The sequence below is a fragment of the Rhododendron vialii genome, chromosome 5a (assembly GCF_030253575.1).
Source record: "Rhododendron vialii isolate Sample 1 chromosome 5a, ASM3025357v1".
Taxonomy (NCBI): domain Eukaryota; kingdom Viridiplantae; phylum Streptophyta; class Magnoliopsida; order Ericales; family Ericaceae; genus Rhododendron; species Rhododendron vialii.
Window position 1 is genome coordinate 14,001,779 of NC_080561.1, and position 70,277 is coordinate 14,072,055.

Consider the following 70,277-nt stretch of genomic DNA (forward strand, 5'->3'; position numbering starts at 1 on the left):
ATAGGGGGCTGAAAGCGGTGAATCTGATCAAAGAAAACCAGCTCCTCATCACCTTCATAGCAATCTGATCGAGGAATGCAAGATCATGATGTATTGTAGTAACAGGCTAATAGCTCTAAAAAAAAAAAAAAAATGAGAGGGCAACAAAGTGACTGATGTCTTGGAAGGTATAGGAATGGAACGGAAAGAAATGGTTTCCTTTGAAACCCCACAGCTCTTTGTTTCACAAGAAAAATCTCCTTGCAATGGATAGTGCAGGGGTTATATTTGAAAGGCCATGTGACGACCTCTGTTTCGTTTTTGTTTTGTTCCTGTCTTTTGTGTTTTTGTTTTGGTCATGTCCTCTTATGGTTGTGTTGTGTGTTGTATTGCTTTGGTTGTTGGCTTCAATCAAAATGGAAGAGAAAGTGAGTGGATGCACAATATGAATTCAAGTAGAAATCCAATCTGATTGTAATACATTCCTATCTTAAATACACTCTAAATTTGTAAGTAGTGTTGTCGGCACAAGTAATTGGTTGGTTTTTCGTGTGATAAAATTATGTTAGTATGTGCCTTTGGGCACGATCAATTTGCTCACACCAAACTAAGGTAACTCGAATATGTTTGGGTTATTGTTTTTTGCATAGTTGAATTCGTTGGGTAGTGGTTGATATATTGCACGTGAATTCAGCGTTTATTTGTGCATGTGTGCCGATCATTCGACCTGTAGCGTTAGTTGTCTTCAAAATGTATTGCGCCGTGTCTTCAGGCACGGACATTCGCTTGTACACCATATGTCAAATGCTAAGTGAATTGCTATCGAGTACGATATTTATAACGATATTAACTGTGACTTACTAGAACCACGAAGATGTACAAAATAGTACTCCCTCCCTCCATTTTCAAGTATCCAGCTTCGTAACTCCGACTTATTAAGGATACATCATAATTATACTTTTACTCACTAATTTTTCAAAATAGAATCTACTTTAAGGGGCAAAATAAAAAATGTACCCACTTTTATCTACTAACTTTACAAAATGGACACTTATTAAGGGACAACCCAAATTGAAATATTGGACTCTAAAAGAGGGACAGAGGGAGTGCTTAAAAGTACGTCATTGTTTAGAAAACGTGATTCGAAGGCAAAATAGAGTAGAAAAACAATGAGAAGAGAACAAGTATTTCAAAAAGTTCCTAAAACGTCTCTGAAATAGTATTTCTTGAGAGTTTGTTCCTCTTCTATGAGACTTGTCTATTTTGGAAACTGTTCCCAAAGAGTTCTATTGCTTGCGGCATAACTAGTATTTCAGCTTGATACAGATCAACCTACACAAAACCCATTCTTCAGTGAAATCGTTGGTTTTCCCCTACGGCTGCCTGTCTTTTTAAGCTATTTGTGTACTTTTTGTTGTATTATTTTCTTTTATGTTTCTTGTATCCAGTGGAGTCCTTCGTTCTTGTACTGATCTTTCGTAGCTGCCATATATGATACTCCTATGATATTATATGTTTCATGTTCTCAAAAAAAGGAAGTCGTTTCCCGCTCTGGATAATCTTACCAAGCAGAGAAAGAAATGAACAGGTAGGGTGAGGGTATGTAAAAATGGTTTGGCAACAAAGGAAAATCTTTTCAGAAGGAGGTGTGCAGAGTCCCCCATCTGTCCTTTCTGTAACGATTGCGTGGAAATGGTGGAACATATGCTAACCCAGTGTGCTTGGACTAGACCAGTTTGGATTGGCAGCAACTTGATCTCTAAGGTATCCCCTGAGAAATGCCCATCTATGTTGATTTGGTCTTCTGGTATCACTGACAAGTGCTCCAGTCTCAAAGAAGCCTCAGAGGTGATTAGTAAGTTGGCTTTCCAAGCTTGGCACATTTGGAAGGAAAGAAATGACTTCGTGTTCGATCATCTGGAGGTAAACCCTCTGTCTACTGTGGTTAGAGCTTCAAAGGCTCAAACTGAATTTGAATTACTCTCGGCTATTCAGAGAGAGGTTTTGGAACACAGTGATGCTCCCCCTTCTGCCAGTCTGGCCTGGAGAAAACCAATCCCTGGTAGCCTGAAAATTAATTGTGATGTCGCTATTCCCCTGGGTAGTGAAAAAGGTACAGCAGCAATGGTGGTCCGTAATGAAGTAGGTGAGCTGGTTGATGGTTCGACCGCTACCTTTCCAGTCTCTTCGGTTTTACAGGGAGAGCTAGAAGCGATTACGAGGGCGCGTTACATGGTTGAAGGCCTAAAAGTTAGCCCAGTCATGATTGAATCGGACAACAGGAGGGTCATTGAACTCTGTCTCAAAACTCGTGCTCCCATGGCCCCATGGGAAGTTTTTGAAATAGTAATGGACATAAGGAAGCTGATGAAGCAGAAGAATTTGAAGGTGGAATGGGTGAAGAGATCGGGCAACAAGATTGCTCACCAAGTGGCAGCATGGGCATCAAAAGGACAACTTCAACCTGACTGGGTATCTACAACACCACCACCCACCCACCCCCACCCCCCCCCCCCCCCCCCCCCCCCCATGGGAAGTTTTTGAAATAGTAATGGACATAAGGACGCTGATGAAGCAGAAGAATTTGAAGGTGGAATGGGTGAAGAGATTGGGGAACAAGATTGCTCACCAAGTGACAGCATGGGCATCAAAAGGACAACTTCAACCTGACTGGGTATCTACAACCCCCCCCCCCCCCCCCCCCCCCCCCCCGGTTTCTTTGTTGTATTCAGATGTTTTTATTTCTGAGTTGTAGCCCTGAGGGCCTTTCTGATCAAAAAATAAAGAAAAAAGGGTGACGACAAGGGAAAATTCAATATCTTTTTCCTACCTACATGCTGATAGAGATGTCGTAGAGAGAGTTCATTCGATCAACCATAACAATTTCACAGTTTTGGCTACTCAACCATCTCCGTCCATATATCCCCTTTCGCATCAGTACAAGCAAAAAAATTCTGCACGGTTTATTATTTTGGAGGAATTCTAAAACATGAACTGTTATCAACTTGGGCTCAAGAACGATCCAAAATTGGGCAAAACTGTGATGGTTCCAAAGCTGTAACCATTTTCTACTACATGCTCATTAATCACATTACATATGCCTGAAAAAACCAATTTATGACAATCGGGTGCCAACCCTCAGGAAATAGTTCGACGTGTCACTCAAATGGTAAGAAATCAGTCAACACGCCAACGTCTACAACTGAAGACAGACAGTGTTCACTCTATATAACCAGACCACAACTTTTAGTGTCATGATGATCTCAATCAATTAACCCCTTTGGCATCAAAACAAAGATGGCACTTCATAGCCACTTCTTTGATAACAATTACCAGGCAAAACAGACAAATTTCACAACTATACCACAAGGAAGTTTACTACTGATGGAAGAAGGAAATAATCCAAAACTTGTTCACTCAAGACCAAAATCTGGCCACGTACAAATGTTCAAAACTTCCAATAAAAAATAAAGGGAAAAGTGCCGTCGAACTGACATACCACAATCTAATGCCAAGGTCTGCCACACGCTACATTAGCACTAAAGAAAATAACTCCACCAAAACTCACATCGCGGTAAATGCCTTCTTCCCACTACCAGAAGAACCAGCTGGAATCACCTTCAGCACGTTAAACCTCACTGTCTTTGACAATGGCCTGCAAAATGGAGCACAACCACTTCCTGAGAAAAGCAGTTTTCTTTCCTCTTTTTTTTTTGATTGGGGACAAAAAGGAAGCAGTTTTTACAAAATAATACAAACATCATAAAATTCCAAAACTGACCTGCACTGGCCGATAGTAATATGGTCTCCCTCCTTCACACGGAAGCATGGTGATACGTGAGCTGGAATGTTAGAATGCCTCTTTTCGTACCTAATAAAAATCAACATCAAACAAGTAAAAAATTTAAGCTCAAGAGTGGAGAGAGAACGACAACAAAAAAAGAAAAAGACAATCAGCTTTACCTCTGGTACTTCTTGACATAATGGAGGTAGTTCCGTCGAACAATTATTGTTCTCACCATCTTCGCACTGTGACAGGTTCCAGAGATTATACGACCCCTGATTGACACATTCCCAGTGAAGGGGCATTTCTTGTCAATATAAGTTCCTGCAAACAGAGAAATAACAATAATTACTACATACTTGTAACACCATCAGACCAGGAAAGATTGACTACTTCTACAATGATGACCTCCCTCATGCCAATATTAGCAAAACACACTACACCACAATAAAGCCCTGACTGATGTAATCAACATTCAACCAGGCTTCTTTCCCATACCCAAAAATGTAGGGCCTACCGGGACGAAAAGGGGGAGGGGGGTGTGTCACCAGAGCTTATCGAAGCACTTCACTGGAAACTAACATAGGATAAACCCTGGGAGACGAAGTATAAAATGGGGGGAGATGACAGTTAGTTCAACCTAGCCTCCAATCCCATTAAACAAAGACACTTCAAGAACATATGCTGCAAACATTTCGATAACCCAACAAATGTGGCTCGACATAATCTCCCTACAGTAACACAAAGCATGCCAACTTATGGCAGTGTATAGTCCATAGGATTCCATCTATTTCTATTTTTGAAATCCATCCTCTTGAAGATTGAGGCTTCACTTTGGTTTGGCGTACGCCCATCCCTTCAAGCAAAAACCATTTCACCACAAGAAAATGCCAAATTGCATCCGTAGAAGTAAGAAGGGACACCACTAAGGTCAAACCTCCTTTCAAGAAAAAAATTCAAAATTTTTCATAAATTAAAAGAGCTCATTGATATCTAGTACACAACAACAACAACAACAACAACAACAACAATAACAGAACCCATATAGTCCTCAATCATTAGGGGTATGGGCAGGGGAAGATTACAGACAGACCTAACCTTTGGCAAAATGCACAAAGTGGCTGCACTCAAAATACCACTGAAACAGTGGCCCCCCTATACCTGTTTTGCTGCAGAATCATGCCCCAAAATCAAAGCCGAATAGCATCAGAGAGGGCAGGCCTAGAGACCCAATTCAATTTATGTGCACATTACCATGATATCTAGTAAATTGTTGAAAAAAATTCAATTTTTCTTGAAAAAATTGTATTATTTCTAAGTCACCATTTTGTGACTGGACAAAGATTTTGGAAAAAAAGGGAGTAATTTATTGTGTGGCCCTTGTATCTAATGACATGAGAACAATTTATTGCAGCCCTTGTTTCTAAAGAAATAAAAATACAATAAAACAATATGGTGCTGATAACAGTCACAAATTCTCCCAAACATAAGATACCAAAATTCAACATCTAGTATTTTCTTATTTAGTTTTCCTTGGCAACCACACGATGCCCTGGTCTGTTTCTGATATAACACTATCAAGTCATAATTCTCAGTGTTCTAACGCCTAGGCCGACCAATCCCCACCTAGGTGGTGCTCCGACACCTAGATTAGGCAGCTGACTAGTAGGCGCCTTCCTCTGCCCAACTAGCACCTACAGATTTATAGAACATTAATAATTCTGAACCACTAAGAAATGAAAATGAAGCTCCGGACCAACTAATTTCCCAAACTCATTTTCCACACACATCGAAACAACAAAACAAACAACTGGCCATAAAGACATGACACGTCTTACATCAGCCAAACAATACCACTGAAAGTACAATCAAACATACCAAATTTCACATAATATAACCAACAAGAATGATTTCTTATTCAAAACATTAGCATTATAGTTTGTACCATCAATTGCTTCTCTGGGAGTCTTGAACCCCAAGCCGACATTCTTGAAATACCGATTGCCTCCCTTTCCAGGCCTCTTCCCCTTTCCTGTTTTCTTCGAGCTGCAAATACATCAATTACAATAACCGTGCTAAATCCTCTAAACCTCATTATAAAACAAAAAAAAATCTACAAATATCATACGGGAGACACAAATGAAACTATACAAAATGGTACCTAAGGAACACCTTTGGCTGCTTCAAGAAAGCCTTCTCCGTCTGTATACAAACGCATATCGATCAGGAACATTAGAGGGGGGGGGGGGGGGAGGGGGGCGTTAGAGAGAGAGAGAGAGGTATACCTGTTCAGCCATGGTTGAGTGCGGGGAGCTGCAGAAAGGCAGATGGGATGGGAGGAGGAAGTGGGAGAGAGGCTGGAACGAAACCCTAGCGCAGCAGCAGAGCAAGAGCAAGTTTGATGTAGAGAAACGTTTATACTAGAATATAATAATGAAACCCTAGAGTGCCGCAATGACGAGATTACCCTTTTTTGCTTAGGTTTTGATATGGTTACGGGTCGGGTTTGCCCGTGGGAAAATGGGTTGACCGTGTGGATTTGAAATGCCCTGGGAGTTCATACGTCACTGGTTCGATTCCCTGGGCTGCCTTTCTCCAAATCTTTTCTTTATCATTCCGAAGTATAAAAAAAGAAAAAGAAAAAGAAAAAGGAGGAGCTACTAGGTGAGGACGTGAAGTTGAAGTTTTCTTTCCTCTAGGATAATAAAAAAAAAAAGATTTTTTTTTTCTTCCTAATTTTCAATTTTTGGCAAGGTTTAGTTTTTAATCAACAAAAGCATTTTATTAAGAAATCCATCGCACTTAGAATTAACCCAAAAAAAAAAACAGATTATTTAAGCACGACCCAATAAGTTAAAAATAAACAAATTAAAGCAGAAATAGGAGAGTTTCACTCTTTCTTTCTTTTTTATCAAGAGACGCGCCCCGTGATATTTAGCACTTAGAACAAAGTGGACCGAAAATGAGTAGGACAACATGTGCATGAGTCAAAGATAAAGGTGTAAAACTCCTTGAGGGAAAACTAGATTCAAAATCAAAGAAAGCATAGAAGGACCATATAATTTCAACACAAAAGGCAAAGAAAAAAGAGTGGAGGAAAATCCTCTAAAATGGAAGATTAGAAGAGAGCGGTACAATGAGTTCTGAACTCCATATCTCCAAAACTCCAATCTCTAAGAACTGAAACCACACATCCTCTTTGGTTTTAGAGGCAAAGTGATGCAAGTTGTGTAAGAGGCGGAAGACAATGATTGTGGAACCAGCAATAGAAGGCGGTTGTGGAACAAGCGATGATTTGTTAGCAATAAAAGGAGGTAGTGGTCGATGGTAGAGAGGGCGGCAACCTAGGATATGGGGAAGGCTTAAATAGGCCACCTGGGGACCTGGGGTGGAGGAGGGCTAGCTTGGTGGTGGAGATTGTGGAGGTTGTTGAGAAAAGGGGAAAGATAAGACAAATCTCATAATGGATATGAAAAACCCTCACCGGGGTGCCCGTTCCAGAAAGTGAAAAAAGTACTTATTTCTAAATAAGTATTTTTTTTGTTGTTGTAATTTTCACACTTAAAATATTAGGCTTACTAAAATCTAAAAATATGTAATATGGATCTTATTTGAAAGATCTCATCGAGATCTTTTATACAATGCAAAAAAAAAAATTATTTTCGTAAACCCATTATTTTTAAGTTTAAAAATTACAAAAAAGTACTTATTTTTTAAGAAGGTTAGTGAAATGGGGCCTTGAGTTGACTGTAAATTTTTTTTTTTTTTGATCCGCGACTGTAAATTGAAACAATAGAGATAATATAGGTATACCTTTTTAAGATTGTATGAGTAAGATATTTGAGACATGAGTATAAATTAATTAAGGTTATGCTTCTTGGATAAAGTACATGAAATTAATTACTTCCATGTGCAAAATTCAAAATACAACTTCAAGAGTTTTAGCTTAGGGAAATGGACTTTTGACTTTACAAAGAGAGGGAAAATTTTAAAAGACCTTTCAAACTTTACGCTCAATTTCAATTAGACTCCCAAACTTTTAAAAAAATCAATTTTATTCCTAAACTTAACTTTCGTTAATTAAAATGCCCCCTCCTTCCCAATCTATTAAATGACTAAAGGACTTGCTGAGTTGGATGTGAGAAAAACGTTAAAGAGTAACAATATAGTGACCAACATCTCTCTCTCTCTCTCTCTCTCTCTCTCTCTCTCTCTCTCTCTCTCTCTATATATATATATATATATATATATATATATATATATATATACACACACACACACACACACACTCTCGTGCGCCCACTTATTGGAGCATCTCCACCAGCATCACCTACTTATTAGACAACATCAACCGATTCACTTTGATTTCGACCAAAGTGCTGCTGGACGACGACGAAACTTCGATTCTGACCAAAATTGTTCGTCAACAATAGGAACTGTTGGACAACAGAAAATAGAATCACCATAATCAGCAAAACGAATTTCGCAAATTTGAAGGTGACCCAAACTGAAATCTTCACAAAATTCCCAAATTGAACTTCCCGTTCTCATAATCACCAAACCCCTATGTTTATCCTCCAAACCCTAAATCCTTATTCAGAAATTTGCAAGTTGCAACCCACAATTCGGATACCAAGATCGTAGAAGAAGGAGAAGAAGAGAGAGGGGGGAGGGGGATGTTTACTGTAGCAGAAAAGATTTTGACAAGGTGAGAGGCAAGGCTGTTGGGTGAAGATTTTCAGGGTTTTGCTTTGGTAAGAGGTGAATTTGAAGTTCGATGAGAGAGAGAAAGAAGAAGAGAGGCCTCCGCCGGAGTTTGGTCGACGGGAGTTGTGGCGGCTCCATTGATGTTTTCTGAACTTGGAGGGTTCAGCTTGGAAGGAAGAACACACACAATGGGAGATGACAAGGTTTTTATTGGGTGTGGGTTTGTGTTTATGACTTTTCTCCAAATTAGGCAATGTCACCATTTAACAGTCATTGTAACGGAGACAACAGTCCGCATCAGCAAAATCTGTTACCAACTTGACATATTGGGACGGAGGGGGGCATTTTGATTAACGGAAGTTAAGTTTAGGAGTAAAATTGATATTTTTGAAAGTTTGAGAGTCTAATTGAAATTGAACGTAAAGTTTAGGAGGTATTTTGAATTTTTCCGACAAAGAGATGTCGATCAGTCCATTGTCTTGGGGAAAAAAAAACGATTTTCACTTGCCAGATTTTGTAGAATGTAGCTGTGGAAGAGGCAGTGGTCAGTAAACAGTGGGAGGAGGCTATGGTTGGTAGTGGAGAGGGCGGCAGCTTGTTCGGTAGGGGAAGGATTGAAGAGGCCTGCTTGGTGGAGAGGCAATGGCGTAGCCACGAATTTCATTCGGTAGGACACTATTAAACATGATTTTAGAAATTTCTTATATATATTTTTTAATAACCAAATGTTCAGACCAATTTGTGCGCACATTGACTAATTCTAGGGCCATTAAATTAACGGCCAAACAAACGGACCCCTGCAGTTGAACGGTGAAATTGATCCTCTAGAAAAAATCGAGTGTGCAAAAACTAGTCCGGACTCCTAAATTATTAAAAAATAAAATTATTGAAAATTATAGTGGGACCTGTGCCCCCACTGGTCGTATGCTGCCTCCGCCACTGTCACTAATTAGGGCTCCGAAGCGAAACGTAAATTTGGGGGGCCTTTAAATATATTTATTCAAACAAAATATTAAAAGTTAAATCAACCAAGAAAACTGTACAAATACAAAACTTCCAAATGTGTTCCTTATAACGAAATACATTTAACCTGTCCCCCCCCCCCCATGAGCCTCAACCCTTGGTAGATTATATATGTTTTTACTCTATTTCTTCTTGTATTATTTATTGACATTGGTAGTCCTGGACAGAGCTCAATAAAAAAATAAGATTCACGTAGTCGACCCCACTTGATTGAGACACAAAACTCGATTTTGTTTGGTTTGCTTATGGTATCGTTTGACTTGAGAATAAAAAACAAAGCAATCTCATATAGAAAAGGCAAATCATTAGGAGGCTCATGGTGATTTTAAAAAATCTTCAACCAAGTACCAAATGTGCTCCTATCCCACACCAAATTTACAGAAAGCAAACATTTTACTCTACCTCTTTTGTGTCCTGTTTCACTCATAGAATAATGGGAAAGTCTACGATACACACCCCTTAAAAGGATGTACCATATGCACCTATTTTGTGGTTCATTCATAACATTTTAGAGTGTTTCGTAACTTTTGTTCTAGAATTCATAACTTTTCAGCAATACGATTCGTAACGTTTTCATTATGATTCATAACATTTTGGTGTATCTCGTAACCTTTATATGATTCGTAACTTTTTAGCAATACGATTCGTAACATTTTCTCTATAATTCATAACATTTTGAGGGGTGCATATGATACACACCCAAATAAGGGGTGTGTATTGTAGTCTTTCCCACACAAGTAACATGTTTATATATATAAAGTTTCTATTTAGTAAATGCTGGCTTTAGTGACATAGCCAGAAATTCATTTCTGTGGAGGCAAAATCTAATACATGCGACTTATCGTGAACTCCCCCGCCACTGGCTGGCTTAACTTTGAACTCATTTGTGAAGAAAAAATTTCAAAATTCACACGATCTCAATGGACAAAAACTCTAAATGTAAATGTATCTGCTGAAGAGATGCGTATACCACCATCTCATCTATATACTGTATAAAATAGCAGTGTAAAGTTACTTTTCATGAGAAGGGTTCTAAGTGCACCAAATGGCTATAATTGATTGGCCAATACAAATACTTAGTTTGTTTGTGTTTAGAATTAGAAAGAACAATTTTGATTAATCAACCTGATAATTCGTGCATGATCTGCAGTATTAACGAAACCTATAATCTAAAATTAATCTATATGTGGCATGAGTATAAACCCTACCTATCCATATGAGTTTAGTAAGTGTAAATCTTGAATGCGTGCAACAAGAAATTAATGTATTGTCCAAATGTTATGGAATGATTTCTCCAACATGTAGAGCCGGCTTTTGGGGGAGGCTGAGGAAGCTACGGCCCCCAATCCCAAACCCAAAAAAGGGCCCCCAAGGAAGACATAATTATTCAAGGGAAGTGCTACAATACACATCCCTTATTTGGGTGTGTATCATATGCACCCTCATTGAAACAAACCAAAATGTTATGATTCTCAAAATGTTATGAATCTATTGCTAAAAAGTTATGAATTTTTAGTATAAAAGTTACGATACGAAATAAAATGTTATGGATGATCGGTCCTACAAGTAATTTTTTTACGAGGTAGCACAATATAAACTACACAATAGGTGCATATGGTACACATCTAAAAGGGGTGTGTATTGAAGACTTTCTCCCATTTGAATAGTAGTTGTTTGATATGGGTTTTGAGGGATGAATTTTTGGGTAATGAGTCGGGAGAGATAGATAGAAAGATAGGGTAATAAGTGGAGAGAAATTTATTGAAAATCATGTACAAAGAGAGTAAGAAATGTTTTGAGATCCCAAGAGAACAATATGACTAGGAGGTCCTGAACCCTAACAAAATAAAAATAAAAATATTTTAAAAAAACTTGTTAGAAAATTTTGAGCGACCAAAAACTAGGGGTGCGTAAGGTCCAGATTGGTTCGGTTCTCTAGAAAATCGGTAACCGAACCATTTAAATGGTTCCAGAAAATTGGGAATCAAAACTTAACCAATATATGTGTGGAATCTAACCAGAACCAAAATGCAAGACTGGTTCGCTTTTGGTTCGGTACCGGTTCTATCCAATTAGCATCCAAACACTTATTTATATGAACTCGCAAAATTAAAATTTTAAGAACCAAATAAAGCATAGATAAAATAAAATTCAATTTTTTATCAAAGAACTTTCCTAACAAATAAGATTTCAGCCCTAAATAAATTAACTTTAGCAAAGAAAAGATTAACCTACCAAATCCAAATCCATATTTAACTACACACACACACACACATCGGGATGGTTCAAGGAACACCCAAAAAAACACCCAAAATCTCAAACTCATAGTTCCCGATTAAATTTTTATGATCTGAACCGTTCAATGTGTGCAGAATGTGATTTTAAGGGTGCCCGCGAGAAATTAACAAAAAAAAATGATCGGGAAAGGCTTGATTTGAGCAGTTTTTATTTGAACCATTCAATAAAAAACTGTTCGAAACTGTTCGGATCAAGCCCTTCCCGGTCATTTTTTTTGCTGATTTCTCACGGGTACCCTTAAAATCACGTTTTGATCACATTGAGCGGTTCAGATCATCAAAATTTGATCGGAAACTATGAGGTGTTTTTTTAGGTGTTTTTTTGGGTGTCTCCGGAACCGCCCTGTATATATATATATACACACACACACACACACACACACACACACTCTTTTTCATATCCGGTCGCCCAAATTTTCTTATGGTTCGAATTTGTGTCTGAGTCGTTGGATCTGGATGGGTGAGATCCACGGCTGTGGAAATAACAAGGAACAAAAGGGGATTTCCACCCCTCACCCCAGCTGAGATCGAACCAGAGAGTTAGAGAGAGAAAGAGAAAAGGAGGCGACGAACGACCTAAGCTGAGATCGAAGACGATGAACAACCGAGCTACAATCAGCCGTAAGCTCTCTCTCTCTCTCTCTCTCTCTCTCTCTCTCTCTCGTTCTCTGTGATTTGCGAACTGATATCTGTGATTTTTTGTGTGGTTTCGAAACTATTCGATCTCGGGACGGCCGGCGACGAATGATCAGAGCTACGATCACCCCTAAGGTCTCTCACTCTCTCTCTCATTCTCACTCCAGAATGTTCTCGTTCTCCATGATTTTCGAAACCCTTAAAGATCTTTGATTTTTGAAACCCTAAATGAAGAATATGGGCTAATTTCTGTGATTTGTTTGTGACATCCTACTTTTTTTCGGTTAAAAAAAAAAATTGACACAAATAATTCAATTATTTCATTTTTCTATTTCAAACTACTTTCTAATAAAAACTAAACTCAAATAGCTTAAAGTAATTTTTATGTATATGTAGAGTTGTGCGAACATTATAGTATTGGGCCGCTTATTTTTATTGGGTCGGACTTAATCTCTAAAATTTTGGTTGGGCCAATTAGTGAGGGTATTTATATATTGTTAATGAGAGAGAGGTTTATTTTTATATAAAGTATAAACATTGAGAGCAAGGGTTTTATACGTCAGAATCAGAGAGACGAGAGAGAAAGGACTGAAGTGTTGAGCATTGCGGCGGATTCGAATAGCATTTCAATACCTTGGGTCAGTATACTCTTTATCCTAAACATTATTATTTTTATTGTTATTGATCCTCGATGTACGGCCTTCTATAGTAATAATTTATGGGTTTTTGTTCGGGGGGTTTTTGTTCGGCTGTGTGCCGAGAGGAACGGGTGGTAGTGGTGTATGTATATATGATATGATTTGCTCGTGGGTTTAGTTAGTGGTCATGATTCTGATGACTTAATAAATCTAGGTTTAGGCTTTAGCAATTCTAGTACTTAGTTAATGCTAGTATAGGTTTGGAGTATTATATTTAGCAGTTCGGCATCATGTGATTAATTATGATTTTGTATACTTCTATCCAGATTAGGCGCTGTTACAGTTGCATAGCAATCGTGATATCATTTTTCGGATTCGAGGTGAGTGGTTAAGCATGTGATCCCTTCTTTTGGATTCTCCTTGAGCCTATCTGTTCTTGACAATTCGTTTACTTGTTGTAATTCGATAAGTGATGTTCGTATTCGTCGCTCTCATATTTATTGACGATTGACGTACCCTTTGGCATATAAGGTTTATTGATGATATTTTCGATTGTTGGATTGCCCATATTTTTCTTGTTGCTCCACAATATTATTGTGACTCTGCAATGACACGGGGAATAATCCTAGTGCAGGTGACTCCGGTTCGCCGTTGTTCTGTGTGTTTGGGACCATGGATTTATGTTTATATTAATTTGTGAAAGTCCAAGGAAAAGACCCGTGAGATATCGTGGTGACTTTAGCCACTAGGGAAAAGACTTGTGAAATACCCTGTGACTCTAGTGCTCAACGGATAGGGTGCTCAACGGATAGGGAAAAGACTTGTGAAATACCAAGTGACCCTATTCCGGATCGACTTAGGGAAAAGGTCCCAGGCGCCATCCTGTGGTGACTCTAAGTACGGTGTTGGATCCAACGGGCTAAGCCCTGAGAAAATATTTGGCATTTGGTACTTGGTAATTGAAAGATATGGTTCCCACTTTGGTTTGGACTACCTCATTATTGTTGTTCCTCGCTCCGATATTGTCGAGCAAGCTGTTGGTATTAAATGGTTGTTATCATTGTTTGATTGTTGTTGTGATATTCAGTCATTCATCTTTCTATACTATTTGCTGAGCCATTGACTTCGTTAGTTTGTTGGTATTATTCGTTGAACCTTCGACCTTCCTTAATTTGATACAATTTCTTTGGAGCCCTTGTTATCATTGATTTATACGTATGTCACTTTGTATTATCACCCTTAGCATGCTTAATTACTCACTGAACCCGTCAGCTGACGGATTTATTCCATATTTTTTTTCAGGTTAGTTCATGGAGCGTTATAGTGGACTCTGTGGCTTTGTTGGGACCTTGTGTTTGGACCTCTAGGGTGTTTGCATTTTTATTTCTTTTATCATGTCAAACCGCTTCCGCACTTTTATTAATTGGCAGTTCATTATGGAGTTTGGAGATTGAAAAATATGGGATATTGTGTCATTTTCTTAAAAAACATTAGTTTGGAGTTGCACATTTTATTGTAATAAAATATCCAGTTTTTCTTTATTTGTTTCAAGTTGTTAAAAATATTTTTAATTAGGCTTCGTGTCCCATGATTGCTTCATGGTGCATGGCCGGTCATGCTCCCGGATTTGGGGCGTGACATTGTTTGTGTGGTCTTCGAAACCTTTCGATCTCGTGATGACTAATTTCAACTGATTGACTGATTTTCGAAACCCTAATAGTATTTTAGGGTTGTATCTATGATATCCGATTTGGGGCATTATTTATTATGGTCCGAATTTGTGTCTGAGCCGTTGGATTTTCTTATGAACAGTTGCTATTTGGTCTGGTTTTGCGTGTGTGACTCGCTGATTTTGGCTAGAGAATTTTCGGGTGGTGTTTGTTTGGTGTTATTGCTCAGGCCTGGTTCACTTGATCTGTATATCAATTGTTTTCAGGTCCAGTCGCCTGGATTTTCTTATAGTTCGGATTTTGTATGAGTTTGCCCCTATTGGCAGATTGGTTTGCCCCTATTGTTGGCTATGATGATAAATTAACATGCAATGTGTACTTAGGCCTGGAAACATTAGATGGTCAATTGACAACTAATGTTGCCGCCTTAGTGCCTTAAAAATGTGGTGTCTTGAACATTTTGTTTATCTGAGCCACTTTATTTGGCTATGATGAAAATTTTCTGAGCTGTTGGGAGAGTTTGCCTCTATTTCCAGATTGGTTTGCCCCTATTTGTTGGCTATGATGATAAATTAATATGCAATGTGTACTAAGGCCTGAAAACATTAGATGGTCAATTGGCAACTAATGTTGTCGCCCTATTTGTTGAACATTTTGTTTATCTGAGCCACTTTATTTGGCTATGATGAAAATTTTCTGAGCCAAAACCACCTATTGAATTTTTTTATATGAGTTACTTGTAGTTTTAGCTGTGTTGGACATTAAGGCTGATCGTAGCTCTGATCGTTCGTTGTCTTCATTCTCAGCTTTGGTTGTTCGTATATCGTCACCTCCTTTCCTATTTCTCTCTGGCTGGATCGAAGAAATGGGAAAGGGCCAAGGGGTGTATGTAGTGAAATCCCTTTTTGTTCACTTTTATTTCCACAACTGTTGGATCTCACCCACCCAATCCAACGGCTCAGACACAAATCCTGACCATAAGAAAATCCGGGCGACCGGATATGAAAAGGAGTGATATACATCTATGTATAATTCGACACGCAATGTGTACGAACGCTTGGAAACATTAGATGGTCAATTAGCAACTAATGTTGCCGCTTTAGTGCTTTAAAAATGTGGTATCGTGAACATTTTATTTATCTGAGCCACTTTATTTGGCTATGATGAAAATTTTCTGAGCCGTTGGGAGAGTTTGTCCCTATTTCTAGATTGGTTTGCCCCTATTTGTTGGCTATGATGATAAATTAATATGCAATGCGTACTAAGGCTTGGAAACATTAGATGGTTAATTGGCAACTAATGTTGCTGCCTTAGTGCTTTAAAAATGCGGTGTCTTGAACATTTCGTTTATTTGACCCACTTTATTTGGCTATGAAGAAATTTTTCGGAGCCAAAACCACCTCTCTAAATTTTTAATATGAGTTACTTCTAGTTTTTAGTTGTGTTGGACATTTGTATGAGTGTGTGTAGACATTGTGTGAGAGTGAGTGTGTGTAGTCGTTGTGTGAATGTGTGCAATAATTGTGTTAAAACAGTCATGTCCAATTCAAGCAACATGAGTACCATTCAATCTCGTCACCATACATTTTAAAACAAGACATGTTGGTGTGGATTGAGAGCTGCTGTGCACATTTCAGAGTCAGAAAATAATCCTGGAAGGCTCTACTATAGGTGTCCAAAGGATTTAAAGGATAAAGAAAAATGCAAGTATTGGGAGGGGTGCTATCCAATTGGGTGTCACGAACCTAACCCACATGTTGCATCGGAGGTGAAATTGGTCAAGAATGATGCATGTGTTGACATCATTGAAGTCACCGTGGCTAATTTAAAACACATGTTGTTTGTCTTTCAATTCTTAAGTGGTCTAGCCTTGGTAGTGGCTATCGTTGCACTTCTTAAGTGAATGTAATTTGTATTCGTTGGTATTTGTTGTAATCAATAGAATGTCATGGCAGCTATTGTATTGTACGTTTTGATTGGTATTTGGAACACTACCTCATTTTGGGACAAGGTGTTTGGAACACTACCTCAATCAAAAGCAGCAGCAAAGAGTATATAATTTAATTATGCCGAAGCTGCTTTTTTTAACACATTGTTCCTAGTGATTCTTTAAAATGCTGCTTATTGTTTCTATTGCATATGATCACAGCAGTATTTCCCAAATCTAGCATTTCTGGATGGGTGTTGTGTTGTCTCGTTTTCGATGGTAGAAGATTTTTTTATGAGTATGTCTTTTTCTACAGTTTTGGTATGGTATGTTTGAATTTGAAGTTTGTTGACGATATGTGGTGAACATTTGGGAACCACAAAAATGAAATTGGTTTTTCTGGTTCATGATCTTTTCCTTAATTGTTTTCGTTCAATAAATCCATCATCCAAAGACAGTAGCCGAGTTGGGAACATGATGAATTGTCTAGCACCGGAAATTGGCGTTTACCAATGTTGCTCCGATATCATTTTGAAGAGTTCACTTTGTTTGGGTTATCATTTTTATTAACGGAGGCAGGAGGCAGATGATTGTTCGCATAGTTTTTCCAATCCAACACAAGAGCATATTTTCTTACATACAATTTCCCAATCCAACACAAGCAGATTTTCCAATCTAACACAAATGTTCTTATCACTTAGCTAAATAATTCTTGTGGAACTCAAACTCATGAGTTGAATTACTACAAAGCATACATTAGAAATTGATCAAACAGTCATTACTGCAAAGTGGGCCATGGAAATTAGTCATTACAATCCTTCTCTCCCAACTCGAAACAAAAATTCATAAATTCAATTTCAGGTAGAACCATTCCACCACTACTCTATTCTGATTCAATGACTTGTCATAGAGCAAGCACCCATTTGCATGTCATTATGCCAAATAAAGTCCTAGTCACTAATCCATCCTGCAACCCAAAAAAGATAATATTATGAATGGATGAAACAAAAGACAAGAACAAGTAAAGAATTAAAAGTAGATGTAGCACAAACACTTACACTCATCGTCAACGTCGTCCTCGTCAATGTCCTCATCATCACTCAACCTAACATCTCGTGAAGACCTAATAAAATAAGACAACAATTAAGATATATTCCGTGTATAAACAATGAAGTTCATAGTACAAATTAACATCCACTTACATGTTCATAAGCTTTGGACAATTCCTTTTGTCATGTGATTGCCCCATTAACCCACAACCATTACATTTCCTCCTCTTGTTGATGGCCTTCTCTTTTCCTCCTTTCAAATGCTTACCACAACCCTTTGCCCTAACTTGAAGTGGTTCTTTCAAACTATGTTGGCTTTCGAGAGAAGAAGGCACTTCGATACGACTCGTTGAAGGCAATTGGATATGACTCGTTGAACCATCTTTTCGAGAACTCCTCATCAATGCAATCTTCTTTTGACTAGATTCTAAAGCTTCTCGCACAACTTCACTTTCTTCTTCATCTAATACAGCATCATCGATAACTGTACAAGCAAGTTAGAAGAGCCCTTATCGCCTCACAATAAGTGAACTGTTACATATTTCTTTCACACCACTACCTAAGTCATCCAGCACCCTACCCGTTTTTGCTGTCTTCGTCCACCTTTGCAAGATGTATTCAGTAGAGAGTTCCCTAATTTGTATTCTAAACAGGTACGCCAACAGGTGCCGACAAGGAATTCCATCGAATTCAAACATCTTACAGCTACAACTGACATGGTTCGATGACTTGTCCACCGAAATCTCACGAATTCTCGCACCTTCCATTTCTTCTCTCTGATCATTCCACAAACATCGATGCTCATTCTCGCGTATGAACGTAACCACATACGCATTAATTTGAAAGATTTCCTCTTGAAACCTCTCAAATATGCTTCGTGTATATATTTCACTCATTTGCTTTTCTATTGCCCACGAGGTTTTCAAGAGAGGCTTCTCAGTTACATTTTTATGGTCGAAATCCAATTCATTATGTCGGATTTTGACAAGTGCCCTATTGAATCGCATCACAAAATCCATCATTGAATTTTTTTTGGACACATACCTCTTGAAAAACGAATGAGAAATTTCAGCCCGTTGACTACTAGTCATGTGGGCAGAAAATATGTGGTTCATATATGCGGGAACCCATCTATCACGAATTTCATACATGTCCTGCAACCATTTATTAGTAGACAACTTAGAGTTTCCTACAATAGTTGCCCATCTTGCATCGAACTCTCTAGGTATTTCAGAATTCCATATACAATTCTTTAACTCATCATAATGTTCCTTATATGACAGTGCACCCAATTTTTCAGAAAATTTGCTCACAATGTGCCAAATACAATATCGATGAAACATATTTGGAAGAGCAGAAGCAATTGCTCTTGTCATCGCCGGATCTTGATCAGTTATGATCATTTGGGGTGGTCCACCTGGCATCGCTTTTAACCATTCATTGAAGAGCCACATAAACGAATCAGTTTTTTCGTCACTCAAGAACGCACAATCAAGAAGTGTTGTCTGCCTGTGGTGGTTGACTCCCAATATAGGTGCAAATATCAATGAATATTTGTTTGTGTTGTACGTAGTATCAAACACTACCACGTCCCCAAAATATTGATATGACTTTCTAGAGGTCACATCCGCCCAAAAACAATGAGTCATTCTATCCTTGTCATCTCTCTCGAATGTGAACCTAAAGCCCGGATTCTTTTGTTGTTCCATCTCGAAATGCTCATACAACATGTTCGCGTCATGACCATGTACTACAATCTTCCTATCTCTTTTATCATTGTAAAGATCTCGTGGTAAAAACCCAACATTTTCAATACCCCCCGCTTGCAACTTAAAAATACTCATTTGTTGGTAAGTTGGCACATTAACAGCAGATAATTGTAGCGTTAAAGCTTTTTGTGCGGCTGATACTCGGCGATGAGATTTTAACAAATGCACCTTTCTTGACGTTGTAAGCTCATGGTTATGACCCTAGACAAATTTTGATATAACAAACACTTCACCTTTTCTCACGATAGCAAGTTTTGCACCACAACGTTCTCTAGTTAAACCCCGACGCCGTTTAGTGGCCTTAGAATTTCTCCTCTCCCCTTCTTTAAAACAAACGAACTCCTTCCTCATTACTTTACCATTCTCACCCAACCTACTAGAATTGATTCGGACACTAAATCCAGCTTGTCTAGCATATTCGTTGTAAAATTCCCAAACGTCGTCTAATTTGAGAAATTGTTGGTCACTTTTCGGTATCACTTCATTTTTAACTTGAGGAGTGTAAATTTCTTGACAAGAATTCACAGATGATTGACATGGTTGGGATGGTGATGGTGATACTGCTATGTCATCCAAAGATTGCATTCTAAAAATCAAAATAGAAAACAATTACTAACATGCAAAACAACATTTACAACTAATACCAGTCTATGTGTCTCCCTTTATGCTATAATATGCAACAAATTTTTGAGAGAGGGAGAGAGATACCTCGGTGGTGGTGCTCGAAACAAGGGGGTTGGATGAACGTTGTATCGATCTTCTTCTTCCATTTTATCAAATTGTGAGCTACTTATGGGTAACCTACCTATGGCAATCAATGGCAGACAATACCTCAAAGATTACAAAAATAAAAAATAAAATCAGCATACGTCACACACGAAAACCAGTCCAAATTATCGTTTTGTTTCCAAAAAAATCAGCTTGTTCTCCAGGTAATCGTTCTATGTTATTTACGCCCCAAATCGGATATCATAGATACAAGCCCCAAATCGAATATCATAGATACAAAGATACAAGCCCAATATACTGTTCCGGTTTAAAAAATCAGTAGAAAGCCCCAAGTTAGGGACATTGAATCAAATAGTCACTTTTAAGCAAAAGTGAGATTTTCACATACTTTGCTGCACTCTGCTTGTCCAGAATAAATTAGGTATGTCAAAAAACTGAATGCAAGAGTTTCTAACACATACTTATCGCAAATACAATAAAACTACTACTGCAGCTCATGAGGAAAGATCCCCTGATCAAAGGGTTTCGAAAACCACACAAAAAATTCAGAGAGAGAGAGAGAGAGAGAGAGAGAGAGAGAGAGAGAGAGAGAGAGAGACCTTAGGGCTGATTGTAGCTCTGATGTTCGTCGTCTTCGATTTGTATGTTATCGCTCGTATATCGTTGCCTCCTCTCTCTCTGTTATCCTCTTAGTGGCTAGAACTTTCTAATTCACAGAAATTAGGGAAATAAAATCCCAGCTATGGTTTTGAAAATTATACAAAATGAGAGAGAGAAAGAAGGAGAGAGAGAGAGGGAGAGACCTTAGCTTGGGTCGTCATTCGTCGTCTTCAATCTTAGCTTGGGTCGTTCGTCGCCTCCTTTTCTCGAAACCACACAAAAAATCACAGATATCAGTTCGTAAATCACAGAGAACGAGAGAGAGAGAGAGCGAGAGAGAGAGAGAGAGAGACCTTACGACTGATCGTAGCTCGGACATTTGTCGTCTTCGATCTCAGCTTGGGTCGTTCGTCGCGTCCTTTCTCTTTCTCTCTCTAACTCTCTGGTTCGATCTCAACTGGGGTGATGGGTGGAAATCCCTTTTGTTCCTTGTTATTTCCACAGCCGTGGATCTCACCCATCCAGATCCAACGGCTCAGACACAAATTCGGACCATAAGAAAATCCGGGCAATCCGGGCAATCGATATATATATATATATATATATATATATATATATATATACAGTTCGTCTCCCGTAAGGACCTCCTTATTTTAATAAAACGCGGACCTCCCTTTCCCGATCGAATTTCGATGATCCGAGCCGCTTAATGTGTTTAGAACGTGATTTTAAGGGTACTCGCGAGGAATCAGCAAAAAAAAAGATCAGGAAAGGCTTCATCCGAGCAGTTTTTGTTTGTTTTTTATCGAACAGTTCAAATAAAAACTGCTCAAATCAAGCCCTTTCCGGTCATTTTTTTTGCCGATTTCTTGTAAGTACCCTTAAAATCACGTTCTGAACACATTGAGCAGCTTGGATCATCGAAATCCGATCGGGAAAGGTGAGAAATGGGGAGGTCTGCATATAAGATCCTCATTTTAAGGTCCTTACCTGAAGATATATATATATATATATATATATATATATATATATATATATATATAGAAACTAGTAATCAAACCAAAATTAACGGTTCTTATTTTTTTGGAATTATAACCTAACCAATTAATTGTAGAACCGGACTCTAGGATGATTCGAGCGGTTTTCTTGAGTGCTCCTACTAAAAACAATCTTCTAAGTTGTAACAGCAACCTAATGGTTGCCCACACAATAGTATTAGTATATAAAAATGTTGTTCAACTTATGAACAAAACCGACCTTAGCTCAGTTGGTAGAGCGGAGGACTCTAGTGGGAAATATCCAATGAGCGTTGTTATTCGCAGCCCTTTATTTTCTCTCATAGCCCGTTAAAAATTTTCAATTATACTCGACAGTCAGTTACCGAAATTGAGATATATTTTCAGCATCCAATTACCGAAAAACAATATTTTTTTCAACAACTATTTACCGAAAATATATGTTCGGCAGTTGTTTACCGAAAGTTGAACATATTTTCGATATGTAGTTACCGAAATATAATTTTGTTTTCAACAGTTATTTACCGAAATGTTATATATGATTTTCAACAACCATACCGAAATGTAATAGGCTATGGAAGAAAATAAAGGGCTGTGAATAGCAGCGCCCTATCCAAGAGCTATCCTAGGGTCGCTGGTTCAAATCTGGCAGGTCGGAAATTAGTCCTCTCTTTGTTCCTTCCAAATTTCCAATGATAAATTACAATATTAGTCCCTCTAGTTGTAGAAACATTTCACTTTTGTCTCTCTGGTTTCAATGTGTCTTAATTCGGTGTGAATGCTAATTCCCAATGATAAATTGCAATATTTGTGTGGCCCGTAATCCTCGATCTTCTCCTCCGCTGGTAGCTTGATGGTTCTTGAGTCTTCTCCTAGCCTGCACAGAGAGCGCACGACTAAGACCAGGCTGGGGGTAGCCCCGGCAAGGCCCTCCGGCGAGAGGATGAGTATTGTGCAGAGAGAGGAGGCAGTAGATAATGAGTGTGAGTATGTAATCGCATGTACCTGTTTAGGGTTACCATCGCTAGGTATTTATAGAGCTCCCTGACTTGCTCTCCAAGCACAAGCACGTGCCTTGCGCGGGCCAGGCAGTGTCATCGTGACGTCACCAAAGAGATCTGGTAACCGTTTTTAGGGCTGAGCTCGCACACCCATGTGCGCCCATGATCATCTTCTGTTATAACCGCTTTTACACGTGGGAAGACGTGCAAATCAGCGGCTAGCCGTGGTCGGCAGCGGCCGTGCTCCGTGGGTGGCCGAACGCGCCTTTGCCGACCTGGCACGTGACCGACGGGAGAGGACACGTCACAAGGGACCCGCCGAGGAAGGTGGCCGAGAACGAGCTGGTCTTCTGTCGAGCCCGTGGCAAATGAGATGGTCGACGAAGAGCAGGGACGGGAGCCGTGCACAAGGTTCAAGCTTGGCACGGAGTGGGCTCGGTTCGTTCCACAGCGAATTTCTATGTTCGGCCTGCTACAATATTAGTCCCTCTAGTTGTAGAAATATTTCACTTTTGTCCCTCTGGTTTCAATGTGTCTTAATTCGGTGTGAATGCTACTAATAAAAACTTGAGTGCGTGTCACGAGACCAAATAGGAAAATGTACTTGCAAAAGTATTAATTTCCAACAAAATTTAGTGTAGGTTTTTTGTTGGAAAAATCAGAACTATGGAGATGTTGATTTTTATATCTAGCGAAATATGGCTCGGGGGACTTTCGACATATTTATAGTTAAGCTCAATTGAAACAAATCTTTTCATTTTGCATAAATCGTAGTTGATTGATTTCTTGTATGTCTTTTTACCTTGTTTTAGTAGATAAAAGGTGGTTTAACCCCTCACTTATTGGGGCTTTTCGATAAGGTCATTGTTACAATATTGTTAGGACAATGAACAAATTTTCAGTTCTTATTATCTAGACCAATGTCATGTACCAACATTTTAAGTACCGAAAAGTTCTGAGTTCAAATTGATAGACAAACATTGACACTCTTTGCAGTAATATAATTCATGAACTCACTATCATTACTCATCAAAACCAAAAATTCTAATTAATGGGCAGAGATGTTGTCTAAGCCTTTGGCAAAGATTTTTCTATAATTGTCTAGAGTCTAGACCTTTAGAAAAGAAGGGGCCTTTTGACACACAAAAAAAAAAAATGAAATTTAGCGTTGGAAACAACTGAAAGTTGTAAGCTAGCGCCTAAAACTCGCCTATTGAAAAGGCTGCCCATTCATAAGATTGTTATTACTTTTACTTTTATTATTGTGTGAGAACTAACATAAAATTATTTGGAAACATAGAGAATATGGAGGTGTGAAAAGAGCGCTGCTAGGTCTCTCTTTGGCAAAACTTTGGATCTTATTCGCACGGTCTTTTGGTTGTTTTTTTCTTCAATTCTTACGAGATTGGGGCATAATTTTAACATAATTGTGAGACCCTACCATCCCACATCAAGAAATTAGGAAAGAACTATGTGGTATATAAGGATTCGTGAGCAGCTACTGTATGGCTCGAGATTAATTTTTTAAGCCACGTGGTTAGGTAGGTTAGCAAGTCAGCTGACGTGGGTCGTTACAATAATAGTTTTTGCCTTGATTCGAGGAATCAAAAAATTATAAAAACAAAAAATAAATTTGATTCATATAAGACGACGAAAAAGACCCCAAAACTCGAAAAAGTCAAAATTTTGGCTCTTTTTCGTAGTCTTATATAAACATTTCAACTTTGGTCTTTATTGTTATACTTTTTCGATTCCTCTCGTTGAGACAAAAAATATATGATATAAAAATTTGACCCGAATTGTATGAATATTAAGAAAAAAATACCCAAAAAAGACCGTGCTAAAAAAGTCCTAAAAGAGTTGTCCAAAGAATCTTAGCTAGAGTTCTTTTCAAACCTCCATTTTCTGTGTGTTTCCGGGATGTGATTAAGAGGAAAAAAGGATGAGATTAAGAAGGGAAAAGGATCAGATTCCTTGAGTGGGACATGCTTTTTTCTAATTTCTCTTTTAAAAAGTATTCGACTTAACCTTTTATTGGCGATTTAAATCCATATTACTTTGTCATTTTTATAAGGTTAATGATGCATAAAAATTATCTGCTCAATATTCAGAGATCAAGTGGAATTTGCAAACCTTAAATAAACTCAACCTGATTCCCTGTTGAATATATGTGCAATGACATCCAATTCTACACAACTATAAATGCAAAGTGCTAGGTTCAAGGGATTGGAAAATGTTATGTTGAACAAACAAAATGGGACTGCAAACGAGTCGGGAAGATTAATTAGGTTTTGAATTTGATTTAGAAAACGTAATCGACTATTCAAGTTTGATTTGTTTATAGGAATTTTGAAATTTGAACATGTTTTGAAGCTCTATATTTCTCAGAGCTTGAACGAAGTCTTGTCGCGATTCTTACACAAAATCATCACCAGTGCATTACAGAAATACTCCATCCAACCCATCCCTTGTCCATCCCTTTATAAGAAAGGAATAAACTTATTTGAAGCAATGCGAACCTTACATCATCAACTTACACAGATGGCCAATGGGAATCTAAGGCCTTGTTCGTTTTTGGGTTTTGAATTCTAATTATTATCTTATTTTTCTCCAATCATTATTCTCATTTTTCATTTTATCTCTCTTCAATCATTACCCTAATTTTCAATCATTACTCTATTTTTCTCTAAACTCATTACCTACAAATCCAAATCCAAATCCAAAATCTCTAAACAAACGGGATCTTAATGGCTCATTATAAACCTGCATATGTGCATACGCAATGACACAAAATGCGCGTCGTGGGACGGTGGGTTTATGGCATGGTTATCAAAAAGAAAAATGCACGTCGTTTTGGAGCACTGACAGAGCTGGAAGAGCCCATTGTTTCAAACATGAGAATTGGTTGCATTGAAAATTGAGAGATTCACCTTTACCAGATTCCTTGAGTGGGATTTGGTTCCTGCTTCTCTCTCTCTCGATCTCGATCTCGATCTCTCTTGAGTGGGATTTGGTTCCTGCTTCTCTCTCTCTCCTTTTCTCGTCTGACCTTAAGTACTAATATGATTCTTGCGATCCGCTCAAAACCCACAAGAAAATCAAGTTGGAATGTGAACACTCTGAAAAAGGGCGAGTTAAAATAAAGCCTAGTACTTTCCTCATTCATTGATCATAGTAAGGAGCATCTGGTTCTTCACACTATATAAAGTGCTACAACGAGATTTTCAAGTAACCCAAAAAAAAAAAGAAGAATTGAACAAATTACCAAAACTTGCAAGTTGTAATCCCAATTCATTAGCGTTTTGGTTGGAAGCACATTCCACTAAGCTCTCCATATTTTTCTTTCATTATTGCTCTTCTTCTTTCCTGCAAAAAAGGGCAATAAAAATGGAAACCATCATCATATGTCCAAACTGCCATAACCAATTACAGGGGACACCATGTTCCGCTGTTTATCGCTGCCAGTTCTGCAAAGCCAAGATTTCGGTGGAGAAATGTGAGACTGTCCCAAAGGGACCTTTAAGCTTCCGTTGGACAACGAAGTTGTACGGAAGTGGTAGCCTTTGTTCTACTTCAGATCAGAAACCAAAACCTATGATGTTCAGTACATCTGGACATCAGCCCAAGAAGGCTTTTCTTTGTGGAGTCAGTTACCAAAAGAAGAAGCACAAACTCAAGGGAACGGTTAATGATGTCAACAGAATGAAGTCTCTTCTGGTTGATAAATTTTGTTTTCCAGAAAACGCTATTCTTGTGCTTACAGGTATAGTTGCATTTTCACTCCTATTACCTTCATATACACAACACTTTTTTGGCAGTCACTTCCAATCATGCTAAATCAGCTAAACCTCAATACAGACTCTTCCAAGAAAAAAATGTTGCTGCTTCATAAATGGTTAAATCATTTTGGCAGGTATTCCTCATCGGAAAAAAGTAAATGAGAATAACTTCGAATACAAATCTTCCATAAGTGCTTCATATGCTCCTGCGGATTCTACTATAGTAAAGCCGGATTATGAAGTAACAATAATCCTATGTGACCACAGTTTGGATACCGTGTGAGTTGTCCTTAATGCATTAATTGGTGGAACGGACCCCACCTGTCTTGCATCTTACCAATGCAGGAATGACAATTCAGGTGGTATTCAAAACATGGTCATCAAATGTGGTCACCATAGCATTGATCCCGATGAAAAATACATACAACTTATGCTGGAAGAATAATGCATGAAGTTACTAGAACATCTTACGAAGTAAGTTTGATAAGCCACAATTGCAGAATATCCAGGGAGCCCTTTCGTATTTGTTCGAGTATGTAAATAAATCGCGAATACGGTCCAAGTAATAAATGCCCAACTTTCCTTTGGGTCCCAATTCCAATATGATCCCCATGCTTCATTAGCCACTCCTTCATGCCTAAACTGCATAATCGCAAGAAAATACATACAACTTTCTCTTGGAATCTCTACAACGGTAGTTTAATTTGTATTTGGTTTAGTAATATGTATAAGCAGCTAAATATAGGTGTTTTCCTTAAGAAGTATGACTGAGATCAGGTTAAAGATGTTCCAAATAGTTGTTTCAGCTTATTATAACTTCTGAACAGTAGCCCATGAAAGGAAGCTTACCTCCAAATTCCAATTATTCTCATACGCTAACCTGAAACCATATTTTAGATACACGGTAAGATGAAACAGCGAGTGTTCGCGTTTGTGCTGCATCCAGTTTATGCATCATAAACCCGTAAAGAATGACCAAGAAAGAATCATTTGCTTAAAAATTGTACCGCGATTCTGATTCAAAGGACCTTTCAGTTCCACTAAACAAGTCCTGTTATAGAAGAAAGATTCCATCAGTCTTCGCGGAGAAGGATTTTAATTCCATTCTCCCTCATATGCTTATATTCAGATTCCAACAGTTTTTTGTGCTGAGTGTCTTTATGTTTCTTTTCTCCTCGTGTTCAGTTTTATTTCTGATCAGATTAGAGAAGGTAAAAACGAAAACAAAACGTAATGCTTATTTTGCTAGAAAAAATAAAGCTTTGAGCAAAACTTAAAATGATTGCAGTAAAATGTCTGATTATTTTTACTTCGTAACAGATGCAAGACTTCGAGTTACCTATAAAATGCATACTGCTTGTTTTGAGTTGTAACAATGTAAAACCAAATTGCAGAAGAGCAGAGTGACCCAAATCTAACCCCAACAAAGAAGAACATACAAAAGGCCTTGAGCTGGCTTGTGGAGGACTGCAAGTCAGGGGACTCCTTGGTCTTTTACTTTTCGGGGCATGGACTACGACAACCTGATTTTAGTCAAGACGAGATTGATGGGTACGATGAAACTATCTGTCCTTCTGATTTTATGACAGCTGGCATGATATTTGATAATGAAATCAATACCACCATTGTCAAGCCACTGAAAAAAGGTGCAAAGCTTCATGCTATTGTTGATGCCTGTCATAGCGGAACCATTCTCGATCTGGAGCATGTTTACAATAGCAAACAGTAAGTTTTTTGAGTCTTGAGATAGTCTTCAATACAAAATTATACGTTAAAAGGAATCTCCAAGGTCATCCCAAAGAGAAAAAAAAACACGATGTTGAGATGCAGATTTGATTAGTGCACAACTGCACATCCAATGTGCTATTTCCATCAAAGTGTTGAGAAAAACAACGAGTTCATGTACCTTCAGGGGGAATGCACACTGGAATTATTCAAATCTGATATGAAATGGAAAGGTTAATACAATTTCCTTTGGTTGGATGGTACCAAGGATGGAGGAAGAGTGTGATAACAGGAATCAAGTGACCCCACCAACTTTGTAAAAGTTATAATTTTTTTTGTACTAGTCTATGCACTTGACCCCTTAATTGTTCCAAAGACTTCACTAAATTGGCTTTCACCATCGCCAAAATGCAAAACGCAAGTCTTTTTTACTTACTTTTATGCAGAAAACCATATATGGCTGTTGGTATTTGACCAACCACCTAAACTTTAGCAGATTTTGTCCATAACATGTTGAAACGTGTACATAATACGATGGTTTAGATTAACTCTGGCTCTGCCCCTACATTATTGTGACATCATAATTACAGGTACTCTTAGTTTGTGTGTCATAATTGGATTTCAACAGGAAAAGGTGGGTAAATAACAAACCTCCATCAGGTGTTAGCAAAAGTACAAATGGTGGACTAGCCATCTCTCTGAGTGCCTGCGCCGATGATCAATTGGCTGCTGATACAAGTGTAAGATTCGACTTCCTTTGACAATACTGAATTCTTGAAGAAAAGCAAGAATTATTAGGATATGAATCCACCCATTTAGGCTGCTGAAATCAAATTTTAGCCAATTTTTTTTTGGCAATATGATGCTCTACCCATAAGTCAAATTGATATTAAAATATGGCAAAGCCATCTTTTGGTGCCAAATTTGGCAGCAATATTGGCTTTCTCAAATCTGCCATATCATTCAGGCCAATAGATCTGCATCAAAAAATGAGAGGAGATTAATTCAATGGCCTATATGTGAGATTGTACCAAAAATGACTTGAGCGCATCAACATGACTATTTCAGTCCTTTTAAAAATCAGTATAGGGAAAAGCTCCAATACACACCCCGTATAACTAAATATGTTACAACTATTTTGGACAAATGTTATGCCTCTAAATGATAAATGTTATGCTTCTAAATGATAAATGTTATGCATCTAAATGATAAATGTTATGCCTCTCAAAGGTTAAGGTGCATACAGTATGAACCGTTATGCCTATTTGGCAAAATGTTACGCATCTTAGTGGTAAATGTTATGGGTGAATATCGTATGCTAAGTGTGCATTGTAGCCGTTCCTGATAGGAAGTCATATTACAGCTTTGATGAAATAATTTTGACAATGAGTATAAAAAAAAGAAAAGAAATAATATTGACATTTAACTGGTGTGCTTGCTCTTTGGAGTGATTTAATTTTGATACACGAAGTTTTTCATTTCAAATTAGTACTGACACACCAGACTAGTACTGACACACCAGACTGGTTCCCATAACTCCCAACTGGATAGATTGTTTTTATCCTTGTTTGTTTCGAAATATGCAGGCCTTCACAGGAAACGAAATGACAGGCGTCTTGACTTTCCTTCTGGTCCAAACAATTGCAGAAAATCCCAATATAACATACGGTGATCTACTCGATAAGATACATGAGAAGATTGTGCAAGCTAATAAACATGGATGCCTCAATGCTCCGTTCCTAAATAAGCTGTTCCGTAGAAAATTACTACAGGTCAAGTATCTTCTCTCTTCTCGCCGTCTAAAACTGCTTTTTGATTCAAAGGAATTTCCCGTTGAATATTAGGTAAAGTTCATCATCAGCAGCAATTTTCTGAGGAGCTTCATGCCTGCAACTAATAAAGGTCACCCATGAACAAGATTTTGGTAGTGTTATCAGTCAGTCTAACAGAATTATAGTAGGTTCCTATTTAACTCACACACCAACCAAGCTTTATCCAATATATACGTTGGGAGTAGTTTCGAATACTTTTTAAGTGCTGAACCATTTATTTCCAGTAACTCACACACCGTAGTATTTTGTCATCAAGAATTCAGTCACACTAACTGCCACACTTCTGACCGTGTTGATGTCTCGAAGTAATATTGCTTAACTGATTTCGTTATTACTCGGAGTTATGCAGGAATGTCAACTATCATCTTCAAAGGAGTTTGACGTTGATAAAGAGGTATTCAAGTTATAGACGAGTGCAGAGGAGTTCAAGTCATTCGATTCATCGATGCACGAGCATTGGTCCAAACTTTTCCAATTTACTTTCAAAGATCCATCAATTGCAAACAACCCCAATAACCAAGCCGCTTTTCGGTGGAATTATATCATTAGCCCTCCATAATTTGGAGTTTTCCAATTCGAGAGTTTTAATTTTCTCACCTTGGAAATTCCATTTTTATCTAGGCCATTCGGAGAACGTTTATCTTTCACTCGAGCTTTCAAATTAATTACTTTTCTTAGCAAGGTTTTCCTTGCTTAAGTTGTTTAATTTTACCTTTATCATATATAAGTTGTAAGCCTTAGAGCTGGAGGTTTCATTAATAATATTGAGTTTCTTTAAGAGAGAAAATCTCGTCATAATTATAGAAGAGGTTTAGTGTTTTTAGCTGCAACATTCTGCTGCTGTCACATACTCTACACGGCGCCATTAGTTTGAGTAAATGAGAATCCTTTATTATATTCCATGACGACATGGTTTTCCTTTTTGGATAAGATTTAGTTATAGAGACGAGAGCACAATGTACGTCTTTCTAATTGAATTATTGGCTTCTGAGTTACGTTCAGGTAAGTTAGGATTCACCTCAATCACCTGTTTTTCGTGTAACAGAACCTAAATGTGCCATAGGTAAAAAGCAGGGGCAAGAGCACAACGCTCGCCCATATTTCTAGTAAAAGACCCACTACTTGGCTTTTCAAAACCTCAGCGCTCCATATGGTGAAAATGAAACTAGAACAGGAGAATCTCAACTGAATGAAATTGGATGTTACTTATGCTTGGCTAGTTGATTAACTAGATACAATGAACACTGTGGTACTTCGGATTTTCCTGACCAGCCAAGAAGTGAACTCTTCTTCATGTACTTTCACTTGATTTTCTTTTTACCTGTCATATTATTTACCCTCCACAAATTTAACTTCCGAAAACAGTCCAAGGCAAAATAAAATATTCCTAGTGCAATGACAGTACATTCAGTATGTAAATGTCCATCTTTGTCATAACATGATAGCTAAAAAAGGTCTACCGCTAAAAGAGAATAATTTTAGAGTGCTGCTATGAGTACCGACCGGCCGCGTCAGGCCGTCTCTGGCCACTAGACGGCCGATCCGAGCCGTCCAAAAATTCTAAAAAAAAAAAACTGTGGGGCCTTTCGTGGGAATCAACGGCATCCAAGGTGTGTAGGGTGCTTGATCCGAGCACCCCTTTTTCGTGTATATACACGAAAAAGGCGTGCTCGGATCAAGCACCATACACACCTCGGATGCCGTTGATTCTTGCGTTAGGCCCCTTGGTTTTTTATTTTAAAATTTTTGGACAGCTTGGATCGGTCGTCCGGTGGCTGGTTGGTACGGTTTCCCTCCCGGCCGTCAATACCTATATCATTATTGATAGTTTTATGGTTGAATCTATGCTTTAAGCTGCTACCAAAAAGATTTAATTCTCTAAACTTTTAAGCTTTAGAAATAATTATAAAAAGGAATCTCTCTCTTTCTCTCTCTCTCTCAATAATAGAAGACCTCGTGAGTCTGTAAATGATTTTCATTTCTTGAAATGGTTCCATTACATGATTGGAAATTTGGATATAAATAATGAAATTGCCATACATGCCATACAAATTTCACTATGATCAAAACTTAATCAGCTAGTTGACCTAATGATTTCCATCTTTGCACGTTTTATTTGCAAACAAAAACATGGAATATGCAGAAGAAGAGATGGACACATACTTGATACCAACTAGGCATAACATTTGAATGGCCTTGCATTGGCACATCTAGGCCTGCCAATAAGGGGACTCATTGATTTTTACTTCTCAGGCCATGGATTAGAACTGCGCGACTTTGATAAGATGAGGTTGACAGCTGCGAGAAATCACAATGCCCCACGTTATTGTGAGAGTATGACCACAGATTAATAAGGTCACTGCATCAATCTTTACCTGGAGAGGGGTTTATAAGTACCTTAATGACACAATGAGAAAGATTATACAGAAAGCATGGTTGCAAATGTTGTGTTCCCTGGTAAACAAATATACAAAGTTCGACATAGAATCAAAATTTCGTCATGGTAACATGGCATAGTGTGATTGTATCTACATGACAACCAAGTGTTAAATACTATGATGTATACTTGTATGACAAAAGAAGCAAACTTAAAGGCATCCATATGGTTTTACAGTGATTGCAAAGAAGCCAAGGTTTTCCTTTATAGACTAATTAGTAATTAGTGGAAGAGGAAGAGGGTAGTGATTTCGTAGTCCAGTTGAATGGTGAACAAGTAAAAACTCAGATGAACTGAAGTGGAACATTTTTCTCATTGCGTTAGTTCAAGAAAAATCACCACTTCATGTGCATTATATAGTCCATTAAGGAAACAAGCACTTTAGATTCGCACTCGAAACAAATTTTCTAGTGAGCGAAGTATCAAAACAAAGGAAAATGGCCAATTTGATCAAACACAGCTGCCAGCAGAGCCTGTGCTATATAACTACACAATCCAACTTAACATTTCTCAGAAGATTATATAACTGAAAAAGGTTTTTTAAGCCCACAGACCACTAGTAATGAACATTTGGAAAAACAGTATTTTTCTTCATTGAGACCACAAAGGAGTATGTTTTAAACTACCCAGAAAGCACTAGAGAAACAAACAGTCCCAAAATAGATGTTTAGTGCTCCCGGAACAAGATTACATCAGGACATTTTATATGATCTTACAATAATTAAAACTGTCCCAACAGGAATAAGAAGCCAAACAAAGGTTTTAACTTAGATGACTTTATTCTGTGAACCACTGTCCAATATTAAAACAGAGTATTTTGAACTTCATAAGTTTCAGTCAACATTAAAATAGATTCTGACCTAGAAAACGGCAAAAAAAAATCCTTTTTGGTCTTTTTCGTCATCTTATGTGAATATTTTTCAACTTTGATCTATGCTTTTATAGTTTTTCAATTCCTCTCGTCGAGACAAAAAATATGATTAAAAATATTATGTAAAAATTTGACACAAATCTAGTAAATAATAAGAGAAAACAACCAAAACACCGTGCCAAAAGAGCGAATCCGGAGGTGCTGTAGTGCACCCTGTGTAATGCACGCATGTAGGGCAAGGCCCTATAAAGTTTGTCCAAAGAATCTACCTAGAGTTCTTTTCACACCTATGTGATTGAGATTAAGAGGAAAAAAGGATCAGATTCCTTGAGTGGGACATGCTTTTTTCCAATTTCTCCTTCTAAAGTATTCGACTTTATCTTTTAGGGAATTAATTTTGGAACTCCTTGAATTACTAACCGCACTCCAAAAGGAGAGTGTGAAAATCAATCCCTATATGAACTTGATTTTCGCACTCCCCTTTTGGAGTGCCCTTAGTAATTTGGCGAGTGCAAAAATCACTGCCCGTCTTCTATTGGGGATTTAAATTACTTTGTCATTTTGTAAGGTAAATGATGCATAAAACGATCTGCTAAATATTCAGAGATCAAGTGGAATTTGAAAACTTTAAATACTCTAAACCATATTCCACGTTGAATGTATGTTCAATGGCATCCAAATTCTACACACCTATACAAACTGATAGGTTCTAGGCATTGGAAAATATTATGTGTAACAAATAAAATGGGACTGAAAAAGAGCCGGGTCGATTAGTTAGGTTCTGAATATGATTAGAAAATGTAATTAACCATTCAAGTTTTTCTGAAGCTTGAACCATGTTGCGTATATTATATGCCCCTTTTGTGTTCTTACGAAATGTACTGAAAGCGCCCTTTGTTTCAAACATGAGAATTGCTAGCCTAGAAATTAGGTGATGCAATTTTTAGACAGTATGGGGAAACAAGTCTTAATTTTTAGCCTCCAAATGCACGTCCTTGAGTGGAATTTGCTTCTTGTTGTTTTTCTTTTTTCTTAATATCCACAAGAAAATCAAGTTGGAATGTGAACACTCTGAAAAAGGGCGAGTTAAAATAAAGCCTAGTACTTTCCTCATTCATTGATCATAGTAAGGAGCATCTAGTTCTTCACACTATATAAAGTGCTACAACGAGATTTTCAAGTAACCAAAAAAAAAAACAAAAAAAAAAAGAATTGAACAAATTACCAAAACTAGCAAGTTGTAATCCCAATTCATTAGCTTTTTGGTTGGAAGCACATTCCAATAAGCTCTCCATATTTTTCTTTCATTATTGCTCTTCTTCTTTCCTGCAAAAAAGGGCAATAAAAATGACAACCATCATCATATGTCCTAACTGCCATAACCAATTACAGGGGACACCACGTTCCGCTATTTATCTCTGCCAGTTCTGCAAAGCCAAGATTTCAGTGGAAAAATGCGAGACTGTCCCGAAGGGACCTTTAAGCTTCCGTTGGACAACGAAGTTGTACGAAAGTGGTAGCCTTTGTTCTACTTCAGATCAGAAACCAAAACCTATGATGTGTAGTACTTCTGGACATCAGCCCAAGAAGGCTGTTCTTTGTGGAGTCAGTTACCAAAAGAAGAAGTACAAACTCAAGGGAACAGTTAATGATGTCAACAGAATGAAGTCTCTTCTGGTTGATAAATTTTGTTTTCCAGAAAACGCTATTCGTGTGCTTACAGGTATGCTTGGATTTCAATGCTAACTCAATATCATTTATCGCTTTTCCTATCCACTGCCTAATGGATGGTGGATAATTTACAAATGAAGGCAAACAAGTTCAAATTTCAATATACATCTCAATTATCATAGATATCAACACTCATTTTCCAGATATTGATGCACCTATTGCATAATATCCACCGCTCTTAGGGTGGTGGTTAGCATCTTACAGTCAGTTCTTAACAATTCTTAACAGGTACATTCATCTCTGTAAAAATAACCAAATTGCTAAATCAGTTAAACCTCAGCACAGAAAAAATATTTGCTTGTTTGCTGCTTCCTAAATGGTGACACTTTCTTGGCAGTAGGCTGAATATTTTTATAAAAAGTGGAAGTCATATTCTATTGCTGAAGAGTATCAAACTCAGCAAAATGTCTGAATATTTTGACTCTGTAACCGGTTTAAGACTTGAAGTTACCCGCAATAGTAAACTTATTATGTTGAGTTGTAACAATGCAAAACCAAATTGCAGAAGAGCAGAGTGACCCAAATCTTACTCCAACAAAGAAGAACATACAAAAGGCCTTGAGCTGGCTTGTGGAGGACTGCAAGTCAGGGGACTCCTTGGTCTTTTACTTTTCAGGGCATGGAATACGACAACCTGATTTTAGTCAAGACGAGATTGATGGGTACGATGAAACTATCTGTCCTTCGGATTTTATGACAGCTGGCATGATTTTTGATAATGATATCTACACCACCATTGTCAAGCCACTCAAAAAAGGTGTCAAGCTTCATGCCATTGTTGATGCCTGTCATAGCGGAACCATTCTTGATCTGGAGCATGTTTACAACCGCAAAGTGTAAGTTTTTTGAGTCTTGAGATAGTCTTCAATACAACATAGAATACGTTATAAGGAATCTCCAAGGTTGCTCCAAAAGAAAAAAAAAAAAACGTTGAGATGCAGATTATATTAGTGTGCATCCAATGTGCTATTCCATCAAAATGTTGAGAAAAACAAGGAGTGCATTTATATTCAGTTGAAAGCACACTGGAATTTTTCAAACTGATGAAATTGAATTGTTAATGCGATTTCCCTGGGTTGGACGGCTGGATTGTTCCAAAGTTGGAGGAAGAGTGTGGTAAAAGGAATCGAGTGAACCCACCAACTTCAAAAACATTATAAATTTTTTCGTACTAGTCTACACACATCCCTTAAAAATTGTACCAAAAACTTCACTAAATTGGCATTCACTATTGTCACGCCCTCGATTTTTAACATAGTAATAATAATAATATTTCTAAATGAAAAACCAGTGTTAATATACGTCATAATACCCCAAAAGCTTTCCCATAATTTATCCAAGAGTAAAATCAATTTTAAATGAGTTACAATATTGGCACCACGACCCAAATTCCATAGTTAGTCAATGACAGTAAATTTAGAGATTACATGATATCCAAAATTTAAAGAGTTCAAATGAAGTTACAACTACATATTTTCAAAAGAGATCATACAAAAGATGCTAGAGCCACTTCTCAATGTCCTTGGCTTTTAAAAGATACCAAGTCAAGCATGCACACCATGCACTCCACGTCAATATCCTTGGGATGTATCTGAAAATAATGATAGGTTGAGCTACACTAGCTCAGTAGAGAAATCATTACACAAGCTATATGAAAATGCCATGAAGTATGCACCAAGAGAGAGAACGAATTTCAACAAGCGAACATGAGAAACAAGGGTTACCACAATGAACAGGCGGACTACGACTGCGGGATTCTAGACGTCTTAAAGATATCCCTAACGGATCAAGCTCCGTTGATTTGAGCTTGAATGCCGGAGTCCGTTGATTTGTGCCCAAATACCGGATCCGTTGATTCGCCCATGAATACCGGAGGATTTTTATTGAAAATCTTTTTTCCAAAACCCGAATCCTTTCTTTTCAAGAACCTCCATAAAATCCATCGTTTAGTCACAATCTCAAATAGCGAATAATTCAAGAAACAACATGAACTTCTGACGTCGACTATACCACCCTCCATCTCGCGAGAAATTCAACTGTATTACCACCCCATGCGTTACAATGAACTCACTCCACTTGGGTCTCCGCATTACCACATCATGCATTGCGGGACCCTCTTAAGTCTCCGCATTACCACACCTTGTGTTGTGGGACTCCCCTATTCAAATTCCCAACTCACGCACACACATACGCACCATCAGTCTATATACAAACAAACAACATTCCTTAGTTCACATTCTTTCGTTCATCATCATAATAGTCAATACAAACATTGTAAACATGCAACTTTGTACATATATATATATATATACACCACGGTTCACATGAGGGATCCCGCACTTTCTTATGGTGCGGGACTCCCCCTTCCCGATTGAATTTCGATGATCCGAGCCGCTCAATGTATGCAGAATGTGATTTTAAGGGTACCCGCGAGAAATCAGCAAAAAAAATGACCGGAAAGGGCTTCATCTGAGCAGTTTTTTTTGAACCGTTCAATGAAAACTGCTCGGATGAAGCCCTTCCAGGTCATTTTTTTTGCTGATTTCTCGCAAGGATCCTTAAAATCACGTTCTGATCACTTTGAGCGGCTCGGATCATCGAAATTCAATCGGAAAGGAGAGTCCCGCATTTTAATATAATGCGAGATCCCTCACCGGAACTTGATTGATATACACCACGGTTCACATGAGGGATTTTATATATATATATATAGAGAGAGAGAGAGAGAGAGAGTTTGGGTTTCTTTTTATTCTCTACACACACACCCTCCTATACTAGTTCCAACACAAAATCACACTTACACTCCCTCCAATTACGATTCTATCGTACAAACCCCAAATCAAATCAACTCAGCAAATTTCATATTAGCCCCAACTCCATATAAACTTATAACATTTCATATTTTTCCTCAATTTCCAATACCAAATAAACCCTTAAATATTTTCTCAAATTAAGGGTCCCTACACCATTGCCGAAAAGCAAAACCCGTGTCTTTTTCCATTTTTAATGCAGAAAACCATGTATGGTTGTAGGTATTTGACCCAACCACCTAAACTTTTGCTAATTTTGTCCATAGCATGTTGAATAGTGTACCTAATACGATGGTGCGACAACGTAATAAAGCGGGTACTCTTTTTTGTTTGTTTCTCATAATTGGATTTCAACAGGAAAAGGTAGGTAAATAACAAATCTCCAGCAGGTGCTAGCAAATGTACAAACGGTGGACTAGCCATCTCTCTGAGTTTCTGCGCAGATGATCAAATGGCTGCTGATACAAGTGTAAGAGTTGACTTGCTTTGACTGTACTGAATTCCTGAAGAAATGCCAGAATTATTAGGTCATGAAGTCCACACATTTAGGCTACTGAAGTCAAAATTTAGCAAGAAAATGTGGTCATTTGATGCTCTACCCCTCAGTCAAAATTGCTATAAAAAACTACCAAAGCCATCTGTGGTGCCAAATTTGGCAACAACTTTGGCTTTGTCAAATTTGCACATCATTCAGGTCAATGTATCTGCATTAATAAATGAAATGAGTTTAATTCAACGGTCTATATGTGAGATTGTGCCAAAAATGAGTCCAGTGCATCAACATGGCTATTTTTAGGCTTTCTAATACTGAAGCAAGTCATAAAACAGCTTTGATGGAATCATTTTGACATTTAACGGGTGCACTTGCTCTTTGGAGTGATTTAGTATAGCTAAACGAAGTTTTTCATTCAAATTCATACCGACACACCAGACTGGCTCCCATAACTCCCTACCGGGTAGATTGTTTTTCATCCTTGTTTGTTTCAAAATATGCAGGCCTTCACAAGAAACGAAATGACAGGCGTCTTGACTTTCCTTTTGGTCCAAACAATTATGGAAAATTCCCATATAACATATGGTGATCTACTCAATAAGATGCACGAGAAGATTGTGCTTGCTAATGAAAAAGGACCCTTCAATGCTCCATTTCTAAAGAAGCTGTTCCGTAGAAATTTACTACAGGTCAAGCTTCTTTCCTAGTTTTCGTGAAAAACCTTTTATCTTCTCGACCAGACTCTTTAGTGCCAATGCCGGTTTGTGAAGTGGAATGACCATGAATTAATTTGTTGGACAATGTCCACTGCTACTTTGGTCATACTACAACTACATTATATTCTAGCATATGATTGAACTTAAGTTTGAAACTAATCACCTTATAATGAGGCTGCATAAAAGAATCAGACCCTAAAAACTGCTGCTTGATCAAAGGAAATTTCCCATTGAATATTAGGTAAATTTCATCAGCAGCAGCAATTTTTTGAGGAGCTTCATTCCTGCAACTAATAAAGGTCACTCATGAACAAGATTTTGGTAGATTTATCAGTCTAAACAAGATTTTAACTCCCACTCCAACCAAGCTTTGTCCAATATATAAATTATTGGGAGTAGTTTGTAAAAGTAATTTTAAGTGCTGAACCATTTATTTCCAGCCAGTAATTACAATTGGCAAGCCGTTTTACATCACTTCATAGCTGTGAGGCACTAGTTCGAGTCACGGGAATCAACCTCTCCACAAAAAAAGGTGGGGTAAGGCTGCCTGCCAATTACCTCTTGTGTCCTATTATACGCTGGAGCGTTGTGCACCCCTACAACCTCTACATTACAAAGACCACATACATAAACTGTTCTTAGACATAATGAAACATAAACATAAATGTTTAAATTTTGATATTATAAAATTTGTCCATTCACATTGGACAATGCTCATGTACTATAGGATGTGTTACTACACACCCTACTATTTTGACATCAAGAAGAACTCAGTCACACTGTCACATTCTGACCATGCATGTCGATGTCTAGACGTAATATTGCTCAACTGATTTAATTATTACTTGGAGTTCAGCAGGAATGTCAACTATCATCTTCAAAAGAGTTCGACGTTGATACAGAGGAATTCACACTCGCAGTTCTGCAGGAATGCCAACTATTATCTTCAAAAGAGTTCGACGTTGATAAAGAAGAATTCACACTACAACAAAAAAACACCAATGGTGACACTCTTTGGTGACAAAAAATTCGTATTGACACGAAATATACTCAACGGTAACTAACAATTTTACTACTTTGTCACCAAAAACCTTTGGGTAACCAGCAGGCAACGTGTTAAATAATGAGGAGATTTGGTGACAAAAAATTTGTCGCCGAAGACAAATTTCGGTGACAAGTTTGTCTTCGGCGACAAATATAAAGTTGTCACCGAAAGATTTGAATTTTCGCGCTCCCGGGCTCCGATTCATTTAGGCGTGCTTATAAAATGTATAATAAAAAATTTTAATTCAAAACGACGTCGTTTCATGCGTTTTGCTTGTCACAAAAAACAAGCCATAATTTTACTCTTTTTCATGCTGCCTCTCTCCACTTTTACTCTGCCTCTCTCCACTCCCTCAGCCACGCTCCATTCACGCTGAAGATTTCCATCAACTGCGACGGTGACCTCGACCACAAACCAGCAGCCGTCGCTCCAATCAGCCCAGGTTTTTTTCTGTTCCTCTCAGTATCTCGCCCCGTCGTTCTCTTTCTCGATCACAAAATGTGTCTCTGTCTCTCTCGATCTCTCTCTTGACTTCGTCTAGCTAAACAAAATTTTTCTTTGATTCTATCTTCACTGAAAAGGCAGCACAATTCATCTCCGCCCCCTCCTCACTGGCCCGAACTCGCCAGCACCATCACCGCACTCTGTGATTTTTGGTATTCCTCCACTCTCCAATCTTCCGATTTCATGGATTTTTTGTTTTGCACATGAGTTTTTAATTCGATTTTGTAGATTTAAAGTTTGAATTGGAAGCTAAGGTATCCTCATGATAGTCAAAATCAAATGTATCTGTTTTATTTGAGATGTTCGATCTTGAAGATTTTGTTTTCAGTATGAGTTTCGGCTGGCCATTTATTTTGAAAGAACGAGGTTAAATGTGTTGAAATTTATTACTTATTTATGAAATTTTAGAACAATGAGGGCCACTCTTGGTAAGATATCTTGTCTTTGGTTGCTTTTGTAGAATGACGATGTTCTAATAGGCTTTGGTTCTTGGCTTTTTTTTTTTTTTTTTAATCTGCAAATAGAAATGTCATTCACTATTGTTCAACCCTGATATCAATGCTGATTGCAAGATGGTATAAAAAAATATGTACATATACCAATCTTTTGTACTTTCCTCACTTTCGAAATCTTTTCATTATATTTTACTACTAATTGCTGAAATTTAGAGGGAGGTTAATATTATAATTCCCCATTTAAAAATAATTTTAGAATAATTTTTTAGTTTCCTGCTATCTAATCGGAATGCGTGAATCCAAATGGGTAACTATTTATATCACTAGCATTTAGAATTATAAAATATTGCCATGGAATCTATATAACTAATCATTCACACTTCTCCAAAATAAAATTGAAAGAGGAATCAAAAGTTGATTCTTACTTCAAAAAGAAAAGGTGTTACTAGGTGTTTAGGAAATAAAATAATATATGATGGTGTTCTATTGTCATAGCCTAATTAAATATTAATAAGTGCCTTTTGTATTATGCATAAGGGCACCAATGAACTTTTTTATATTGTATATATAGACTTGTTAGTTTCTCCTTAACAGATTATTCTAGCTTCGTCCTTGCTCAATTGTTCCTGGAATCAACTGTTTTTATGGGATCAACCGTAATAGTTGGCTTAGCAACAACTTGTTTATTGCATTGATCAAGTTATAGACACTTGCAGAGGAGTTCAAGTTATTAGATTCAGCGATGCGGGAGCATTGGTCCAAACTTTTCCAATTTCCTTTGAAAGATCCATCAATTGCAAACAACCCCAAAAAGCATGAACTCGCAGCTATGCCGTGACCTAGCCGCTTTTCAGTGAATTTCTTCATTAACCCTCCATAATTTTGAATTTTCCATTTCGAGAGTTTCAATTTCCTTACCTTGGAAATTCCATTTTTATCTAGGCTTTTTGGAGAACGTTTATAATTCACGAGAAGTGCTACAATACACACCCCTTATTTGGGTGTGTATCATATGCACCCTCTTTGATTACCATTAGATGCTTGAAAAATGATATGGACCCTTTAAAATGTTACGATCGGTTACTAACAAAAAACCTATTACCAGTGCAACAGGTAAACCCTGTGAATTAATAGTTGGGTCATAAGTTTGGGTTGAAAGAAAAATTAGGCCCAATTTTATTTTTGATAATTAATTTATGTTAAAAATAATAATTTTATTTTTTATAAACTTTGAAGCTAAAATTATTTCAAGTGAAAATAATTCACTTCTTTAAAATAGGTTCTCAATAATTACTAAAGGAAAAAGATACTATCATTATCATAATGTAATAAAAAGTCAAGTTAAGGCATTTTTTTATAGGATTTTTAAAGTGTTTCATATTTGTAGCCAATTTTTTTTTTAATTTTTTTGAAATATTATGATGTTTAATATTTTTCACAATATCTTTAATTGCATAGTGAACTTTCATATAAATGGTCCAACTAAAAGGAATAACGAAGTCAATCATCTGTATTAATAAGTAGGAAACACTAACAAAAAAAGTTAATGGGTGATCAAGAGAGTGATGGTGACGAGATAAATTTACCAATACACTTTAGGTTACGATAACAATATTTAGGACGTGCTATTTATTTTTTGGTCAATATATAGACGTACTACTAGTGTTTTGTAAATTAGTGCAAGCATCCGAATTACAAATAACTAATACTCGTATTTGATAATGTAATCGATTACAAGTGTTATCAATACCAATCAATTACGTAATTGAAACTGCAAAGAAATATAATCTATCATGTAATCAATTATTTGTGTTATTTAGAACAATTGATTTTTAAATCTATTGCAATGTTTTTTTGAAAACTTATTTCGCAATTGATTAGAGGATTTACTGAGGCCCATCAATTAGCAAATCGATTGAGTAATCGACTTCACATTGTTACCCAATCATACTCAATTCAATTACAAAATCGATTATATTGTCTAATCGATTACATAATAGAATTGATTACATATTCGATTATGATGTCTAATCGAATATGTAATCAATTGCAAAATCAATTACTATATATTTGATTATAATGTCTAATCAATTGAAAAATCAATTATAAAGTCTCAATACAACAAATTACACAATTCCCGACTAACATTGCCGACTAAAAAAACGTTGTTTGCCAAATATTGACCAATTACCGACTAAATAATAATTAGTCGGTAGAAGTTTTTATTATTCCCGACTAAACCTACTTTAGTCGCTAATAGTACATTTTTCCCGACTAAAAGTAAGTTTAGTCGGCGATAATTAATTTTTTAAGCAATTTAAAAAATCAATAAATAAAATACATTTTCCCGACTAATTATATTGGTCGGTATTTTATCATATTAGCCGACTAAAAGCACATTTAGTCGGTAAAAATTATTTTTAACTAATTTAAAAAATCAATAAATATAATAAATTGCCCGACTAATTAATTTTGTCGGGATTTATTTATTTTTGCCGACTAATAATAGGATTAGTCGGGAAAAATTAAACTTTTTATGAATTTTAAAAATCAATAAACGAAATACATTTACCAACTAATTAGTTTGGTCGGCATTTATGTAGTTTTGCCGACTAATAGTAGATTTAGTCGGAAAAATAAGCATTTTTCACCAATTTAAAAAATCAATAAATGAAATAAATTGCCCAACTAATTAATTTTGTCGGGATTTAGTTATTTTTGCCGACTAATAATAGGATTAGTTGGGAAAAATTAAACTTTTTATGAATTTTAAAAATCAATAAACGAAATACATTTACCAACTAATTAGTTTGGTCGGCATTTATGTAGTTTTGCCGACTAATAGTAGGTTTAGTCGGAAAAATAAGCATTTTTCACCAATTTAAAAAAATCAAAAAATGAAATAAATTTCCCGACTAATTTATTTCGTTGGGATTTATATATGTTTGCCGACTAAAAACAATTTTAGTCATGGAATATCAATTTTTTCCCCCTTTTTAAAACTTTCTCAATAATTGAAATATTTGTTCCAACTACATTGATCACGATGCAACTTTTCCAATCAAAACCATTCATTTTTTTGTCCTTCTTAATCATAAGTTTTTTGAAATTTTTTGGCTTGATCAGGTTAAAGTAGTCCCTTTATCGGCACACAAATTTTTAAATTAAAAAAAATTAATGTTTGATCAAGTGTCTACCTATATGGGATTAACTTCATTTTTGGTACAAATGATCTTATTCGTATTGCGTCAAAGATAGATGATTTCGATTGCCAAGAAAGATCTCCGGCGGGACTCATTTAGTGCATTATAACACTTAAACGTCTCCAAACGCATTAAATAGCTTTCTTTCATGTGGTCGCTGATATCAAATGATCTTCGATTTTGGTGACAATACTACAATCGGTAAGATTTGAAATCCTAACGATTCAGATCAAGCATTATAAAAAAATAACTAGACAGTTACCTTTGCAATCTATACTTCTGATTTACTTGATAATCAACTAAGCCTTATGTTGTATTCATTGTTATAGTAGCCACACGATTGTCTTACAATCATGAAGATCGAGACCGTTGATATTGTTGCACTTGTTGAATTATTCATTCTCGTAAATCTCTGATTCGATCAAGTTTAGAAAACCCCTTTATCGACACATGAACTCATTATAAAAAGGTATTTTTTGTTCGATCAATTGTCTAACGAAAATCGATCAACTATAATCTCGGTAAGAATGATGTAACCCATAATAAATTAAAGATAGATGGTTCTGATCGTGGAAAAAGACTTCAAGTGGGGCTCGGGTGGTGTGCTATGAGACTTTAATTCTTTTGGACGCAGTAAAAGTCTTTTGATCATGTGGTCATTGATATGGAATTCTCTTCAATTTTGGTGACCAGGCTATAAACGGTAAAACGGAAAATTCTAACGGTTCCGATCGAACATTGTAAGAACATCCATGGCGATAAAGTTTAGTGTTTGCATGCAATGGCGGTGCAATTAGAGCCCACGAAATATTTTTTTTAAATCCTAAAATCAAACAATTGCCGACTAATTATATATTTAGTCGGAAAATACCAATATTTTTTGCGCCAATTTTAATTTTCGCTGAAAATCTTGGCGGTATTGTCGTAATTCCCGACAAATCGGTTTGTCGGCAAATTTGTTTCCCAATAGAAACGGCAGCGTATAGAATACACCTAGTCTTTTCTAAACCCCAGAGAATGCAAGCTTCCCCGTCTCTTCTCTTCGTGTCTCTCTCTCTCTCTCTCTCTCTCTCCGCCTGCTTTTATGTGATTTTCTAGGGTTCCAATTGATGCCATGGCCAGCAATCGCCGCTTAAATCCGCAACTCGTCGTTCAATTTCGCAATGGTTTAGGTCGCTCTGTCAACTTAGAGCCGCCTTACTTCAACAGAAACAATGATAACGCACTTATTCAAGGCCGAGGCTACTCGCTCTGCTTCTCCTCAACAACTCCAGGTATAATCCTCTACTGAGCTCAGTCTTCATTTTGCATGTATTAACGAGATGGATTTTGCAGGTGTATGTGACGCTCATACTCCATTTTCCTGTGACTTTTTCATCATCTATATATTGGGTTTTGATCTTTCCTATGATAATCAGTCCATGCCTTTGTTTCTGCTTGTATTCCTCACCTTTTGACCCGTGGGTGTGCTGGGGTAGTGTTAATTTGTTGTGAACAGTGTGACAGTTGGACCATCAAGTTGTTGTAGATTTAGTGTTTGTTGAATTGCTTGAGAGAGATGGGGGAAAAGTTTTGGTTGAATGAAGTGGATAAGGGCCGGTATGATGGAATTTGTGTTGGGCAGTGAAGCCTTAGAATTTTTTGGTCTTCATATGTTTTGGGGAAAACACCATTAGAAAGCAGTAGCCTCTGGAAAAGAAAAATTGCTTGGTACACTATGTGTGGGTGTCTTCGGTAGAACACAATTGGTTCACCTGGGAAAACAATAGCTTTAACGGTCTTTGGAAAGAAAAAGGCAGTGGGGTCTTTTGTTCTTCTCTGGAAAGGAAAAACGTGGTTGTGTGAAAGTGTGGGTTTTGTGTTTCTGTGGTCAAAGCAATGTTGGGGCAGCCATTGTAATGACAAATTTTCATTATATGAGAATTAGAATTTAGATGACTAGACTTTGAACCACAAATGGTGGTAGTCTAATCGTTCATGGCTTTGGTTTGGGCGGCCACGAGGTCTGTTTGGAGGTTAGTTCGGTGAATGAGTCGATTTACCACTGCACTTTGAACCTATTTTTTTTTTCCCATTTTGTATTTTTGAACAAGTCGACTTACAGTTGCTCTCGACTTGAATTTGCAGTCCATTTTGTAAGCCTTTAATATGGCTGTTTTTTTTGGCCTTTCAAGTGTTGTACATTGCTATTTTTTGTGTCCTTTCAAGTGCATAACATGGCTGTTTTTTTGTTGGGAGTAACTGGTATGACCTCATAGCCACGTCTTTAACTACTTCTTTAATTAGTCTATGGAACTGGTACCTTATTGGCCCTTTGGTTTAATTAGCATTTAAAGGAACTTAATGATCAATAGTATCTTGTTTTTTCTATATACCCTTGGACAATCATATTGTTTGATATTGTGGCAATACTTTTTTTTTTTTTTTTTTATGGTTTTGATAGTCCGCATTTCTTAACTACTAATATATTTACCATTGAGAAAATACGACAAATTTGGGCTGGATGTGATTCATTGCAGGAATGAATTTGGTGATGACACCAAAAAAATTGGAGCTGAAGATATGAGTTGCCAAGTATGAGTTGCCATCTAGACATGCCCCAAGTATGAGTTGCCATTTCAACTCCTGACCCGTGAAAAAAATAGATGGCGAGTGTTTGTTTAGTTCAAAAGTTTATTTTATAGCATGATTCCATGGCCATGTTTTCATATTGTACTTGTTCAGTTCTCCATACCCTTGAACTTACTTTGCATGTATCGTCATTTTGGATTTATATGTTTATAAGATTTCTGAAAAAGTAAATTTCTTGATCCATAGTTCTATCAAGTTTCAGAAAGTCTGAACATCGTGTGATATGACTTTTTGGACAAAAAATGATGACTGCAATTTGCTTGAAATTCTGTTTCTTGATAGAATTGAACTTTGAACTTAATTACTTGGGATACTATTGAATGTGGGGGGACAGGGTTCTTATACAGGTTTTGAGTAGCTTGATTTCTTATAGTAGCTATGTAGCTATCTGGACATGCTTTCTTAGTGAAATATGTTAATCTAGTATCAATCAACAATGCTTCATTCGGATCTCCTTTGTTAACTTACCTTTGGTGTGGAGGCAATATGGTCATCCAAGGAGTAGAACTTCATTTAGAAAGCTATGAACCAGAAGCGTGTTAGACACGTGTGTCTGAAGTGTGTTCGGAGCGTATCCATGTCTTACACGTTTCTGACACCGACACTTTGATTCTGGCGAAGTTTTGCTACTACGTAGGTTGCATATCATCGATATTATGTAGAATGGCATCAAAATTTGGGTTGGTTAACTCGCTTAGTCACTCATGAGTCATGCCATAATTTGTCATATAACAACTTGGAGCAAAATCTCTTTCTTTTTCAGAACATTTCGTAGGGTATGGAGAACTGAACTATCATTTTGGGTTTGGCATGTCTGCATTGTACGTTATAGATTCTGCTTTGCTAGAATTGTATTATGATGTCTCAACATAACCACTGATCACACCCATAGTTTTAGAGTTTGAACATGAGCTATGGAACCACTGAATTTGGGATTGATTGCAGCCATGTAGTGTTGTAAATGGCTGTTTTTTTGGCATTTCAAGTGTGGTACCTTGCTATTTTTTTTGTGTTCCTTATGTCTTTTGTTGTGATGCTGAAATTGAAGTTCTAACTGCTACAATTGAAGTTTAGATATTGAAATCACTTTTATTAAGTGCTAAATCTGCTGTAGCTGTAGTATAGATGCAAGAATTTGGTTGTTGAATTCTGGAAATAATCTACAAGAGCTGAAATTATGTGTAAAAGTGCAGGAATCGAGTGTAACATGCTGGAAACAAATTGTATTTGTTGAAAACATGTACTCAAGTGCTGGAATTTGGTGGTTAGGTGCAAAAATTTGATTTTGTTTGCTTAAAATATGGTCTTGAGAGTTGGAATATGAGCTCATGTTTTTGGATCTGAAAGCCAGTAGTTATTTTTTTACTGTAACTGGTGTTTCTGCTGCCATATGTTTCGTTTTGGCTTAGTATTTACCTATGTTCAGTCTTTGAGCAATGAGGTACACTAGTTCATAATTATTAATGGTGGATTGTTCTTTTTTTTACAGATCGACGCTTTAATGGAGTATCCCGCAGTTATACTTTTGGTTATTGACTATCAAGATCAAAGATATTGTGGACGTGCTTGGATGTTTTAAGGTTATCTGTTTGTTAGAGTAGAACTTTTTAGTATTTTGTGGCCTTGCAGTTTAGATACATTTTGTAGTTGGAGACGTGTCGCTGTTTTGTGCTCTAGGAATTTGAAGACAAGTTGTTATCACTATATTTGGTGGACACTATTACTATATTTATGAAATTTTGGATTTGTTTCTTGGAATTTGTATTAATTGCATTAGGTTGGTTTTGTGGATGTAATGATTTATTGGCTCAAATTTATAGGTTTTGTAGAATGGGAAAAAAATTTGTAGGAAATTCTGGAATGAATTTGCGGATAAAAAAAAAATCTAGAATTTATACGATTATAACAAGACGTTACCCGACTAAACATTAGTCACCAATAGGCCACACATTTCCCGACTAAATCTTTGGTCGGCAATATGTTTAACATTCCCCGACTAAATTTTAGTCGCCAATAGTACACATTCCCCGACTAAACTTTGGTCGGCAATAGATTTAACATTCCCCGACTAAAGTTTAGTCGCCAATAGTATACACATTTCCCGACTAAACTTTTAGTCGGCAATAGGTTTAAACATTCCCCGACTAAAGTTTAGTAGCCAATAGTATATACCTTAGCCGACTAAATGTTGTTTAGTCGGCAAAACCCTTTCCCGACTCTCATTCCTCGACAAAGTTGCCGACTAATTTATTTAGTCGGGAAAACCATTTGCCGACTAAAAAGGGGACATTAGGCGACTAAAGGGTTAGTCGGGAATTGTGTTTTTTCTTGTAGTGTCTAATCGATTATGGAATTGAACATTCACATAATAGATTACATATTTGATTAACTACTGTTCAAAAAAAGAAATTGATTAAGTAATCGATTGCACAATTGATTATAGAAAAGTTATGAAATGGACTAAAATGTTACGATTCCGTAGTGAAAATGTTACGAACTAAAAATGTTACGATTTTTTTTTATAAAGTTATGAAATACACCAAAATGTTATGATTCTAAAAATGTTATGAATCTGTTGCTAAAAAGTTACGATTCATTCGTAAAAGTTACGATATGCACTAAAAGGTTATGATTTGTAAGAAAAATGTTATGAATCAAAAGTTACGAATTTTTTATATAAAAGTTACGATAGACATAAAATATTATGAATGACCGGTTCAGCAGGTAATTTTTTATGAGGTGGCACAATATAGACCACACAATAAGTGCATATGATATGCACCTTAAAGGGGTGTGTATTGAAGATTTCTCCATAATTTCACTCTAGCTTCCAAATTAATTAATTCTCTTAGCAAGGTTTTCCTTTCTTCAGTTGTTTCCTAGTATGTTTAATTTTACCTTTATCATATATAAGGTAAGGGCATCCACATCAGACAAGGCAAATTGCCCTGTAAGCTACTTGAGCGAGTCAAAGGCAGAAATTGTTCTTGCATCAGACTCTTCAAATGTGGGGACCACTTGTCAAATTTTTAGATTTCCTACAGAGGCTCTTTTTCTTTGTCTAGTCACTGTTCCCTTGCTACATGATAGTATTTTATTATAATATTCTAAGATGCCTTAAATGCACGGGAGGCAATCCACCACTTTAAAAATGAATACACAAAATACGACCTTCAATCGTGTCTGGTTTAATAATATGTTTTATATACTTTATTTGGTTCTATAACTCTCGTATGAAAGCCCTAGGAACAAATATTAATTATGACCATTTAAAATAAAATGATCAGAAAAATAAAATTTTCGTACCGGTTCAAATGGATATTGAAAATTAGAGCACTTAATTTTTTTAGACAGTTTATATATTAAAATATAATAAATAACAAGTAAATAGTTGCTCGGAATGGGATAGTTCGGTGCTTTTTTAGAATAAAGAAATAATATTTTTAATGTGATAATTTTAATGTAGAGAGTCTGATGCAGTAAACATTTTAAAAGTGAGTAGCTAAAGTAATAAAGTGGCTTTTTGCTCTCTAATTTGGTCTAAAATTTAAAGATGCTGATGCGGATGCTCTAAGTATTCTTGAAATCTTAGTATTCAACATAATTATATAGGGGTGTAATGTTTTTATATAGCTGCAACATTCTGCTCTGTCACATGCTACACGGCGCCATTCAATCTAAATGCATTAGAGAAACGTCACCGTTTAGTTTGAGTAAATGAGAATCCAACATTATATTTCATGACGACATGGTTTTCCTTTTTTGGATAAAATTAACTTTTAGGGACGAGAGGACAATGTACGTCTGTCTAATTCAATTCTCCGCTTCTGAGTTACGTTCAAGTAAGTCAGGATTGTAACGGAACTTAAATGTGCCATAGGATAGGAAAAAGGCAGTAGCAAGAGCACAAGACTTGCCAATATTTTTCTAGTAAAAGACCCACTACTTGGCTTTTCAAAACCTCAGCGGTTCATATTGCAAAAATGAAACTAGAACCGGCGAATCTCAAGTAAATGAAATTGGATGTTACTTATGCTTGGCTTGTTGATTAACCAGATACAATGAAAAAATGTGGTACTTAATAATTTTCCTGACCAGCCAAGAAGTGAACTTTTCTTCGTATGCTTTCACATTATTTACCCTCCACAAATTTAACTTCCGAAAACAGTGTTAAGCAAAAGAAAAAATTCCTAATGCAATGAGAGTACATTCAGTTTATAAATGTCCATCTTTGTCGAAACTTGATGGCTAAAAAGAGTCTACTGCTCAAAGAGATTAATTTTACGGTTGAATCTATGCTTTAAGCTGCTACCAAGAAGAATGTGTTCGCTAAGCTTTTTAAGTAAGTATATAAAGGAAGTCAGAGAGCTTGTAGCACAACACACATCTCTCTATCTCTCTGTGAAGAGTTTGAATTCAATATGATCTCTCAAGAGAGTTCTGATTCTTAAGTAATAGAAGACTTCGTGAGTCAGTAAATGAATTTTATTTATTGATATCATGATGATAGCCGTATAGTATATTGAAAATGATCATATGAAGTTGAAATGGTTTCATTACATGATTGGATGCGAATAATCAAATTGCCATACATGCCGTACAAGTTTCAGTACCCAAAACTTAATCAGCTAGTTGACCTAATTAAATCCATCTGTGCAAGTTTTATTTGCAAACAAAAACACACACATACCCGATGCCAACTAGGCGTAACATTTGAATGGCCTTGCATTTGCACATCTAGGCCTGCCAATAAGGGGACTCGTTGATTTTCACTTCTCAGGCCATGGATCAGAACTGTGCGACTTTGATAAGATGAGGTCGACAGCAACTAGAAATCACAATGCCCTACGTTTATTATGAGAGTGTCACCATACATTAGTAAGGTCATTACATCAATCTTTACCCGGAGAGGGATTGACAAGTACCTGAATGACACAATCAGACGGGTAATGAACATTTGCATCGAAACTGAAGAAGGTTTTCTAAGCCCACATACCACTAGTAATGTACATTTGCAAAGGAATTTAACGAAACTGTTTTCCTCATTGACACTACAATGGAGTATGTTTTAAATTACCCAGAAAGCCCCAGAGAAACACTCCTAATTAGATGTTTAGTGCTCCCGGAATAAGATCACAGCAGGATATTTTGTATGATCTTAAAAAATTAAACCAGTCCCAACTGGAATAAGAAGCCAAACAAATGTTTTAACTTCACAAATGTCTTAAAGCTTCCAGGTGACTTTATTCTGTGAACTACTGTTCAATCAATAATAGATACGCAGTATTAAAATAGAGTATTTTGAACTTTAAGTTTCAGTCAATATTCTCATGTCTTAGTCAGAAACAGAAAAAATAAAGGGGACTATATAATCCGTTCTCTTTTGTCCCAAAAGGCAATTAAATTCAAAAAAGAAGAGAGAACCTGATTCTCATACACCACCAAGGTGGAAGAATGAAGTTAAAATCTCAAAGTACGAGTCTGATATTGTTCTGGTTTCACTGTCTTTTCCAAGACCCCTTTTATCAGCTTTTTCCACACCTACAACCGCAAGCAGGGGAAATGGCTGGAAGAAGAGAGAGATGCAGTCGGTGTGGAGTGCAACTACTAGTCCCACATGAGGCCCAAAGCATTCAGTGTTCAGTCTGCCAAGCAGTCACTCGGGTCCGACCTAACGATCCTTTGATTGAAGCTCAAGACTCAATACGCCTGGCGACAAACTGTGTAAAAGGTTTTATCAGCAAAGTGTCAAGCAACATCAACACAATGGCCACATCAATGAGTAATTATCCGATGCAGGGGCCATATTATGACGGTCATCGCCCTCAGCGCATCCAACCTCCTTCACTCTTGCTACCGGTTTCAGTACATGGGAGGAAGCGAGCGCTGCTTTGTGGAGTGAGTTACTATGGGCGCACATACAGGCTGAAGGGAAGTGTTAACGATGTGAGGTGCATGAGATATTTTTTAGTTGAAAGGTTGGGATTTCCAAGCGAGTCCATACTCGTCCTCACTGGTATATATAATCCTACACACTCTTGCTTTCTAGGTAACTCTTATCACGTCAAAGCACACAAGCTAAACATAGACATGAGAGTAACACAAACTCCAGTTCAATTCCAAATCTTTTGCCAAGCTTACCAAATTCACAATTAGGATATGATAATAAGGATTGTAGATCACTTGGGCATCACGGGAAAAGGCATAAGGTGCAAACCAATCCATCAGATCACCTATTAGTGTACGCAAATATGCATTAGGGGCCTAAACAAATAAAGCTGCTCATCAAAGAGTTGACCGCAACACTCGGACAACTTGGGCTGGTTGTTTGTCCAGATTAAATCATCGGATTGGACTATATATTCTACGGGACCACATATCCCTCGTTTGCTTCAAACTTTTGCTGTTATGATTAGGTTTCCTTCGGATATGAGATCCCATAAACCAGGGGATTTACAATACCTCAAGGGATTTGGCAATGTTAATCCTCTCACAACTAATAGGATAGGATTACTAATCATATGAGCTTACATTAGTCAATTCAAACAAACAGGGCCTAAGAGGCTAAAAGTCTGGTAGCGTGCATGAATAGAATATTGTTGGCGCCTTGAACCTATACCTATAGAGATACATGGGTTGAGGATTGAATCTGAAACTGCAACATGTACACATTTAAAATGGAATCCAGTTCTCATATCTTGGAACACCCGAATGAATTTGCAGAAGAAGAGACTGACCCGCTGCGGATACCAACAAAGCGCAACATCCGAATGGCCTTGCAGTGGCTTGTACAAGGTTGCCAGTCAGGGGACTCATTGGTCTTCCACTACTCAGGCCATGGCTCACAACTCCGTGACATGAACAGGGATGAGATGGACGGGTATGACGAAACATTGTGCCCTCTAGACTACGATACTGAAGGAATGATATTGGATGATGAGATCAATGCCACCATCGTGAGGCCACTTCCCCATGGTGCCAAACTTCATGCTATCATTGATGCTTGCCACAGCGGAACTATTCTTGATCTACCATTCGTGTGCAGGGTGAACAGGTAAGTTTTTCCTACATTAAGCTTATATGGGTTATAGATATTACATACATTTTTCAGGCTCAAACATGTAACGTCCCCGCCCTTCCGGCTTTCCCCCCCAAAAGTTACTACTTCCCAAACTAAATTTGCAGACCTCTTATAAAGACTAAAAGAAACAACACTACCAAATAGGACCCATTGGTTGTGTATAGATGGGCGGAAACATCTTTAATAACATTCCAAATAGGACTGTCATCCATTATCTTCATAACATGAAAGTATGTTAGGGTAAAATGTAAATCAAACTTGACAAACAGCAATGAATATTACAGTTGTCATCTTTCATAAAAATTCTACCACATGTGGATCATTCAGTTGTTCATTAGGACAAATTTTGTGTTGCCTTTTCAGACGACAATTTGGTCCCCGCATGACAAAATTCCTGTGCCTGCCCCCGATTATTTGTGATTGTATAACCTGATCTAACTGTCACTGCAGCCCTAAAAAAAGAACTGCATATTCTTGTTTGTTGTGTAGGGAAGGATACTATATGTGGGAAGATCACAGGTATCTGTCAACGACTTACAAAGGTACGAGTGGTGGACTAGCCATATCACTTAGTGCTTGTGATGATCATCAAAGTACTTTAGATACCATGGTGAGTAGTACCTTTACGTACCCTGTCCTTTTAAAACTTTGAGACACTTCTACATTCAAAACTAGATGAAAATGCATGCATGAACTACATCCACAATGTGACAATAGCTCAGATCATGAACAACCTCCCATATAAAGTAAAGCATAAGGATGTTATTGCGCGAGTTGCTAAATTATGGGAATCTAATCAGCAGATGAACACATAAATTATGGAAAGTAAACATTATACGTGTAAATTTTCTTAGAATCCTAACTTGGAGAATTAGCAAGTTAACATATGCAAATACAATGACAATCCATAGGGTGGAAGCATTAAAATAATTCAAGAGGGTGGGGTGAAGAAACATCCGCATCATGTGAGGCTTTTAACAAACCATATACCAGTAATATTTCCATCGAATTCTCAAGAGCTTCGGCACAAACGTGTAAACCTGAGTGTTTACCATCAACTGTTAGCTTGTGCAATTTCTTCAATGTAATTAATATGCATCAAACATCGCAAAAACTTAGTTGCAATTATGCATAAACTTCTCAATCTTGACTTGATAGATTGTAGAATGAGATATATTTTAAATCTTGATTGGAAGGGAGTGCAATTCCATTGTTCAAGATAACGGGATTGCCAAAGGAACTAGACCTTATACAAAGCCCCTTATTTCACGTAGAGCTGATTTTCCCATCTCTTTCAATCCCTATCAATCCAGTCTTCCATTTCCGTATCTATAAAAGGAGATAATATGAAAAATGAAAAAACTGTTCCACCCACCTTGAAAATCATGGTATGCTCAATTTTGCTGACAAGATAATTAAAGTCTAAGAGAGAGAGAGAGAGAGAGAGAAATTACCCATCGATATTAGATGGTCAATCCTATATAACCCCTAGAAGAAAATTAGATATATTGAGTATTGAAAATTATCATACAATATTGCTCTGAATCTATTCATTTACGTCTTGTGCATTTCATACTACTTGTACAGGCTCTCTCCGGCAACGCTATGACTGGTGCCATGACTTACAGCTTCATCCAAGCTCTACAAAACGAACCTGGATTGACATACGGTCGCTTGCTCAACACCATGCGTTGCGCAATACGTGATGCTAAACCAGGATCGCAGCTAAATGGTCCCATTGCTTCCTTCATAAGAAAAGTGTTTATCACAACACAGGTATACTTCTCTAATCCTATTTTCTGCAATTATATGGGGGGGTGGGTAACAGCCAATTGATTTAAAATTATAATGCTAAAACATTAATAGTGACATCCATTGGCAATAATTTGCAGGAGCCTCAACTTTCGTCTACAGAGAAGTTTGACATTTACTCAAAGCCGTTTAGTTTGTAAGTGTATCTGAAAGAATGAAAACTACATACAATATATTTCTACCGAATAAGGTATTAAGTAATGACTTAGTCTTGCTATGTAAAGATATGAGAGTTTTAATTCAGAGGTCATGGGTTCAAGTCTTCCCATCTCATCTGTATTACTTCACCTTTTGAATGCAACTTCTGTCGTGTATGGCTCAATGGATCTCTAAATTCCCTACAAATGTAATGGGGCTACACAGAAGAGAGGGTGTTATAGATGTCTCTTTTTCTTTTTTTAGAATGGTGTTGGATATTACGAAGTATGATATACAATGTATACTGTAAATTATACTGTACATTATTGGGAGATTTGCTAGTAGCTTCAGCTTTTCAGATAGCTGGTGATCTGAAAAAATCCATTCGTGAATATTTGTACTTCGAAATGAAACTTACGTGGATTACACTTCAAAGTTAAGCATGCCGAGGCTTCTCTTCGGTATTAGTATGTACATCGAAGCATTCACGAACTTTACCTGCAAAGGTAAACTCTTGATCTCTTCCATCTATAGCTTACAATATGATTTATCATCTACCCAAAAACGCAGAGTTACTTATCCGCTGCAGCAGTGACTCCGATTCCGATGACTCCTCTTCCTTATCCGCCTCCGATGACGATGCTGCTACGGGCAGTGTTCTCGGAACAAACGGGAAGAGGCAGCATGGTTTTGAGTCTAAGTGGGAGATTGTTAGAAATTATATTAAAAGTCATGGTTTTAGTATACTTCAGAAGACGCTACAGCGTCCCTGATGACATTTTCCTGCAGCTTGCCCCTGTCGAGGTGAACGGGGACAATTTGGACGAGAATAGAGTCCACGTCTCTAATCTTTCAGACGTCGAGGGCGGAGTTCGTTTTCCTCTCCACCGCCTTCTCCGCCAAACCCTAGCCTACTACAGACTTTCCCCAATCCAATGCACCATCAATTTCTTTCGGGTGGTTATGGGCGTCGTTGCCCTAAATGAGGTACTGGGGACCAATCTAGGGCTTTATGATATTCATCATATGTATAGTGTCATCTCCACGGCTTAGGGCTGCTACTATCTCAAAGCCTGCAACGCCAGGAGAAAGCTGGTGACTCACACCCCGGATTCTGGTCGGGGGGATAACGATGACTTCCTCATCGTTACGGGAAACTGGGAGCCCATGGGAGATGATGAGCAGATGATTGGCTTTCACTACCCTCATGGCATTGGACGTCCTCGTAAGTTTCTTCCCTTCATTAATCCCCCGAGCAGGGTTTTACATACTCGCTTGCACACTTAATCGCTTACTTATATCTGCCTTTATCTTTGAATGCAGCCACCAACACGAACGAAGGCCATCACACCATCAGTCCGCAGGTCCATGTCACCGACATCCGTTGTAGGGGGTATTCCCGAACAGGCTCAAAAAGAGCCCGAACAAGTGGTACGTGTGGGACCACGGAATAAATAAAATAAGATAAGCCGCCGTGGAAGGCGGTGTTCGAAGATAAGGTCTGATGACATGAGGAGTCATTGGACCAAGTAGTCTATACGGCAGATAAGGACCAAAGACATGAGAAGTCATTGGTCCAAGCAGTCTATTTGGCAATGAGAAGGCCGAACAGAGCAAGAATTCTTAAGAGAGCACACTACAAAAGGAGTACTCTAGACAGATCCAAAACAATAGTATTCTGAAAGGAACAAAATCCCAAGAAAATAGGATCTAGGGAAGATACCCAACGGGAACGAAATGTTCTGCCAGCCATGGAAGAGAGACAAAAAAGCACTAAGGCAGTAAATAGATAAGGGAAGGAGAATCCAGAGGATCCTAGGTTTCCTACATGTGATAGAAAACCTAGGGCAACAAGGATGCTTGGGCAGCAAGCAAACGTATGCCTATATAAACAAGGTTAACCTAGAGGTAAAATATACACAATACATTGCATTCTTACGATTCTCCTACTGATAATTAGGGTTTTTACCAGTATGTGATACTTAGGCATCGGAGGGCCTTTACCATGAGAGGCAAAGGTGCATTCACCCCTTGTCTGTTTTGCAGATTAGGGTTCCAATAACGAACTAGGGTTCCGGTCAAGAGGCACGAGTAGCCGTTACAATCTTTCCTGTTCAAAGCACATTTCGTTTTTGTCCACTTACAATTGGCGCCATCTGTGGGAAACGAAAGAGTTCTCTTTGAAAAACGACCATGGTGGGAGAAGATCCAAAGACACCACTCAACCTAAAGAACCTACTAGGTGGGGGAGGAGATAAATCCCCACCAGGTGCTCTGAGAAAGCCCGAAGGTGGACATGGGAAGAAGGTGACAAACAAGGGCAACCCCCTGACCGTCTTGGATGGCTTTAAGAATAGGGAGGGCAGGACGGCCATATGGTCCACACGGAGGAGTAAATCCCATCATGAAGGGGAGTCAGGCACACACTCAAAAAGCGTGCACGACAAGGAAGATATCCTCGATAAGAAGAGGCAGGAAATCGAGGAATTTGCTCGTTTGATCAGGAAGCGAAAGCACGAGATTCGGGAGTTAGAACAGATCCAAGAGCACCCTAAGGACTCTGGACTTTCACTAAGAAATTCCAGAGGAGATAGGCGGGCCATGGTGGTGTATAAGAAGGCTCCTTCATGAAGAAGGAAGAGCAGGAGCAGGAGCCCCACTCCAGGGCAAAAGAGAGCTTCTCCACGAAAACGAAAGAGCAGAAGTCAAAGCCGAACACCAGAGCACAAAGGGCTTCTACAAGAAAAAGAAAGAGCAAAAGCCGAAGTCCCAACCCCGAGGAGAAAGGGACCAGGAAGTACCATAGGGACATGTACGAGAGGCCTGATTTCGATTGGGAAAAGAGTGGTTCCAGCAAGATGAAGGGATGTGAAAATAGAACCATGACTGCAAGAGAAGCATCACGGAAGGCCCTTAGCAAAATAGAATCCTCCCCTTTTACAAGGAAGCTGCAGGAAGCAAGGTTGTCGAGCAGGGTAAAGCATGGCATGTTCATCCCATACGAGACAAGTGCAGATCCCGTGGCACACATACAACATTACCAATAGGCTATGTTCATGTATGACGGGGATGATGCAATTATGTGCAAGATGTTCCCATCAAGTTTGGGAAAGGTAGCCCTGTATTGGTTCCATAAGCTAGGACCGCACTCCATACGAGGATGGAGGCAACTAGCCAAGGAATTCACTGCTCGATTTTTTACGGCAGAAGGGCACCAAAAACCTTTGAAAGCCTCTCTGCTATAAAGCAGGGAGAGAATGAGCCGATCAGGGACTATGCGGAGAAGTACTGGGAAACTTTCAACGAAATTGAAAGTTGCAGCGAGGAGTATGCAATAGCCACGTTCAAGACAGAAATGCATGTTCGGGTGGAGCTGCGTCGGTCATTGAACATGAGTCCAGTAGGTACGCTGGCAAAATTAATGGAGCAGACTAAGCAACATGCCAGAATGGAGGATGACATACTCTGGGAGGATGGCAAGGTTGTGGCCGAGCAAGCCAAAGGGCCTGCAAAGAAAGCAGACAAACCAGAGCCCAAGACTTATAGGGAAAGAAAGGATTATGGACAGGCTAAGAAGGAGTCGTACAAGGAGAGGCAAGCTCCGGACCCTAAGTCTTTCTTTTCAGTAACCACGGTTTGGAAAGAACCAATTTACAAGATTCTTTATCGAATAAAGAATCGTCCCTACGTCAAGTGGCTCCCGAGGTTGGAAGGAGATAAAGACGCTAAGCGAGCTACGAGCCAACACTGTAGCTATCATAAAGACTGGGGTCACAAGCACATGATAGAAGATTGTGAGATGTTCAAAAAGCACCTCAATGATTTGGTGGCTCAGGGATACCTTAAGGAGTTTATCCAAGAGGGACCCAAAGAGAATGGGAGAACAATGGAGTTGGATTACAAACAAAATCCAAGGGCTGTAATCCATATGATACATGGATTGGCCACACCTTATACGAGAAATGAGGTGAGGTTGCTCCAGAGGCAAATCAAGCATGACCAACATGTCATGCAATTAGAAAAGAAAAAAGGACGTGAAGGCGAAGTATGAGATGATGGCATAGTCTTCACAGATGAGGACTTAGGAGGAGTCCAGGTGCCACATAATGATGCCTTGGTCATAACTCTACGAATTGGGGGAATATGACATTAAAGGATTTTGGTGGATTCAGGAAGTTGCACAGAAGTGCTATATTATGATGCATTTAAAAAGTTAGGATTGACACAGGCGGATCTGGTACAGTCAATAACCCCTCTGGTTGGATTCGGTGCAGGAGCAGTTTGGCCATTAGGCAAAGTAACGTTGCCTATTCGTGCAGGAATAGTAGTGCTACGAACCGACTTCTTAGTTGTAGATGTTCCATCTTCCTATAACGCAATTATAGAAAGAACGGGGTTGCACAAGATGAGGGTGGTTTCCTCCATCTACCACCATATGGTAAAATTTCCTGGGTCTAATGGAGTTGAAAAGATCAGAGGAAACCAAAAGGTTGCCCAACAGTGCCTGATTTCCATAATCAAGAAGGCACCAAAGGCAAAGTTGGTCCAAGCCGTGGAGTCCTAGATCAACCGACCATCGAGGATGTCGGAGGGAACCCCGCCGAGAAGGTGGTCGAAGGTTTGTTAGAAGTAAAAGCCATACGAGAGGTTTACTACCCAGAGTGGATCCACAACACAAACCTGTAATGCAGAAAAATAGAACTGGTCCTGGCATCAAGGACAGCGGCAAGGAGGTTGCCACATTATTTCCAAAGTCACAAGATTGTGGTTTACACTGAATTCCCATTGAAGTCATTGCTACGAAAGGCAAATTTCTCGAGACGAATCTCGACTTGGTTGGTAGAGCTAAGTCAGTACGATATTGACTACCAACCGCACACTGTGATCAAAGGACAAGTATTGACAAACTTTGTAGCAGAATTTTTGCCTTCCGTAGCTCCTCAGCCTCCTCAAGAAATGAACTGGCACCTGGGCCACCGGCCAGAAAGGGTAAGGCACCAACCGAGCAAGATCCCCTGGAGTGGAAATTGTTCGTTGACGGTTCAACATGTAATACAGGATTTGGAATTGGAGTTGTGTTCTTTCCTCCTGCGGGAGTAATGTTAGAGCTATCTGTTCGGTTGGGTTTCAGTGCATCCAACAACGTGGCGGAGTACAAGGCACTCCTAATAGGCTTGAGGAGTGCAAAGACCCTAAAAATGGAAAAGATAAGGGTGTATTGTGATTCATAACTCATGGTGAACCAGTTGTCTGGGGAATACGAGGCCCGGAATGAAAAGATAGCAGCTTACGTGGAGGCTGCCAAGGACCTGCTTGACACTTTTGAGAAAGTTTTTATTGAGTAGATAAGCTCTGGGCAGAATGCCCATGCAGATTTACTGGCTTGGTTGGTCGCGGCTGTGCCAACCGAGTTTAAAAGAAATGTGGCAGTAAATTATCTTGCTGAACCTAGTATTGGAAGAAGTGTGGAATTGGTCTTGGACGTGAACCAAGCACCAAGTTGGATGGATCCAATTGTGGAGCTTTTATGAGATGGGACACTCTCTGTTGATAAAAAAGAGGCTCATAAGATAAAAATGAAGTCTGCACGGTTTTGGCTATCCCTTGAACGAAAGTTGTATAGAAAGTCCTTCATATGACCATACTTACTTTGTGTGCATCCTGAGATGGTGCAGAAGTTTCTCTAAGAGATTCATGAGGGAACATGTGGGACCCATGCTAGGGGCAGGTCCATTGCCCACCGAGCAATAACCTAAAGTTATTGGTGGCCGCATATGCAAGAGAATGCAAAGGTATATGTGAAAATTTGTGAAAAGTGTCAGAAGTTTTCACCTATGATCAGAACACCAGCCAAAGATTTGGTACAATGGGGGATGGACATCGTGGGTCCACTCCACAAGACAACTGTAAATTAGAAATTCCTGTTGGTAACAATAGATTATTTCACGAAGTGGATTGAGGCAGATCCTTTGGCCAAAATCACAGAGCATATGATAGAAAGGTTTGTCTGGAAGAGTATTATTACTTGGTTTGGGGTCCACTACTCATTGATTACGGATAATGGGACACAATTCCAGAAGAAATTCAAAGCTTTCTATTCCCAATACGGGATAAAGAACTACTACTCCACTCCAGCTTACCCTCAGAGTAATGGGCAGGCAAAGGCATCCAACAAAACCATACTTGATGGGATCAAGAAGAGGTTGGATAAGGCAAAAGGGAAGTGGCCCGACGAGTTAACATTGGTCCTATGGGTGCACCGAACAACGCCTAAGAGGTCTACGGGAGAGATCCCATATTCGTTGGCATATGGGATAGAGGCTGTTATACCACTAGAGGTTGGTTTGCCAACCAACAAGACCGCTTTGGTTAAAAGTGGAGCCAATGACAAAGCTTTGGAGATTGAGTTGGATCTTGCCGAGGAACGGAAAAAGAGGGCTCTGGTGCATTTGGTCTCTTATCAGGAGCAGTTGATGAAGAGCTACAACAAGCATGTTCACCCACGAGAATTTGGTGTTGGAAACCTTGTGCTACGAAAGGTGCTTGGCAATACCAAGGTGGCGAATGAGGGCAAGTTAGGGGCCAATTGGGAAGGCCCATATCAAGTGACTGAGATTGTGGGCATAAGGGCTTATCGATTGGCAGACCTGGATGGGAACCCGGTGCCCAAGGCCCTGGAATGTCCACAATTTGAGGAAGTTCTTTGTTTAAAAGACTTTGGTTTATTTTTCATTCTGTTTTAATATGCATATCGTGATTGTGTGGGAGTTATGAGTAAAATTCCCTTGTTTTTTTATTTGCTAGTTACAAGGGTACAAGTAACGCCCCATTGAGTTCCAAGATTATGAATAAAATACTGATTACTAGTTTTTTCAAAAAATTTGATCTTTTCTGTTTTGGCCTTGTCCTTTATTATTTTCACTTAAATATGGAGCTAGATACTCGTAACTGCTTTTTCTCGCTTGGTCTGTCGTTTTCGCACCAAAAATATAATTTATAAAACAGGGAAATAACAATTATCCCGAAGAATAGCAGTTAAGTCCGAGATCGTCCACGGAGAGTAAAAAGCTAAGTTGCAATACGTTCAATTGATTTCTAATTTAATTCTACAAAGGAAAAGGTTTGGATTTGAGTTGATTTGATTAAACTAAAACTAAACTAGAAAGCAGATTAAAGGAGTTGTAAACTGATTAGAGAATGGACTAGGGTTTCCGATTCAGTCTCCCTCTGTAACGCAATTGTTTTGAAACCTAGGGTTCATATTCAACATTCAACCAGATCACCGTAGGGTAGCAATTCCTATCGATAATTCCCAAAAAGACAATCAAGATTCGCACTCCGTATAGACTATCTCAACAAGGCACAGATCGTCTCATTGGATTTAACCAACGGCACGATCCGTCTCACGTCGTATAGTCTATCTCAAAGCCTATCCTGAAATATTAAAAACCATTGTATGACAATGCTTGAAACCATGGATACAAACACATTCGAATATTGGAAAAATATAAAACTTCATAAAAAATTACAAATCGATCAAGTCATACAGTCAAGTTGAATATAGAACCCTAGAAATCTAACAACTACACTATTTGGAGAGACGTCCTCGTTACCCTAGTCAATAAGTTTAGCCACTCATGAAGTTAGAACAAATAACCAGGCAAGAATAAAGCTCCATTGAACAACAAACTAAAAGCTTTCCAATGAATAACATATGAATAAAACCCAAAGCTCCTGCTGCTGGTTTGGCCGTGATCTGCGAGGCATGGTGATGGCTGTCCCCGTTCTTCTCTGTTTCTGCCGTGGGAGTAATAGATATGATGACAGCCGCCGTTCTCTCCCTTTCTGCGTGGGAGCAAAAGTATCTCCTTTAAACCCTATATCCTCCTTTTATATTATAGCCCTGTAGTCGGTTCCCCACTATAGGTAGCTAGCCCCGTTCTTCTCTACTGATTTGTAAATAAGTGGGTCCCATTCCATAGTAACTTAGGAATTTTATACAGTACTTCTCTTCTTCAAATATATCCAATATAAACTTGGTCTCTTTTCTTAATTAATTCGATTGGCACCGGTAAAATTCTCAATTTAGCTCCGATTGTTATTCAACGGCTCTGTAGAAACTGAAACAAGGAAAATGACTATCAAACTCCAAATAATATAATAAATGGACATAACAAGAGTAAATTAAAGGGTGTAAATAGGCACATTTACGCACCTATCATCGCTCTTATTGGGGAGCAAAGAATGGGTACATGTGAATAGGTACATTTATTGTAGGATGCATACGAGAACATGCAAATTTTTCAAGTATGAATACTTGAGCAGTAGTCTAAGTACAAATATACTTAGGCGGCATGCAATGTTTGGCTACGTACGAATATACTTAGGCACTTATCCAAGTATGTGAAAACTTGGGATGCATACGTAAACATGCAAATATTGTCTAAGTACGATCAAACTTAGTATGTATGTGAACATGCACATTTAACCAAGCACGAATAACTTGGGCCTTTGTCTAAAGTTTGGAATTTGTCCAAGTATGAATAAACTTGGAGTGCATACGTGAACATGCATACTTAGCTAAAATATGAATACACTTAAGCGTCTATCTAAGTATGAGAAACTTAGAGGCATATAAGCAGTTATTCCCTAATTACGAAACACTTAGATGCATACGATGTAGTCTAAGTATGATAAACACTTAGGCGTTTGTTTTAATACGATAACCTAGAACTAGGCATGAGATGTTGGAGCAATGTAAGCTGCTTGGAATGTATAATGGCCAAAGGCCACGAAGGGATGCTCAAACATATTCACCAAACAAAGGCCACGAAGGGCCACCAGCATGATTACGACCACAAAAGGTCAAGCAAAACACAGCCAAGCCACGAAGGGCCAAACACAAGAGTTAAACGAGTATTTTGAAATGTATTTTGTGCCATGCAGGGCTAATACTACGACCACACAGGGCCTGCAAACTGTTTCAGGATAGGAAATTGTTTAAAGGAAGTAGTATCATACTTACTCATTTTTAGTCACGTCTTGAACAGGAGTAACTTGAGCAAGGGTGTCTTCTGCAGCTGTGTTGTCATCATTAGGACCACCACTGGCTTCCTTTTGGCTAGGGTTAGTCGCTTCATCATTTTGTTCAGCATCAGCACTGAGTTGCTCGGAGACATTAACATTCAGCTCCTTGTTAAGACTATCCTCCTTTTCCTCAGCAAACTCCTTGTTAGGAACAATAATGGTGCTTGGAAGATTGTTCTCGGTCCAAAGAGGGGACAACTCTACAACTCTAGCTTTTTTTAAGGCATGTTGCCCAAACAGCAGTCCAGACTTCGTCTTGAATCACAGGCATCTGAGTCTTGTAGCTCTTTGTAGCTACATCAATCCCCTCATTGTAGCCCTGTTAGTATGCATATTTAGCTTCATTCTTACTTGACTCAAATTTTGCACTTCCTTTTGCATATCACCAGGTAAAAGGAAGGCTTGAGACAGGGCTAAGGCGGTGTCCTCGGACTTCGCACTATCCTGAACACTTATAGGACGATTCCCATGGGACAGTTGTGGGGCCCATACTGGAACAGAGGCAGTCGATCTGCAAGTAGTACAGGTTCCTTCGGGTGGAGTAGTCCTTGTAGAGAATGAGTCGAGTCGTGGACGTTTGTCACGATGACCATCAGCAACCTCACTTGGAGAGAATCCTAGTGGAGCATCGGTCTGGATAGAGGCTCGACGACCGTCGCCTTGAGAATCTCTGTGGCCACGAATAGTGCCACGATGTCGGCCATGACCAGGAAGGGTGAGTAGGTTGCTAAGGTTGATTGGTTGGTTCATATCCTGTGGTGAAGGGGAAGGAGTGTAACCACTGGAAGACGAAGTGGAGGTCTCCTCGGCGAGTTGGATGGGCTTGTCGGGAATTGGAGGAGTCCGAGATCGACTGTCTCTACCTTGAACGGGATTTGAAGAGGAAGGGCCTAAGAGCTCTGGGTTATCTGCTACAAGGGTACGACGGTCAATGAATTCGCCTTACGAAGCCTTTTAGCTGAAGAGCACTTGCGTTGCTTTTGCTTGGCCCACAAGATGAGTACCTTGCTCGTTGAAAGCCAACGCTCAGTTGATATCTATCATGTGAACTTGTGGGGTGATGATATCGTGACCCTGGTTGACATTTGTGGCTGCAAAGAAATATGCAACATAGTAAATTAGTAAAGCACGAGGAAGTTTTGAATAAAACAAACAAAACGAGAGGAAAGAACTAACGTGGGCAACCAAATTAGTGAGGGGCATGAAAACCTATCACCTGGTCGTCCTCGTTTCTGGGCTCGAAGTTCCCCAAGATAATCAGGAAATTGTCATCATCCCCCCGAGCAGAATTGGGAAGCTCGAGAACGAGTTTTTTTCCTAGAATCCCTACTCTTCAGATAGTATGTGAGGGCATCCTTAGTTCTGGAAATGGTGTAAAGATGGTGAATATCGTGCAAGCCTAGGGAAGTGCCTAGCATCTGATTAATGGCATTAATACCCATTACCACCCTAAAGAAATTGGCTAAGACTTGCATTGGGGAAAGCCTATAGTGGGCTAGAACCTGGCGGAGCAAAGGAGCCAAAGGAAATCTAACTCCGCCTTCCACGACGGCGACAACGGGGATATGAAGGGTGTCGTTATCAAGACACACGCGGACGGCGTCCTCAGAAGCAAGTACGGTGGCTACGTTATCAGAGATCTCATAGCGAGATCTAAAATTAGCCATGGCCTGAGGGGTATTGCAATTACGCATGAACCTCCCCATTGATGGAAAGTAGAGTTTTTTCAAATGAAAGTAAGGGGGGGCGAAGAAACCCTAAACAACGGCGAATCCCTAAATCAACGAGAGAAATAAGGCAGAATGGGGAGCGATGACTTACGAATTAACGGTCGAAGTCCCTAGTGCAGAAAGGAAAGGGCCTTGAGATGGTGAGTAGCGCTCCAATGGCAGTTGTGCACAACTCTTCATTTTGCAGAGGGAGTCTAGAGAGAGAATGAGGTTTCAAAATGGGACGAAATCCCACATATACCCTATGGAAAGGGGGTGGCATATGTGAAACATCATCCCAAACGTCCTTTTGGCTTCCCATTCCATAAAAGACATCCATTCACATTTAATGTGGGTGGTATGAGGCAAGCCACATGTAAAGGTAAGGGCAGGAAAACCTATTCAACCCAAACGATGAGACATTTTGTTTAGATAAATGATGGAAGTTGCACCAACTTTACAAGGTAAAAGAGGGTGCAACATGATTTTGCTCGGCTACGTGGAGCTTTGCTCGTCATTTTGAGTTTAAATGACAAGTAAAGCTAGGGAGCAATTGTAGGGGGTATTCCTGAACAGGCTCAAAAAGAGCCCGAACAAGTGGTACGTGGGAACACGGAATAAATAAAATAAGATAAGCCGTCGTGGAAGGCGGTGTTCGGTGATAAGGTCTGATGACATGAGGAGTCATTAGACCAAGCAGTTTATACGACAGATAAGGACCAAAGACATGAGAAGTCATTGGTCCAAGCAGTTTATTTGGTAATGAGAAGGTCGAACAAAGCAAGAATTCTTAAGAGAGCAGGTGATACAACAAAAGGAGTACTCAAGAAAGATCCAGAACAATAGTATTCTGAAAGGAATAAGATTCCAAGAAAATAAGATCTAGGGAAGATACCCAACGGGAATGGGATGTTCGGCCAGCCATGGAAAATAGTCCTAAAAAGACTAAGGTAGTAAATAGATAAGGGAAGGAGAATCCAGAGGATCCTGGGTTTCCTATACGTGATACGAAACCTAGGGCAATAAGGATGCTTGGGCAGCAAACGTATGCCAATATAAACAAGGTTAACCTAGAGGTAAAAGGTTCGCAATACATTTCATTCTTACGATTCTCCTACTGACAATTAGGGTTTTTATTAGTACGTAATACTAACTTAGGCATCAGAGAGCCTTTGCCACAAGAGGCAAATGTGTGCTCACCCCTTGTCTGTTTGCAAATTAGGGTTCCGATCAAGAGGCACGAGTAGTCGTTACAATCTTGCACTGTTCAAAACACCTTTCGTTTTTGTCCACTTACATCCGTCGTGCACTCGACTACGGCGGTATCCTCGGCGTCATCGGAACCTGGCCCGAAGCACGCACCCAACGCCTTTTCTCAGCCCTCGAGCTTTACCACCAAGGTCCGGCCACTCAACAGGGCATCCCCCAAGCTCGTTTAGGAGATAGTGGTGCTTCTTCCTCGGACCACGTAATTCTCATTTCTCCTTCCAATTATTTTGCCAACCCCGACATGTCTCACCGCCTCAACCTTGCGGCTTGAGCTGGGCCATGTGCCTCTTCCACTTCTCTGGGCTCCACGCCCCCAGTTCACCCACATTCCTCTCGGATTCCTGCTTCCGGCTCCTCCCCTCAAGGCCTCCTTACGGATGCCCGCTGTAAGCGTCCCTGTCGAGATGCTTTTGGGGAAGAGGATGTCGAAGATGAGTTATCCCTTCAGGATCTCCAAGCGTGCCATGCCTCATTTACTTGGACCACTTTTGTAGTAATCTATAGAGAAGGTTTGATTTACTTAAAAATACTCCAATGTAAGTTTTGATATGCTAAGTTCAACCTTTTCTTATGGGGATTGCGTTGTTCTATTTTGAGTAGAGTTGTGTTGGTTTCATTAGGGATTTATTTTGACCGAAGTATTTACTCAAAGCATTCCTCTCTCATTTACCCGTCCGTGTTTACCAACGTTGGCTCCTCCACAACCGAAGCCACAAACCATAGCTTCGAATAAACAGTAACTACTGTGTTATCTGTAGGGAGGTATTCCTGAGCAGATACATTTAGTTACCGAACACGTGATGTTTGGGAACACGTGGTAAATACGACTGGACTTATCGCCGGGCAGTATGAAGAACAGCGATATGGAACAATGACATGTGAAGTCCTTGGTCCATGTAATCTGTTCGGCTGAATAAAGGCCAATGACATGACAAGTCACTGGTGTAAACTATCTGTTCGGCAGATAGGAGACATTTTGATTACGTTTGGACCAAGTTACATGTGAAGTCCCTGGTCTAGATAGTCTGTTCGGCCATGAGACAGCCGAACAGAGAAAGAGCTCCAATCGAGAGTAGGAGCAGAGGAAATACTCTGGAAGATTCCAGAGTAGTCATGTCCCATAAAGGGATAGAGATCCCAAGAATATAGGATCTGAGAAAGATACCCAACAAGTATGGGATGTTCGGCTCTTAATGGAAAAGAATCCGAAAAGGACTCTTTTCTATAAACTGATAGAGGAAACGAGACTCCTAGATATCCTGGGTTTCCTATACGAGTTAGGAATCCTATGGCAAAAAGGATGCTTGGACAGCAAGCATCCATAAATCTATAAATAAGAGGTAAACCTAGAGGTAAAAGGTACGCAATACTTTGCATTCTTGCTTTCCTACTGATAATTAGGGTTTAATTGCTAGTACGTGATACTAACAAAGGCATCGGAGGGCCTTTGCCACGAGAGGCAAAGGTGCACTCACCCCCTGTCTATTTTGCAGATTAGGGTTCAGACGTCGAGCTAGGGTTCCGGTGAAGAGGCACGAATAAGCCGTTGCAATCCAGTTGATCCGAAGCATCAATTGTTTTCATCCCCCTACATTATCTATAGCATTTTTTACTTATTCGCTGAATCTCATGTTCTCTCTATTTATCTCACTGTTTGTCTGATTTTGAGTTTTGTTTCATTTTCTTTTTAGCTTGGAAGGCACTTTACTGATGGTGGGAAAGCTTTTTCATGTAAGTTTAAAGAGGGTTAATAACTCTTACGAAAAGATTATATCCTTACCCTTTTTTTGGTAGGCAAGTTTCACGATCTCTTTCTATATTGATTTACTTTTGGCAGAGTGCACAGATTTAGCGACGGCGTTATTCGTGAGGTTTGTGCCCGAGTTCTCTAACTCCCTCACTCAATCCCTCTCTGTGACAGCGTTGTCCATGGAAAAATCACTCACACTAACTCGATTCATTTGTATACGTCATACAATACCTTACTGTTATATACTCCATCAATTTTCTTGAACTCAGATCTAAATGCAAAATATACAAGTAAAAAAGTGACTTTCTGGATTTTTTTACTACCCTTCGAGACTTTTGGTTACCTTTAACTCATATTGTTGTGCCGATTAAAAA

The 70,277-nt window shown here is 38.5% G+C and overlaps 6 protein-coding genes, 3 long non-coding RNA genes and 2 pseudogenes across 17 annotated transcripts; 5 read left to right on the plus strand and 6 right to left on the minus strand.

The window, feature by feature from the left end:
- Positions 1 to 1,671: 1,671 nt before the first annotated feature.
- Positions 1,672 to 2,740, plus strand: LOC131327606 (uncharacterized). The gene is made up of 3 exons (XM_058360755.1): positions 1,672 to 2,451; positions 2,558 to 2,653; positions 2,735 to 2,740. Exons 1-3 carry the CDS (start codon positions 1,672 to 1,674, stop codon positions 2,738 to 2,740), a joined length of 882 nt encoding a protein of 293 aa, XP_058216738.1.
- A 637-nt stretch (positions 2,741 to 3,377) lies between these two features.
- LOC131325823 (small ribosomal subunit protein uS17) lies at positions 3,378 to 6,199 on the minus strand. The gene is made up of 6 exons (XM_058358284.1): positions 6,049 to 6,199; positions 5,925 to 5,965; positions 5,709 to 5,809; positions 3,943 to 4,087; positions 3,761 to 3,850; positions 3,378 to 3,634 (listed from the first exon to the last, which is right to left on the minus strand). The coding sequence occupies exons 1-6, from the start codon at positions 6,058 to 6,060 to the stop codon at positions 3,544 to 3,546; spliced, it is 480 nt and encodes a 159-aa protein (XP_058214267.1). The 5' UTR covers positions 6,061 to 6,199; the 3' UTR covers positions 3,378 to 3,543.
- On the minus strand, positions 4,926 to 5,027 carry LOC131328157 (small nucleolar RNA snoR100; annotated as a pseudogene).
- Positions 6,200 to 12,736: 6,537 nt separating the features above from the next.
- On the plus strand, positions 12,737 to 14,519 carry LOC131326720 (uncharacterized). The gene is made up of 3 exons (XR_009200087.1): positions 12,737 to 13,064; positions 13,391 to 13,444; positions 14,367 to 14,519. It is a non-coding gene; the product is annotated as an uncharacterized LOC131326720 (long non-coding RNA).
- A 3,294-nt stretch (positions 14,520 to 17,813) lies between these two features.
- Positions 17,814 to 20,913, minus strand: LOC131326511 (protein FAR1-RELATED SEQUENCE 5-like). Its single transcript, XM_058359311.1, has 3 exons — positions 20,808 to 20,913; positions 20,188 to 20,280; positions 17,814 to 20,065 (listed from the first exon to the last, which is right to left on the minus strand). Exon 3 carries the CDS (start codon positions 19,552 to 19,554, stop codon positions 18,220 to 18,222), a length of 1,335 nt encoding a protein of 444 aa, XP_058215294.1. The 5' UTR covers positions 19,555 to 20,065; positions 20,188 to 20,280; positions 20,808 to 20,913; the 3' UTR covers positions 17,814 to 18,219.
- Positions 20,914 to 26,047: 5,134 nt separating this feature from the next.
- On the plus strand, positions 26,048 to 30,995 carry LOC131325832 (metacaspase-1-like). Of its 2 annotated transcripts, XM_058358303.1 has the most exons (5): positions 26,053 to 26,588; positions 27,999 to 28,329; positions 28,958 to 29,069; positions 29,916 to 30,101; positions 30,511 to 30,995. In XM_058358303.1, the coding sequence occupies exons 1-5, from the start codon at positions 26,213 to 26,215 to the stop codon at positions 30,568 to 30,570; spliced, it is 1,065 nt and encodes a 354-aa protein (XP_058214286.1). In that variant the 5' UTR covers positions 26,053 to 26,212; the 3' UTR covers positions 30,571 to 30,995. The 2 variants fall into 2 exon arrangements, with proteins under 2 accessions (XP_058214287.1, XP_058214286.1); XM_058358304.1 differs by lacking the exon at positions 29,916 to 30,101 and having other exon boundaries at positions 26,048 to 26,588.
- On the minus strand, positions 26,447 to 29,661 carry LOC131325833 (uncharacterized). Of its 4 annotated transcripts, none has more exons than XR_009199829.1 (4): positions 28,981 to 29,661; positions 28,024 to 28,303; positions 27,612 to 27,655; positions 26,447 to 27,484 (listed from the first exon to the last, which is right to left on the minus strand). XR_009199829.1 is itself a non-coding variant. In XM_058358305.1 (3 exons), the coding sequence occupies exons 1-3, from the start codon at positions 28,039 to 28,041 to the stop codon at positions 26,995 to 26,997; spliced, it is 381 nt and encodes a 126-aa protein (XP_058214288.1). In that variant the 5' UTR covers positions 28,042 to 28,059; the 3' UTR covers positions 26,447 to 26,994. The 4 variants fall into 4 exon arrangements, 1 of the variants encoding a protein (XP_058214288.1); XR_009199828.1 differs by having other exon boundaries at positions 27,944 to 28,303; XR_009199830.1 differs by lacking the exon at positions 27,612 to 27,655.
- On the minus strand, positions 30,131 to 36,421 carry LOC131325835 (uncharacterized). Its single transcript, XR_009199837.1, has 4 exons — positions 35,731 to 36,421; positions 34,695 to 34,795; positions 32,325 to 32,558; positions 30,131 to 30,216 (listed from the first exon to the last, which is right to left on the minus strand). It is a non-coding gene; the product is annotated as an uncharacterized LOC131325835 (long non-coding RNA).
- Positions 34,580 to 49,973, plus strand: LOC131325831 (metacaspase-1-like; annotated as a pseudogene).
- On the minus strand, positions 38,166 to 57,669 carry LOC131325834 (uncharacterized). Of its 5 annotated transcripts, XR_009199833.1 has the most exons (7): positions 56,507 to 57,669; positions 55,793 to 55,883; positions 53,795 to 54,122; positions 52,482 to 52,766; positions 51,748 to 51,982; positions 38,610 to 38,714; positions 38,166 to 38,513 (listed from the first exon to the last, which is right to left on the minus strand). It is a non-coding gene; the product is annotated as an uncharacterized LOC131325834 (long non-coding RNA). The 5 variants fall into 5 exon arrangements; XR_009199834.1 differs by having other exon boundaries at positions 51,748 to 52,766; positions 55,793 to 55,879; positions 56,582 to 57,669; XR_009199832.1 differs by having other exon boundaries at positions 51,748 to 52,766; positions 55,793 to 55,879.
- LOC131325830 (metacaspase-1-like) lies at positions 52,512 to 56,347 on the plus strand. Its single transcript, XM_058358302.1, has 5 exons — positions 52,512 to 53,073; positions 53,781 to 54,111; positions 54,628 to 54,748; positions 55,726 to 55,914; positions 56,031 to 56,347. Exons 1-5 carry the CDS (start codon positions 52,512 to 52,514, stop codon positions 56,088 to 56,090), a joined length of 1,263 nt encoding a protein of 420 aa, XP_058214285.1. The 3' UTR covers positions 56,091 to 56,347.
- Positions 57,670 to 70,277: the final 12,608 nt, after the last annotated feature.

Excerpts from the sequence above, each read along its gene's own strand:
- LOC131326511 (XM_058359311.1), bottom strand. The coding sequence starts at position 19,554 with ATGAGTATTTTTAAGTTGCAAGCGGGGGGTATTGAAAATGTTGGGTTT.
- LOC131325823 (XM_058358284.1), bottom strand. Across the intron at positions 4,088-5,708 it reads TCCCAGAGAAGCAATTGATG|GAACTTATATTGACAAGAAA; the intron begins GTACAAACTATA and ends CTCTGTTTGCAG. Across the intron at positions 3,635-3,760 it reads ATTACTATCGGCCAGTGCAG|GCCATTGTCAAAGACAGTGA; the intron begins GTCAGTTTTGGA and ends TCCATTTTGCAG.
- LOC131325833 (XM_058358305.1), bottom strand. The coding sequence starts at position 28,041 with ATGTTCTTCTTTGTTGGGGTTAGATTTGGGTCACTCTGCTCTTCTGCA. Across the intron at positions 27,485-27,943 it reads AAGCAGTATGCATTTTATAG|GTTAGCGTATGAGAATAATT; the intron begins GTAACTCGAAGT and ends ATATGGTTTCAG. Across the intron at positions 27,247-27,453 it reads AGAATAATTGGAATTTGGAG|TTTAGGCATGAAGGAGTGGC; the intron begins GTAAGCTTCCTT and ends GCGATTATGCAG.
- LOC131325832 (XM_058358303.1), top strand. The coding sequence starts at position 26,213 with ATGGAAACCATCATCATATGTCCAAACTGCCATAACCAATTACAGGGG. Across the intron at positions 29,070-29,915 it reads AATTGGCTGCTGATACAAGT|GCCTTCACAGGAAACGAAAT; the intron begins GTAAGATTCGAC and ends CGAAATATGCAG. Across the intron at positions 30,102-30,510 it reads TCCGTAGAAAATTACTACAG|GAATGTCAACTATCATCTTC; the intron begins GTCAAGTATCTT and ends GGAGTTATGCAG.
- LOC131325830 (XM_058358302.1), top strand. The coding sequence starts at position 52,512 with ATGAAGTTAAAATCTCAAAGTACGAGTCTGATATTGTTCTGGTTTCAC. Across the intron at positions 53,074-53,780 it reads GTCCATACTCGTCCTCACTG|AAGAAGAGACTGACCCGCTG; the intron begins GTATATATAATC and ends ATGAATTTGCAG. Across the intron at positions 55,915-56,030 it reads AAGTGTTTATCACAACACAG|GAGCCTCAACTTTCGTCTAC; the intron begins GTATACTTCTCT and ends AATAATTTGCAG.
- LOC131327606 (XM_058360755.1), top strand. The coding sequence starts at position 1,672 with ATGGTGGAACATATGCTAACCCAGTGTGCTTGGACTAGACCAGTTTGG. Across the intron at positions 2,452-2,557 it reads GACAACTTCAACCTGACTGG|AAGAATTTGAAGGTGGAATG; the intron begins GTATCTACAACA and ends CTGATGAAGCAG.